Here is a 55,309-nt window from a genome sequence, read left to right as displayed (position 1 = left end):
GGGGGGGGGGGGGGGGGGGGGGCATGAGGAGCTGGCAGCCGTCCACTCCTCTGTGACATTCAGAGTCTGGCAGCTCGTCAACTCTGCAGATAAGTGCAGAGAATAATTACAAATCAGAGCTGAAGTGCGAGACAGCGGCGTCAGAGAAGTTAGTGACAGAGGTGTTCCCGGAGTTCAGTTCGCACATGCAAAGACGGGCGACCAAACTGTACGGAGGATTTCTGCTGCCACTTTATCACCTTCAGCTGCTGCTCCACAGCCTGATTAGAAGTCGAGTTGTGAATGCTCTACCCCCTTCAGCCACTAGGTGTGGCACTTAATCTTTTATTTATTTCAGGAAATTATTTTCATGTGAGAGCTGTTTGGTCCATGTCAGTATCACTGCAAAGCAGAGGAAAGTCAGGATGACTGCAAAGCCGTTCATAAGACAAATATATATATTAAAATAATACTATAATGTCCATTATTCCAGACATTGAACTATTTCCTTTCTAAAAAAAAAAAAAAATCTAAATTCAGACTGGTTGCCCTTATATAAGATCACACAGACCTCCCATGATAAACATGACAGAGGTTCATTTAGAAGGTGGTTTTACACCAAAGAAACCAATGAGAGAGATTTTTACCCTTAGACAGTAAAACACACACAACTAAAGTTTCCATCTCATAACTGGAACTGATTGAAAAAAGTGTGTGGGGGAAAAACCTATATGAAAAAAAAAAAAAAGATGAGGAGGAATCATGGTTGATGGTTGTTTCCTTGCCAAAACCTATAGTGACCTTTGTCCTGACTTTGTTTATTTATTTATCCAGAGAGCAGTGACAGAGGTTGTGGTGAGGAGGGCTGTTAGCCACAGGCAGTGCCGCTGGTTTGGATTCCTCTCTAAAAAAACATCTCAAAGTGCACGGTTAAGGTGAATGTGATAATTTAGGCCTCAGGCACTTTTATTTTCATGATGTGTCATGGAGAAGGGGGCCGGTAAACCAATCACTTTATTCTCTCCATCCCTCCCTCCCACTCGTTGCAGTGCACAGAAGTAGGGGGGTGACGTCAGCATTTGGATGGTCTGGCTCGGAGCCCTCAGTGCCATAACAGCAATGAGGGGAGCTGCTATACACTCTGTTCATCAGAGCTCCAGACTGGATGGTCTTCAGCGTGGGCTGCTGTCACAGTTTACTATAAGAAAAAAATAATAAAATAAAGATCCAGCCCAGACTGGTCATTTAAAAGTCAGAATCTCCAAAATGTCAGGGGCAGGATGAGAGTGAGGCAAAATGAGAAAGTTCATGTTATACTTAGCAACTTTCCATGTTTGTGGCTCCAAATGGAAAAGAGGCAAACTTCAGTGTCCAGAAATAATCTAACATGACATTCACAAACAAAGCTGATACATTATGGGCCACGTGTACAAAAACAATTTTGCAGTCAGCCTAAGTCTAGTCGACAAAACTCTCACCTCAAGGTGCATTTGGCCGCCGTTCTGGAGCTTGAATTAAAAAATGAACTGAAAAATAAAAAGGAAATTTAAACACCTACAACTCTGTATATTCCAACTGGTGATGAGGATCATGGGATATGATTGCAAGCTCCAGAAGTTATTTAATGGACCTGGAGGTGAGATCATGTCAAATGCTGTTTACAAGGTCCAGAATGATCTTTGAACTGCCACCATAAATCTAATAATTCATTTTAATGTATTAAACTCCATCCAAAATCTGTCTTTTCAATATGAAACTCTCAATGCTTAAAATGTGACTTAAAAAAAAAAAAAGTTTACTGAACAGAGGCTGTACTCAGGTCAGATTCAAAGTTTTCAAAGTGGAGAAAAGTGTCAGCATATTTTGAAAAAGTTGGAAGAGTTTTGGTTGCTTCATTGAGGGTTTTCTGTTAGTTTGTTCTCACTAATTTGAATGGGTGGGGGCGGGGCTCAGCTGGACATTTGCTGCACCAATCAGGATTTACAAGTATCTGAACAAGGGTTCTGATCAACCAAGATTATATGTTTTTGACTGTTCAGTTTTTAACAAATATGACCATGGGATGTTTACTGTTAAAGAAAATCTTAAGATCTGTAACCAAGTTCTCAGGGGCTTTTAGTCGATACGTTTTTTTTTTTTTTTTTTGCTTTTACCTGATGTACACAAATATACATTTAGTGAGCTCCACCATTCATACGTACCTTAAAGCTGTACTGCCAGGCATCCTGGACCGACTTACTGCAGGTACTAACAAAACAAATGGAAACAAAAACTGTAGTGCTGAACGACTGGAACATCCTTCTTCTAAAATGGAGTGTCAGACTCTGTGTATTGACTGAGACATATAGTGCTACAGTTTTGTCTATTTCCTCCGGTCACAATGTCCTGATGCGTCACGTTGAGTCAGTAATTTAAAACTTTTATGGCCTTATTTGAAAGTATATTGAAAAAAAATACACTGGGATTTACAGTAATGAATACTTTCAAAAACCACTGCACTAAAAGAAGAAGCACATTTTCACCTCCATATTACACAGTGCACTTAGGACTGATGCATTATATGAAAAAATAAGAAGGAAAACACCTATCATCAGTCTGTCCTACTTCTCTGCACAGAACATTGTCATACCTCTGTTGAGAGGGATTTGTGGGTGAAGCACACGTTCAAGTGATGAGACACTCTTTGCACTATTAACCTAATAAAGCAGGTGTATTTTTTACATAAAACCCTTGTTTGGTAGTTAAATTACATGTAAGATGGAGAAAATTAAAGAGGTGAAGGAATAAAGGCCTGTTTGTGAGCAACTGCGATAAAGGAGGGAGGGAGGTAGAGTCAGAGGACTGAGTTATGAGAAGGTCGAAAGCAGAGAAAAGCGGGGGTGGGGTGGGACATTAAAAAGATTGTGTCCGTCTGGCTAATGGTTCTTTATGGCTCCCTCATGTCCTCAGATGGGCAGGATGACTGGCAGAGAGTGTGACCACTGGTAACTGTACATCACCTCTGTTTGCCCCCTTCAGCTGACGTCCCACTCAGTGAGACTGCCTGCCACGGTGAAGCGAACCACTAAAACACCATAAAACCAACTGACTAAACAGCCATTCATCATTACTGCGCACACGAGCCGCATCACACACAGCAGTCTTAACTGTCCCACTCAGTGACTCAATGCACACATTAAAACTTCATCAAGTATTACCGATACAAAAAACACTGACCACTCAAACCTCAACCGCCATTTGTAATGTCCAGAAATAAGGCAATCATGGGTGAAAATGGTTTTGTTGGTCACTTTTATTGAATTGGTGATGATTTGAACCAAGTGCAAAACAGTACTGTGCTCCTGGAGAGACAAGTGTGGAAAAAGGATGTAAAACAATCAGTCGGATGATCCATCTTCACTGTGTCACTAAAATCCACCTTCCTGACCTGCCCAGTTTGGTGTCTGGAAGAAAAGCATGAAAAAAAGTCACATTAGACCATTTGTGGATTCCTGAAACCGATCACAACAAAATTTTGCTGTTGATTGTAGGCAATGTGAAAAAGTATCATACATGTGCAAGCAGTTAGGCGCTGATGTTTTCCCTGTCGGGAGTGTGTAATGTGTGTGCTCTGTTGGTGAGCGCTGGGTGGTTGTGAGAGCTGACAGGGACCCTAAGCAGCCAGTCCAGATGGCAGGCAGTAAATGTTCTCTATATGTAAGTGATTTGTAGCCTTGAGGACAGCAGGATGTAGTGGTGCTCTGTGAGTTGTTTGCAGCCTCTTTTGTCTAATTACAAAAACTCCTTAATGAGGGGGGTCTATGCTTTTTTTTACAGGACAGGGTTATGGCAGCACTCCTGCTACAGATATTAGAACAATAGGAAGGAGGGTAATTGAGCACATCAAAAGATAGCCACTCAAGAGCTGCACAGTTAAAAAGTGAACATTTAACATGTCTGTTGTAACTCTTGTGGCCTTGGTGCTGTCAGGTGCTGGAATCGGCCCATCAATCTGCTTTCACAGACACGCATGTCTTCATGCAGTGGAGAGCTGTGTGAAGCAACAGCTCCCAGCTTCAGATCAGAGTATGTGTGTGATTATGACATTCTGTGTAGTTGTAGTACTTGAGCAGTCTACATACCACTAAAATGCACAAGGTCAACATCAAAAACACACTTAAATGGCATGACTGGACCCTGAGCCAGACATCTGCAACAGGTCCTAAGTGCAGGGAACTCTAGGTTTGAGTAATGTTCACCAAAAGCCAGTGAGGGTCCACCTTATTTACGTTGCTGAGCTGAGTCACTGAGCTCAGGACTCGTTTTATGGTTGTTTGGAATCTACCTTGTCATTAGGCCTTTGAAGAGCAATGGAGGGATGAAAGCCTTCACTCTGTTAAACTTGCTCTTACTGGCTTATTTCGTGTAAAGAGAGCTTTTGTTGATGGTTGTTCATCAACATTCTTCAGCCTTGTTCTTCTGAGCTGATCATTTGAGAAGCTTTGAACTGCCCTGAGCTCATGTTGACCTTCTAGCGATCTGATCGGTAAAGGGAGGGACGGTCCCCTCCAGCTGGGAGAGGTGGTCTGTGTGCATTTTGTATGTACAGTATGTGTGTTACTCACCTCGTTCCTGGTGCTGTGAGCCTGCTTTTTCTCAATGTTCATTGCCAGCATTTGGCTGCGGAATGAAAGGCTCTTAGTCTTCTCAATCACCTGCTGGTATGGAGAGATGGCGTTGTTCCCCATGACCACATGGCCCTGGAAAATACAGACAAAAATAGACAACAGATTCACAATAACGCCAATAAGCCAATCAAATTTGGTCTTGCAGACACACCATCCTACAAACACCAACCACAAGTTACACAGGTCACATTCACATCTACTGCAGGCACATCCAGATAATTCATGTCATTCTGAAAGACTAGGCTATGATTTGCTGATTACAGAGAACTGTTGTGATGTCTATGTCAAAACATGCAGGGGACCTAATAAGGGTGAGATATTGTGGTTGTGATGTCCTTACAGTAGTCTTTACCCTTCAATTACAAAATCAGGACACAAATAATGCCTCTTTATCCTCCTGAGGACAAGCAGGAGGAGCTTCTGTAAGGGGCGATGTCACACAGCACAACCACCGTTATATTGAAAAGGTCTGTTTGAAAAGCTTTGATTTAACACTTCAGCACTGAGCCGATTGATTTAGGAAGAAGACACAAGGTCTCACCAGTTTGGAGTCTATCTTGGCATCCAGCCTGGCGTTGCGGATAAGGTTCACGATCCATCTCTCAGCTTCTTCAGGCGTCATGTTCAGTTTGTCTGCTAGCATGCTGTTGAGAAAACAGAGAGACATGGAGCTCAAACCTGGGTCTGGGTATGAGGGAAAAGAAAGGGTCGTCCGTCTCAGTGGTGTGCAGATTCTCCAGAAAATGAAAGGGAACACCCTGGGATGTATATAATGCCTAAGGGCTCAGTCTATAACGCTGCTGACGTGAGACTAATATTACTGTATGCAAGGCCCTCATATAATTCATTAATTTACTAAATTACATTTTGAGGGATGACAAAATAAAAATAAAAACCTTTGGTGTTTGTCAATGCATTAAAACTTTCCTCTATAGATTCCACCACAGGGCCTGAAGTTTTGGATGGCAATGTTGGTCCGTCCGTCCGTCCACTACTTTGGTCTCAGATGGCCTGCCACAAAATTTTGTGCAGAAATTCATGGTGCCAAGTGGTTGACTCCTACTGACTTGACTTGATTCCCTAATGTTTCCTCTAGCAACACCACAAGGTCAAAGTCTTCCTTTATTCAGTGAAACATCTTACCCTCTACAAGATGGACAGGCACATTTTTTTGTACAGTTATTAATGGTTCCCAGAGGATGCATCAGAATGACTTTGGTGATCTTGTGACTTTTCTACTAGTGCCACCATGAGGTCAAAAGTTCTGACCAATACTTTGGTTTATGGTCAAATACCTAAAAAAGGAATGACTTTCCAGTCTACCTCAGCTGCACCTTGGTGTTTAGTGCTAATTAGTAAAATGTTAGCATGTTAACACGCTAAACAAAGGTGGTGAACATTGTAAACATTGTACGCTCTAAACACCAGCGCCTTCTCTTGTAAGCATTTTAGCACACAGTCATTAGCATTTAGCTGAAAGCATTGCTGTGCAAAAGAACAACCTCACAGATCTGCTAGCACTGGCTTGTTCATAACAGAAAAATACAGAGAACATATTTCACAATATAATCAAAACAATCAAAAATAACTACTGTTGATATTAGTGTCTCAATCTTCAACACAACATGTGGGTGCAGGTTGGAGGTAAGATAGATCTTCTGACAACAGTGACTTCAATTAAACTGTGCTGCTCTCTGAACATGATGTATACTTAAAATATGTAATAGCACCAAATAACTCTTAGTTAACACTACACTACATTATGATGGATGTTGCACATTAGTTGCCAAATGACTAGTCACTATTTTCATTTGACAGTTTTAATAGATGGCTAACATATTGCGCTTCAGGCAAAGGTGTACAATATGAAGCACGTTCCAAAACACATCTAATGGTCTTCTGCTAATGGGAGCTTGATTTACAGACTTGTATGAATAACTCAATTAGAAGTGCTAGGACTGCCCCATGTTGTGAGCCTCTGTGGTTACTTAACCTTTTATTTTTTGAACCTCTGTCCAGGACACCTGGCCACTTAAGCTCGTCATGACACACAGGTCCAACCAGTGACTGTCCCTTAAAATAAAAGCCAGGTTGGAGACTGGGCTGCTCTTTGATACAGCTAGACGTGGATGTGTCACAGCGTGGGGAGGGGAGGTATGAGGGTGGCTGGCATTCTTTGATCCAAAGCTTTACCCAGTGCAGCTGGCTTCCCTTGTGGCTTTCAAAATAACTAGACCCCCTCGATATCCCCATCTAGTCCCCCTTCCCGCCCCACATTTCCTGCCCCCTCCCTCCTGTCTGACCCCCACCACCCTCCACGCCTACCACATTTCATATAAGGGCCCCAATAAATATCCTCAACCCCCTGTGCACTGCCCACAATTACTACAGCAATTCTACCTCAAAAGCAAGACACTGACCCCTCCCACTCCTGAAAAACCCAACACAAATACTGTAGGGACAAATTTGTCATTGTGTATAGTCACCGTTTGTTTGCACAAAATAATAGGGGTTATAAGGCCTATATAAAAACAATTTACTCAACTAATTATCACTTCCTGGTCCATTAATCACATTTTGTGAGACTCCTTCAGTGAGTAAGCTAGAATCTGCTCAGACCAGACCAAACCACTTCTCACGCCACGGCTCTGCAAAGAGATCCCACCACCACCGCCATTTCTGATTGCAACTGTCGCTCTCAGTCTGACTTCTTTAAGACATTCTTTTGGTGGAAAGTAATCTTATTTGGGATTTGTGATAATGTCTGTCTTACCTCAAGGCTCAAACAGAAAAAAAGACAACCACTTTCTAACCAGTGAATGTTGGCCAAATGGTGGCAAAACCACATAAAGAAGGGAAGTGAAATGATGTCAGTGTCTGGATGGGGCATTAAAAGCATAAACAACAAATAAAGAGCATTACCTCAGCATAATGAGCAAAATAGGGTTTGGTCTCCAAGTGACAGTGCATATCTCTCAACACTTTCACCACAGTGAAGTGATGGAGGAGGTGGATAACGAATAAGAAAAACACCAGTTGTGAGCTGATTCATGATCATCGCAGCAGCTCAGAGGAGAGGAAAGAGTATAGAGAGACTGATTAACCTGTCACTCACATCCACAAACTAGTAACACTAGCTCTGGTGGACAGATGATTACACTTCAGGTCACGAAAAAACCTGGGGAAAACGACGCATGACAACAAAATTACTCCTATGGATTATTATGGGAACCTAACAAGTTCGGAAAAGTGTCGGCTGTCTAATGACGCAAGTTTGGCCAGTGATGGATACCACATGTCAGCAATCACAGAGTGACACTTTTAACACCAAGGTTTTTAGTCTGTGGGTCTAAATGTTGTTAGAGCAAGTGGTGCATTGTTAATAGTTGCACCTCATAATGATTGATTTGACTTGACTTGGTGTTATTTGAACAAACAAACACCTTCCAAATTAATGAAATCAAACATGACTCAAACTGCTACATCAAAAATGACCATAAAGTTGAATTAGCATCTGTCTGATAAAGTGACAGATGGTTTGTTATACAGAACCATTTGGGAAGACTTTGTTGGAAAAGGGAAGAAACTTTCAAAAAAATACTTGTCAGGTGATTGGATGAATCATCTGTCTATCAAATGACACAGAAGCAGAAGTTGAGTGCCTAAGAGGAAACGCAACAAGCCGCAATCTGAGGAGCTTTGAAAGCTACTTAGCATGCTTGTAGACGATTCTTGCCATTTTTATAGGGAAAACTTGTGCATAAAAGGCACCCAGTCGCCTTTCTGGAGCTGGTAATAGTTTCTCCCTTATAGAACGCTGATTGGTCCAAACCCTTGTGGTTCAGCCACAAGCGAATCACTTGGCGCCTGGCAAGTTGGATTCACACTTACGAGAAATCTCGCTGCTATGCAAGGTTACCCATCTGACATAGCAGGGCCTTCATTATGGATTGCATAACAATGTATAGCTGTGTGCATTATGTTTAACCCTGTATCTTTTTGTAAAACAGTGTAAAAACTACAAGAACAATTGTCAACAACTGTTAAGAGCATCGCTCCATCATGCTCACCGACATTCAGAAACACCCTTCACTTATTTATCTAACAATCAAGTAATCTAAGGCAAATTTGAATGAAATTTGTTATTGGTTCCGATTTTACCCATGTGATTAAGTGATTGCTGCACAGCGGTACTGGGTGTTTTGTTTGGCAATTCAGTAAAGTGGGGGCACAAGTCAGTCAAGTCCAGGTCAGATATGATGATCAAAATAAACATGATCTGGTTTCCTCACCGGGGAGTTAAGCTAACCCCTAACCCCTCTAAACGTGATCTGTGCAGCATAACACAGGAACAGAGCGTGCCCCAAAAGGCCCAGGGCCTTGGCCTGTACCAGTCAAAGTCCTCTAATCTAATTTATAAAAGAAAGTCTGGCAATGTTTTCCTCCCAGGAAGGACATTTGTATATCAGAGCAGGGTTACTTTATCTCATTGTCTCAGAGAGCTCTACAGCAGCCACCCCAAGTGAAAGTAAGAAAGAGGGGAAGGAAAAAAAGAGAAAAGAAGGGAGATGTGAGAGGGAGCAGGGAATGGGTCGGACTCAAACAACCTACACTATTGACATCCTTTGGCCCTTAAGCCAAGCAGACAGCCTCCATGACTGGTTTTATTTTACACAACCATGATCCCGTTCCTTGGGGGAGAGGGGATCACTTTCATTTCGACCCTTTACTCACTCTGGCTCCTGAGCTTTCGACTTCAGGCTAGGGGACTCCTGTGGGTCTCAATACCTACCTCACACTTGAAGAGAGGGGTCAGGGATTGGGGTCTAACGCTTTGAGAAGAGAAAGGAGGATGGGGGATGCTTCTCAAGAGTAGCCCCCTTCTTAACATGGCTGGTCTAAAATGAATGCATTGTTAAACACTAACATATGATAGCGTTTGGGAGACTTGAAGCCATTTGGAGCAACCTCGCTTTCGGCTTGGGGTAAAATTGATTTTTCGGGGAAACCAAAATGATCGTGTGGTCTTTTTAATGACTCAATTGTGAGGTGGAAAGATCCTCAGTGTTACATCCAAATACACAAGACACTCCTTCCAACTACCAGTGAGCTGTTGTGTACAAATACAATCTAGTGATGAGGGGGAAAAAAACTGCCCAAATGATCGCGTCTCAAGCATTTACTCAAAATGTCAAAGGACAAGTGTGCGTTTGAGGTCAACGCAGGGTCTTGCCACTGAAACATTCATGGAAGGACTAAGGAAATAAACCCTGTAAATCAAACCGGGAAAACAAAGCTAAATTGGAAACACACACACTCAGGACACTGAACAGTCTAGACAAAAGGATGTGTGTGTATGCAATTATGAGTGCAGTCTGAATCACATTTTCACTCCCTACAGTACGTTTTACATAAGACTTTATTGCATAAAATAACTCAATTATGCCGACTTCGGGTCCACTTTTGTGTTCCAGGCTGTGGGCAAAAGGCGAGCTAAATATCTGTGAAACCATCATGGCCAACAGCTGTAAAAATGTCCTCATTAAAAACAGCCATCAAATTCATTTGAATCCACACTTGGGTACAGAGGGCTTCTGGGCAAAGTACTAATGACATGGAATTTGGGTGTCTGTCAAAAATAGACATGTTCTGTCCATCGTCATAACACCACCAAAAATAAACATGGAAATCCCAGAAACTGACCCTGATAAGTGTTCCTGCTTTGGAAACCTCAACGAACAGAGAGCCGAGGACGCAGGAAAAAGGTGAAAAGTAGAAAAATCACCGTTCAACTTCCTCTTTCAGTTTTACCACTAACCTTTGTGGTCCTTAACAAGTAAATGGATCCAATTGCAGTAAGTCTGCCAAAAAGAACCAGGACTCCTAATCAATTCCAGACAATCTGCAACTGGAGATTTCGACAGGGCCTGATCATGTTCCACGGTTCAACCTTGACTACAGACCTCCACGGCTCTATATAACAGTCAATGCAATCATTTTCGTGTCAACAGAAGTAATTCATTCCCTCTTTCCACTGAACATCATGTGTTCGTGGACTGTATTTGAAATGCAGACTTTGCTTCAAACCTTCAGTATTCATGATATGCCTGAGGGACAGCATACTATGAATATAGCAGTGAGAAATTTGTACTATCAATTAGTGAGGGACAAAATGAACAATAAAATAACATATGCATTATCTAACATCGGAGATTAGATACAGCAACAAGCACAAATCCACCCTTACAAAGATGAGGATTAATAGCTGACATGGGTGAATGCTTCTGTCTTTATCTTTGTCACTCAGCAGCCAAATCCTGTAATCTCTCTTAATTGTAACAATTACTATAACCTTTTTTTCCCCTCTCCGCTAATGCTCACTATAATTAGGATTGATGAGATTTCTTGCTTTTCGGGGAAGGCATCCAAGGTCAATTTTATTCTATTTAATGTAACTTAACTAAATTTTGAAATAGGAGTTAACAGAAACCTAAAGAACCCTCTGACCTGCATCGCCCTGAAGAAAAGGAGCTGAAATGTTCCTGTGCATTAGAGTAACTAGGAACATCTAAAGCTATCTGAATCCTGACCTCTTCCTGGGAGAAACCTGTCCATGAATTGCTCTCGGACAGGTGGTCTTAAAAGTTTAGTGAGCACAGCAACCTGTGGAGACCTGGAAGCAGTTAAACGCCACAATGCTTAATCCTCAAGATGTGTACGGTCAGCATGGCTGTGTGTGGACGGGGCCATAAACACTTATCTGAGGAAAATTCCACAGATCACAAAGCCCATGTTCTTACTTCCTGCTTACTAAATGCCTACAAAGTCTGGAGATAGCAAATATGACTTCCTGTTAGTCTTTAGGGATGTCTGCCAGAACTCTGCTGTGCAATAACCATAGTATCCCCATACAAAATCACCAATGTGACTGCTCCTACTCACTACTGACTTCCAAAGTTTAGTTTCCCTTAGTCTGGTTTGTATTCAGTGACTTACCTGATGCTAATGCACTGGTGAATTCTGCAGAAGGTCTCAAAGATGAAGAGGCGGGCGTTCTCAATAAAGTCCTCCAGGCAAGCAACCAGGAAGAAGTCATTCACAAGAACCTAAGAGACAAAAAGCATGTTATTTAAAAGCTGTGTAAATATTACACAAAGAGTTATTTCTGTCTGTTTACTGGGCCACTTCAAAAGGTTCTCTCACAGTTTAAGGTTTTAGTTAGGAGAAACAGTTAAATACGCACACAAGTCTGAGCTTTTCTTAGACTCATTAGGAGAATCAAGCTGAGACCTTTAGACTGAGTCATGAGAGCAGCATTACAAGTTTCAATCCGTCTGCTCTTATAATCCATGTCTTATTCAATTAAGCAAAAAAATCTATTCAGTGAAAACCAAGGTCCAATCCATTTTAGATATATTCATAGTAAACAGAACCAAAAGTTACATTACCAAAAGGTCTGTTTTGGCAAAAGTTTTAAAAATGAAAGTTCTCTATCAGTCAGTAAGTCAGTCAGTTAGTTAATGACCCGAGGCCATGCAAGGTGCTTCAAATCAACCACAAATATTTGACTTCACTGGCCACCACATGAGACAATACAGTAAGACCAGAGCCAACCACAGAGAGGACCTTATTGTCTGTGACTCGTCATCAGTCATCTGGTCTGGTGGTTCAGTGTCGACTCTCCTGTGCAGGATCACCAAATTTCACAGCTACAGTCATCCACCAACGGCAGCAGCAGCACCAGTCCAAATAAACTCACAGATGAGAGCAAGTCTTTTCAACCGTCTATATACTGTATCACCTGTGCCTTGTTACCAGTAAGAAATACGGCCTTGCTTGGACTCTTTGACACCGCTGCATATGGCCGATTCATCTACTTCATCTACTGTAAATGTTCATGACCCAGCTATGGCCCCAGAGGTACCACTGTGTGAAATGGTCCCATTTCTCAATGCTTGCTGCATTCCAACTCTCCATCAAGTGCTATATCACATCACAGACCTCCATCTTCAAAAGTTCTTCAAGAATTACCAGCGCTTGGTTTGCTAAAGCTTAGAAAGCCGCTATCTGCCCCGAGTTCTGCTTGAATAAATCCCAACTACATGGCGCTATCAGGCAATGCGCATTTCAGCTATGACAACGCTTATCTAAGGCTGATAAACTTTGAGGAGTTAAGTGCCCTAATTACTGTCATCTGGGATTCAGGCCACAAAAGCTTAAACAAAATCTGAAAGGGGCTTAAAGAGCCCTTTTATGTGCAATCTGAGGGTCTGACTATAGGTAGGCCTATACTTTTCATACTTTGACATGCAAGATTCAAACATCTGACAGTGATTCCAGATTCAGGTGGAGTGGGAAAGAAACAAAAAAAAAAATCCGCAGCCTGAACGGGACAATTTAAACCAAGCTAAACTCCCCCTCTGAAAGCACTTAGCTCAAACTATTGTATAGGGTACAGTGAACTGAACACAGGGGAGCTGAAAACAATACCCATATCTTGCTATTACAGCAATCAGTAAATAGATGGGTGCCACTCTTCTCAATGACTCAAAATTGATGCATTACAAATGCTCATCAAGACAACAGCCCATCCCAATGGGGTATCCGCTTACCTCAATCACTGAAACATCCCTTTACCTCTGAAATAATGCGCATTTTAAGGGTTTGCGTGTGAATTTCTGCAGGAAAAAAAAAAATTCACCACTGAATTCAAACAGGGCCATTTTGGGAAATGTTTGCAGACCATCACAGGCAATGCATTAAAAGGTGCTGTTAAACATTTTTGGAACCACCCACCTCGCTAGACCTGCTTGTGAACTTAACAGGGTCAATAGAGGGCTTTTGTGCGTACTGGACATGCTCTGATAAGACTGACAGGTAGTCCAGTGTTTAAAGCACCTGGAATAACTTGGGCCGTGACCTCGAGTTAGCAAGGATTGAGAATATGTTTCAAGCACAGAAGAGTCTCTGTAAAAAGAGCCCCAAGAGGCAAGGTCAAGACCAATCCAGACAGCTCCTAAGAAGTGCATGCAAGTGTTTAACAAGGTCTGTGATTGAGGGCGTGTGTCATGTCTTAGTTGAAATAGGATACAGCTCTAATATTGTTGATAGTACATGTCATCATTTGGAGATGGCCCCTGGAGGCCTTTGCACAGGAAAAATCTCATTTTCTCTTGGAACATGCTGTGGATTTTTTTCTGACCACGCACACATTTTTTTTGAGGGTATAACTAAGTAAAAACAAATCTGCCCAGATGAGTTTGGTTATAACTTCCTCATTTGTTAAATAGTGCTGAAGCTGAAGACTCTTTGTATTAGCTTGAAAATGGGCTAAAATGAAACGGAACCTTCACTAAACCGCTGACATGATTTATAAACATTTACTCCTGGGAAAGAACCATTTGATCAGGCCAGATGTTTTTCATTTCGAAGGTTTATCGTCAAGAGGCAAAAGATGAAAAAGGGGCCAAATAACCCTGTAGCCTTTTATTCCACTGTAAGTCCAAATTATCATGTCATCTGGGAAAACCAAATTACAGCGTGTATATGCAAAGAATGCCCTAGTAGACCAAGTTACACAAAATATACATATATGACAACACCGGCTAGGACACCTGCTCTCTCTCTAAATCTGATTACTGTCCGCTGATTGTGTCCACAAGATCTAACCAAACTGTCATAATAAGCCATCCTGGGCTTATGCCATCAGTGCAACACATAATTTGTTGCCATTAAATCATTATTATTACGTTGTAAAGGTATTCCTGTTATTGTGTGCACCCTGTTTATCCAGCTGTATGTGCATTGGAGTGTCTTAAAATACGCAAACAGCGGTGGCAGCATTTGAGATCAGCAGGCTCATCTAGAAAGAATTAAAACACTGAGGAATTTGTAGAAAGTCAAACATTAAAGCCTCAAAATTGTTTGTTACACTGACACCAGGGCCCACAAAAACCACGTGAAGTTGACCTTACAATGCAAAAGGATACTTATTGACAGAAGGTAATTTCATGTTTTTTTAAAATACTATATCAGAGAGATGTTGATTCAAGACCATTGTCATTATTGAAGCTGTAGTTTGTTTTTTACGGCATTGTTATATTGTTGCAGTGTTATTTTGCATTATAAGGTGTTTCTAACATTTTTGCATATTCACTTGGCAGTTCAGTTGGCAGCTTCACCTAGGTAGAACCAATATAAAATCACAGTAAATATTGTGTAATATTATTCAGCTGTGTCCACCCCTTTTGATAACAAAAAGGGTTTGTTTGTACCAAAGAATTATGTTCCCATGTCTGGTGAATATGATTTGTTGGCCGGGGCATCTCTGTAGCCCCACAATGCTTCGTTTTGGGTATGTTGAGACATATTTGACCTTTATCAAAAAATTGCAGCTTCTGTGATTTGGAGATTGCACTTGGTGATAGTGCGATTTCGATTTAAATGTTCAGCCTTATTTCTAACACAAATTATTACTAAACATTCAGTGGATGCTCTCTGACTGAATTTATATGGAGATGGTGATAAATATCTAACAACTCTTTTTCAGAACAGACTGGACACAGATCTACAGAAGAGGGGGATCTGACAAAATCACAGGAATTTGTTGATATTAAGATAAACAAAATGATTACATAAAATTGCAATGTGTATGTCATAACACAGCATTCTTTGTGTGTTTAGCTTTGTATTCAACATAAAAAGAGGACTCTTATAGTATATTACCCATATTCCTTTCTCACATCAAGGACTACAGCTACATTTAGCCATTACAAACCAAAATTCAAATTAAGGCTCTAAATGGCGGAGCTATGACAGATCTCCCACTGAAAACGAGTGTCTGCACGCCTCTGCGGAGACTTCTGCTTATAAAGCTTTTACTGTTAACTACTAGCCTGATGGGTCAATTACAGGCCATAGTAAAATCTGACTGCAGCCTGAGTCATACAGTGTCCAAGGAGCTTGGACAGTATCTGACAGTATGATACAAGGGACAGACTATCACTGTTCTGTCTGCACTGGACCCATGCAGACCTCCAGCAAATAGAAACGCTGTGTGAACGGGCAGAAGGTCAGACAAGAGATCACATGATTACTAACCATGTTTACTGCAGGGCTGCATGTGAAAGTTCAGGAGTCTGACCCACAAATCAGAGGTCCTCAGAAGACCTTTATATTGTCATGGAGAGGCACAATAAACCAAGACTAGCTCGTCCTCATAGTTTGGGAAAAAAAGGTTGAAATGAGTGTTGTTGAGGTTACTGAAGTGGTTACTCACCGACTCACACTCCCTGAGTTTCTTCTGAGCACTGTCAAAGTCAAAGTTCACGTACAGGCACTCCACAAATTCAGTGATTGGATCTTTGTAGGTGTAAGATTCCTGAAAAAAAATTAAACATAATCAAATCAATTATCACCACAACATACGTATCTTTTATAAAACCATTGTTTAGCTATGCTAAGATGTAAATAAACCAGACATACAGTTATATACATATATATAGCAAAATGTAATGTGATACATGATTTAACACAATTACTAAAATAAGATCCAGACAGATTTTGGAATCATCATGTGTATATTCACTTAAGAAAATACACAAATCCTACAGCTGTTCAGTGACTATTTAGTTAAAGTGACCACCTGCTGGGCACAACAGCTAAATAAACATAACAATTTACAAGGACTTGAGCAAAAACACATTCTGAAATCTAAACAGCTGCAAATCATGCTTACACTCAGAGTCCCAACCTGAGCTGAGGCCAGAGACCAGAGAGCACTGTGCTTAGTTCATAAGTAGCTTCTGTTACTGCTAGAGAAGGCATTGGTACATTGCAATTCAGTCAGTTCACTAACATTTATAAGAAGTAATGGGTTTAAAGCTTCTACAGCTTGGACCCAAACCCTACTATACACTTCCTGCTCTTAAAAGAAGTGATAGCATTGCTCTTGGGTTACATGGTCAGTTACTCATCCTTCGAAGCATGTATGGCCTATAAGCAATGACCTGATAACTGTGTGAAAAGGAAAAGTCTGTTACCTGCTGTATGACCTTCACCAAATCCTTCAGAACCTGCCGGCGCTTACGGACATCCTTGTTGGTGATGACCGCTGTGGTCAGGTAACGCAAGATGTGGGGGCACATAGTCTGGATCGCATTGAGGTATCTGGGATGAGGGAGGATAAAAGTAATCACTTATCAGAGCAAAGACATGGTCTTTACAAGGACACATAATATAACATTTTGGCTGCTTATGGGGCTCCTGGCATTTAGAGCAGAGAAAAAGCCTTTGCAGCTGAACAGATAATGTCCTAACAGGACTCTCACTGCTGGACAAGGGTCCCAGATTTAAGCTGTCTCTTTCATTAGTGTCCTGTGAGAGGGAGGAGGAAAAGGAAACCCTGACAAGAGGATATAGATCAGTGAGCAGGGACCTGCCCAGTAGCTGAAACCCAATCCATCAGGGACTGATGTTTCAACCACAGGTCAACCGGCTATGGGCTGAACACAAGAGACGGGACGCCGTTACAGGCTGATTATAATCCCACACCAACTCTGGAGACAGTGTTCTGTGAAAACAACGTGTAAGGTCTGCACACACACAGACACACAGACACACACAGAAGTACACGCCCCTTTCCTTGTCAAGATGGCAATCAGTCAACATTAACTGTATGACCAAAGCTCCTTATTGGTTTCTAAATGTCTATCTTTGAACTTCACCCTGCACTCAAACCCCCACTGACCAAATTAAATCAGAAAAGAGGAAGTGGAGTGGGCCCCTTCAGGTCTCCTATGGCTGGGTCCAGAAGAACACATGGCGTTCAGAGAAAGAGTGCCGGCAACTAATTAGCTGAAACAATTAAAGGGACAGGGGACCTGTGGCAGTTGTGATGTTCAGTCTAAAAACAGAAGTGGGCTCTTTGGCAAAGCCATCGTCAGCCTGGTTTTAGGAGAGCTCCCTCCCTCCCTCTCTCCCTCCCTTTGTAGTTGCTTGACTCCCGTGGAAGACCGCAACGCTCTGTGCTGTGTTCCTGATTAACTTACACCTACTCACTCTCAAGGGGGGGTCCAATAGCAAGCAATCTTGCATGAGTCACTGTACCATATCTAGGGGGCATTCACCCTACTCCACTTAGAGAAGTTTTGAGGCAACAAGCATCGCTGCACTGGTTTGCTGAAGATGCTACTGAGGCATGCAGCCAAGAAATCAAGTATGAGTTCAAATTTCCTCTGCTGAAGGGGGGGCTGTGGGAGAACACAGATGGGGGACAGAGAAACAAGGTCCCGTTTCACAGCTCATCTGGAAACCAAAATGATGTTAAACAACTGAATAAGTAATACAGACCAGGAAGTGACACAGCACGTACTACTGCAGTCATATTCCACCAGTTTGCACCTGTATCATTCTTAGTTAGGGGGCATTATTTGCTCTGAGGTCAGTGCAGTCTGTCAGTAGTACACAAACAAGGCTCTGGACCAACATCTGCTGACTGCAGGGGTAACGGAGGTCAAATGTGGAGCCGAAGGCCAGCCACTGGTCACTGACTTCAGCCAAAGGAAGTACTGGTCAAGAGATGGGAAACAAGAGCCAAGCCAAGCCTCAGTGGGGAAAACATGAGGTTTCTAGACTGTGAAACTGCAAAGCACACAAAACTACCTCAGTTTATCCACACAGATGGTTGGGTGAGCTTTTCATGAGTAATTATTGGGCTGGCCTCCTTAATCATCCACAATAAAATTAAAAACTGAGTAAAATTCAGGGAACCAGACATTTGAGAGTGCTGTGTTGTGGTCGCCTGTCATACTGTCTGTGGAGCCCAATCATCTGTACAATTATACAAGCCTGCAATCAGAACAGGCGGAGGGAGCAAAGACATCAAAATAGGTGGTGTGCAAATTTTAACACAGTGTATAAAGTTTCCGATCTGCAATACACATGGCCTCGTTCTTGACTTGGAGAGTAAACAGACCACACGAAAAACACACACTTCTGAAACCACTTTAAAAATACCAGCAGGGTTCACGAAGAAGCCCACCACCCAAAAATGTGTTATTAAAGCAAATGGTTTTCTCTAAATCAAGTTCATGATATAAAACGGCCAACCTTTTCTCCAAATGCTTTTAGGATCAAAAGTTATTTTGGAGATGCAATGTAATACTCAATCCAATTACTTTAACCACACATATACACACAGTACCTATCACACAACACATCAGAGGAATACCCACATACACACAAATTGTCACAATACAACAACACAGCTGGAGACAAAAAAAAAAAACATTTGTCAAAAACAACTGTTATCAAAATAAGTAAAGAGAGATGTTATACATTCAAAATATTTACCATAATGAACTACTATATACCCATTTTAATATTTTAAGGATCAACTAAGCTTCAGAACGTTGCCTTTTCTGTTGCCCTTGTTTAGGGGAAATCAATCTCATCTTAAAACTACTTTCAGGTATTCTCTCATGAGTTTTCAGTTTCCTGGGTGCAAAAGAACAAGTAAAATTAAGAAACTGAAGAATAATTTTGTATTATAAATGTACTTACTGCGGCTGATACAGGAAGAGCTCAATAATATTGTCCCTGCCCTTGGGGTGGTTGAAGAAGACGAAGAGAGACCAGTGAATGAGCCATGTCCTCTGTTGCAGAGACTGGAGAGGGGAGCTGACAGACTGGACAGGGCAAAGACAGAAATCCAGGCAGGCAAAGGGGAAGAGAGGTGACAGAGAAGCCAAGAAGAGACAGACATGCAACAAAGAAAAAAATTTAGATTTTAAATTCATTTGAAGACAGTCACTGTACGTAGAAGAAATCCTTTTCTCCAACAAGGTACAAGGAAAAAAGACATTAAGTGCAGTTGCCTCCTAAATGGTCATCAATCAAACACAGACAACCACTTCATTCTCAACTCTAAGTTCCTAAGTAGTCAGATGAGTGCGTGTGGGTTAGGAATAAAATGCCACAGCAGAGCTGTACTGAAAGTGAAATGTCAATTTGGAAGTCTATGTAAGGGAATCTAGATGAGATATCAAATTCTGAGAAGTGGAGCATTTACGTTGTTATCGATAGTCTCCCTCAGGCGGGTGAGGTCCTCCATGGCTGCCTCCCAGTTCTGCATCAGGATCTCAGAGGCCAGCTTGCCCCACAGAGAGTTCAGGGCATTCCTGTCTGTCGATGGGACCTTGTGGAGAGACAACACGGGACACTTGCTAAAACCTCACAACATTACAACATATGAAACAGCAACTTTTTCCACGTTATTTGACAGACAAAATGCTGATTAAGCGTCTCCTTATACAGGTCGGCGGACTGCTCAGCAACATCTGCCTCCATACACAGTGAGACCAGACTTCCCACTACTTGCTTGGCTTCAGTGGCACGGCTGCACGGCGCAGTCACTTTTCTTATTTATACTGGATAAACTGATTAAATTATGTCATCCTAAGGGAATGGAGCTTGACAGAAAGAGAGAAATGGATCATGAAAGACTGTTTAGCTTTTTATAAAAGTGAATTTGCTGCACTTTTAGATACAACAGCCACTGCATTGCAGTTGACCATACAGTTTGAAAATTACCACATCAAGTGAAGGCATGTTTGGAGCATGTGTGCCACTACGCTGTCTGAACAATTTGCAAGAACTAAATCATTTTAATAGCAGTGGAGCTTGACTTGATTGTGTAATGTTGAACGTCCTCAAATCTAATTGCATATCAGCAATGATAGACTTATAATCAATGCAATTATAATTTGGGCCTAGTTACAGCAAACATTTCAAATGTCATTTAACTTGTCTGCAGTTAAGAATGATCCTGTGATTTAGTATCATAGTCCCAAAATTCGTGCAGCAGAGGTCCACATATCCTGACTTTCATTCCACAGTATGAATCAGAAGACAGGATCATGAAGCCAAAGTCTTTCTTTGAAATTGCCATACCATTCAGTAGTCAAATCCACTCTCATTAGTATTAAAAGTATATATAAATACATATATATAAAAGTATTAAAAGTGTAGTTATATCACAAACATAACATTCTAAACCAGATATTTGGTTCCACCCACACCCTGCACTTGAAAAGCCATAGATTGTGTCACTGATTGCAATTAAATGAAAAATGATCAATTAATCTAAAGGGTGGGGCAAACACACCTAGCATCCATTAGGAAGTGGCAGGAAACATTGTCCGACTCTGCACTGACCCGCGACCGTATCTCTTGTGAGAAATGTTTTTGGATCTCCTGTATACTGAAGTGTGATATTTCTACTGGACGATTTAATAGTTATTTTCATTTTATTGTAAACCTGTGAGTTTTTGGAGTGTTGATCAAACAAATTATCTGGTATCTTGGGATGGGCATTTGTCATTATATAACTTGTTTATTTTATTGGTCAAATAATAATAAGTATTAAATATTCAATACATTCCTTATGAGGCTGAAGAACCACAAAAAAAGAATCGCTATGATTTCTTATTTATTTATTTTACCATTTAATATCCTGTTGCTTATTTAGGTTGGCAAGCCTGATTGATAATTAGTAAGAAATGTGTTATTTACTTTGTTTAGTGCGACCTAGTGTGTTAGTTTGATCTGTGATTGTTGTTTTGTCTTCTGGTTACATATGTCATGTTTTTGTTCACTAAAAAAAAAAAACTGAAAAAAAAAAAATGATCATGAAGAAATGTTCTGTGCTGGTTGTCAAGCACTTAAACATGACATCTGCTAACTAGCCAAATAACAATGCCTAATATGTGATTAAATGCCAGTTTGCTGCTGCCACTGACATTTGTTTTTGAAAACTTAACTGCATTTCAGGCCACAGAATGATAATTGCAATAATCTCCTTCCCCTGACATATGAAGTGACTTGACTTTACCTTCAGTAACTGCAGACAACTCGGTCGTTATCACAAGGTAATTAGGCTGAAATATGAACTGACATTAACGAGACACATCTTTGTGAAGATAATCACCTGAAAAATGTTGCAGGCTACTGTTTCTGATTTCCAGAACAGACTAAAACAAACAAAAAAGAATCAGGTAATGAAACACAGGTTGAGAATGCCTCTGAACCTCGGCAGTGCAATCACTGAAGTGGACATTAGACTACACCCTAGGGCTCATGGGAAACTCTGCGCCACAGTAGTTCACGATAACACCAAACACCAGACGCAGTGACATGAGTCAAGCAGGAAGTCAGGGTGGGTGTCTGCTGAGCGGCCAGAGAAACCTAGATGTTAACCACACACCCTCGTACACCGGCGGACAGCCGCTGAAGTGGACTGTGAGACACGACAGATGTACGAGCGGAGGAAACACTAAAAAAAGAGCAAGTTTCTGCTGGAACCCCACAAATTGGTCGAATTATTCAGATATAAAAGGTTTTTCTTTTTAACGTGGCTAAGGGCAGATACACTCTGATAACATTTCAACAAACTGCTATAATATGAGACGATGGCAGGTAACAGGAAAATGTTTGGAAAATCTCCTGTGGTATTCCCCCAAAGGAGAACACAGTAAGACGGTGTGTTCATCCATCCAGAGCGGCAGAGTTTCTTTGATCACAGAGTACGACTCGGGTCCATTATGAATGATCTTTTTCAGAAGTCAAAAGAGAGATCAGTATTGTAACACTTAGAGAAAAAAAAAAACAGCTACACTGCTAGGATAAAAGGTCAGTGTTTCATCTGTTGAAATGTTTTGTTTTGTTTGTTAGTTTTTTCCCTCTCTTGGAAGTCCCTGCCTGCTATGTTTGGCTAACCTCCAGGTCGTTATGGCAGCTTTCCACACACACACACACACACACACACACACACACACACACACACACACACACACACACACACACACACGCGCATGCACGCACGCACGCACACTGTCTGGCTTTCACTAGTGGCCACGCTAGAAAAGTTTCAATACCTGGGTTTTTCCACCTTAAGTTTCCATTGGTTTGTGAAATGGGAACATTTCACTCACTGACCAGCAACAATAAATTTACTGTGCTGGGGATCCGACGGGATACTCAATCTTTATTCTTAACATTCAATCCCTGCATTAAGTGATGGATATGAATAAGTTGCTCTTTTCGGGCTAGGCCACACTGTAACAAGACCTGAGGCATGGATTTTGCAAGGCTGGCTTCCTTCGTTTAATTGACTGGGTTTCCCACGTTAAATGACTTTATGGAGCCTCACCTCTCCCATACGGGGGAGGGGGAGACAGACAAGGGGCCTGTGAGGATGGGAGGTCCACAAAACACCAAGAAGAGGGGAGGGGGAGAGCAGTACACAGAATCCCACTAATGAAATCCATTTCTACCTTTCCCCCTCACCATCTAAAAAGCCTCTTGCATTGTCGAGAGTAAGCAACAGATATCTAGTTACAGAGCCCGATCTGGCTGGAACTTAAAATGTGGGGTCTCACAATTTGAGGGGTAAAAACAAAAAAACAAAACACAAAAAAACCCTCTCTGCTGGACTTCGAACAACATACCTCAATTAGAGCAATTTTGGTTTATTTAGACTGAGTTGCAAAGCCATAAACAACTGTTGCTGGAGCAGTGAGACATATCCGTTGCAAGCTTTTGAAAACTTTTCTTTAATGCTTTTTTTTTTTTTTTTAGGCAAGGGAGTGGAAGTGGAAAGCTTGGGTGAATTACTTGTCATTTTGTCTCAGATGCAACTCTTCCTTCTACAGATTTGGGCAGATCAGTGAAAAACCCATCAAATGAAGTACCCAACTGCTTTGCGTTAAGAGGGTTGTTTATAGCGAAGACGGTTCATCATTGCACAGAGCCACTGCCAAGTTTTTCAGGAGGGGACACTCCGGCATAGTGAATGTGCATGACTAGCCAGAGTCACTGACATCCGAAAGACAAGAGGCAACACAGTGCAGTATCAAATGCCAATTAGAATAGGAACAAAAGATGGTCTTAATGTTTTTCACTCTAATGAATAGACAAAATGTTGATCTGATTCTTGCCCATTCTTTCAGGGCTGGTTTTGGCATGAGTCCTGGCTTTACCGCAAAGCTAAATGTTGAACCAAAGACAAACAAAAGCAAGAGGACAAGTGAATGACACTTGGAAACCACTGACTATGCAGGCTGGTTTCACTGGTCATTATAGGACATTCAGTTGAGTTGAACTTACTCACACTTCATACAGGATCATATCAGGAGTCAGAAGTTGCTACATTTCTGCTGGAAATTTGGTTTTATTCCAAATGGAGCAATAATCTAAGTCAACAAGGAGGTCGACACAAGCTTGAAGATACTCGGCATGTGATCTTGAAGGAAGCATTACAGTAGGCAATAGAGATGCTAGCTTCTTGAAATTGGACATGCTCAGCAGGGTGATTGTGTTTTAAGTGTCTAATTTTAAGTTCGCTGTTCCAAATGTTTTTGTGGCAGTTCCTCCATGTCTTACTTTGTCTTTAGAAGTATTACAAATTGCAACCTTTGGGTCGTCTTCATTCACGGTGAAGAACTTCCACAGTCAATGTGTGAAAAGTTTATTTCTCTCCCAAGTTCCCACTTCTTTTGGTAGTTATGGCTGGTGCTGTTCCTGCTTTTGTGTTTTATTCATTTCACTCTGTCAAGATCCACAGTGACTTGTGATAGGATATTAAACAAGCTTGAAAAATGTTAAGGAGCCAGCAATTCTGAATATCTGAGTCACTGACTTGAGTCCTCATTTCGTTGTCTTTTGCAGGGATGCACAATACTTCGAACGGACTGGAAAAAATGCCACAGAATCTAATCAACAGCACATCAGCACCTGATATAAACATCTTGCACAACAGTGTTCGTTTCTTGACATGTCCACTACTTTGGAGATTTTCGCCTCTCTAAAAATACCAATTACTGCAGAGATGCAGCTACCTCTGCTAGTCTACGTCTAAAGACTAAAGACTAGCATAGCACAGAAGATAAAACCTTAACAGTCAAACCCTAAACCACTTGTTCACGAATATAAAAAAGACGCCTCTAAAAAGACGAGGTGAGGTGGTACCTTTCACAGAATAAAAAGCTTTTGACTAAGAATACAGAGAAGCAGCAGTCGAGTCTTGTAGTCGAGCTGCACCTAGCACAGTCACAGCCTCGTTCATCCTTCACTCATGAGGGCAAAGGGAGAAAACCACAAACTCCAGAACCCAGGCAACAAATCTCTTTGTTTATAGAGGAAATAGGGAGTGTGCATGTGCACTAACAAGAATTCTGCCAATGCTCTCTGTGAACTGTAATTATCTTCCTCTGTAAAGCAAACATTGGCATTATCTGATTTTTAAAAACAGTTAACTTGAATATCATTTAATCAAATGTATACGTATAAATATAAACGTATACAATTGTCATTTCTTTCCAACTTATCATTTTAAATAGAGGAAAGGAAGAGTAGCACCCTTCCCATCACAGGCACACACCCTTCCAGAAACACCTTGCAAAATGTGTGGAACCCTCTTCGTGCTAACTAACAGATGCCTTGCATAACTAAGCACACCATAAGCTCAGAAGTCGTGACAAGGGACTCTTGGCCACAGCACTCAAATCAATAAACTGTCTACTGAGGCCCGCCCCTTGAGAAGACTACAGACAGATTATGCATTCCGCCACTGATCACTTGGCCCAGTAAAAGATCCTACTCAAGTCCTAGAGCAGCAGTCTCCTCCTAATACAGAAGACGTGCAGTGAATTGAATAGGCAATGACGTAAGCTTTTCACATTCAATTACTTCTAAGTGTTCTTTTCCTATCCTGTGCGAGCATTGGCCTTTTGAGGAATTAAAGCAATCTGGCAGACGTAATGTGATGTTCAATTTTAATATGTCAGAGGAATGCCTTAAGCAGTACATAACAGACAGTAAAACACTGCAGACACAGTTATGTGTACAGTTATCAGCAAACATCACTATTAATGTTAAATGGTGTTGAATGAGTGAGATAAAAATTTGAAAACTTACCAAGACACGGAAGAAGTAGAGGTACTCTGCAGCACCGGAGTAGTTTCCACACTCGTACTGGAACTTGGCATATCTGTATAGCGTGTCCAAGTACTCCTGACGAAACTTCAAGAGAAATACGAGTGTATCGATATCACAAACAGAGAACATGTGAATCGTTGACAGACCAAGTCAAACAATACTTGAGCATATTTTCAATTGAAACATTGTGCGTCCTCTGTTATTTTATGCCGCTCTGGTGCCTAAGGAAATTCCAGTTTTGTGTTGGTGTTTCATCAGAGCTAGGGTGTTGTATTTTTTTTTTTAAATCATAATTTAAAAAAATCAATTCTCAAATGTCTTAGCTACACCAAATATATTTTAGATCACTGTAACTAAATTGCAAATCCAATTTTAATTTCATATTTACTTGTAGCAGCAACATAGTTTCCACTGTGGTGGCACACCACTGCTAAATGAATATAGAGTAAACACTGCTATATCATATCAGTGGTATTTGGCCATGGCAAGAGAATATTTAACTTTTGGAACAAATCTGCCAAGAAGTGGTCATGTGAGTTAAATTAACGATGTATATGTATATATAGGGCTATCATTTCAAGCCTACTTGTTTTCCTATATTTAACTGTCCTTCCTGCTGTCCAGTATCTCAGAGCAGTGTGCACTGACGTCAGGCCCTTCACTAAGGTTCAGTCAAACTGTGACAGGCAGTGGGTGCTCCGGGCCGCCCAAGCCTTTCCCACAGCAGGCTGTGGGACCCTGAGCCTGGGCTGTGTGGAGGTGCACTGAGGACAGCATGCAGGTCAGCGGGATACCGGAGTGGGAGGGGACCGATGGAGGGGAGGGTAGGAAGCCAAACATCACGGTAAATATAGAACCTCCGGCATTCTTGCGGCTCTATCCACGAGTCCCGAGCTACTCCGTTTATTCTTAACAATTCACCACAGAATGTAAATGTCCGCAGAATTTGTGCAAGCCATACAAACCCTGAAAATGAGTTAAGGGTTTTGGGAAGTAATTCTGCATTTCCCTGCTCAGCCTGCCCCTCCCACTTCGCCCCTAAAACAACCATGGGTTCACACAAGAGCCATGGGAAATGCAGTGAAGAAGTGAGATGTCAGCAAATCAGGCCAACTTACGTTATGTTTTTCTGCCAAATAGTCAAAGAGCATTCGTCCATCCCTGCAACAAAAAAAGAAAAAAAAAAAAAAAAAAAAAAAAATCAAGACAGTTCCTGTAGTTAGAGGCCATTTAACTTGAGTCGCCGTTTGGCTGACATCCTGGTGTTTGGAGCCCCATTCAGGTATATTTTTCCACTTCTGGTCTAAATCAAGAGCCGTACATAAATGAAGACCATTTCATATTTAAAACAGTGTGATGGGCTGTTTATTACATTTGGTTTGGCTACTACAAATCTATGCTAGCCATGTCTAACAAATTATGTCTGGTGAATAAAGTGAATCCTGATTTCTCAGCACAGCCTCTGAGTCTCTATGGCTTTGTCAAAATAGAGGAATGCACTGGCTCTTCTTAGCTGTCTTATCCCTACTGCATTTTACAACTTTGCCTGTGACCTAAAATCTTGGAATTTCTGTAGACACCAAACTAAACCTACATGTCAACCTCGGGCATGCGTACTTTTAGAATGTGCATTTGCTGGCATGTGTGATGTGTGTGAAGAGATTTTCATTTAGTCTGAGGTGGGATTCTCCACTGCTTTAGGAGGGGGCCATCTCCTGCTTGGAAGCTAATAGAGGACACTCACTTTCCATTAATGTCAATACCTAATTTTATTTTTTTTTTACTTTTTAAACCCTATATCAAACGACACTGCAGATATATCCTCCCGCATAGACACAGAAAGAACAAAAACAATTTCTGCACCATGTCTTAACAGTGATACAAAACATATTACATTTTACTCTTCACTTGTTAAAAGAGATTTAGATGAGAGCCAGCTACTGAGATTTACAAGTGGCAACTGTTCATGAAAAAGTCTGCACAGCATTACTGCCACCTTCTGCACTGAAAACGTCAAGGAGCCATCAGTAGCATGTTGACTGGAAAACCCAAAGGTAGTTCCATATTTTAACAAGTCCAAACAAATGAGAAAAGAAATCATACATTACCCTAATGTTCAACATAATCCGCAGACTGTCTATCTGATAATGACATTGTTTATAAATATGACAATAATGTGATTTACTATGATCGCCGGGCTTATTTTCTGGCTTAAATAGTAGTCGAAATAAAGCCTGGTAACCATTCAATAAAAAGGTACCAAGACCAATAGGTTCTATTACCCTGTAAAATGCTTTGCGGATCTGTACATATTAACCTCAATAGACAGGGCATCAGGGTTCAAATATCAACCCATTTCACATTTTCAGCACTGGATGATCCTCTAATCCAGACACAATGTTAAAAACAAACAACTGCATCAACAATAATTTAGGCCATAATGGTGGAATAAAACTGTTCATGTCCGCTGGCCTTAGAGAGAATTCTTCATTGACCCCAGATGCGTTTCCTATTGTTTTACAAATCCAATGGTATGAAGAAAGAATAATGTATAACTAAAGACAGACACATGATTCCTCATCCAAAAGGTAGATTTCCTCCTTACTTCATACTGACAGCAAACTAACAATCACATAGACATGTGCTAAGTCAATATTGCTATTATCAGGCTTTAAATCTCACATAACAGTTCCTACAAATCTGTGGCTTAAATAAACATATGTCTACAGCCCAGCTGAAACAATATAATAAAGCAGTACAAACTGAGATGAGATGAAAATGGAAAATGCTTTTGATTAACTATACATGCTCTCGCCAAGAAACAAAGGAAAGGATAAAGACTGAATATGACCAAAATATTTTAATCACTGTAGATGACAAAACAGTCTTAATAAAGTTAACCACAACATCTTGCGTCTGTCTCTTTTTACTTCTGTCTTTGCTGACTTCGCTCAGTGAGAGCACTGAAAAAGCTAAAAACATTATTCATTCAAGATACAGTTCCATGGACTCTACAAAATCCCTTTGCAATACTGCCATGCAGTCTACTGTTTCAAATAACAGGTTTTTACTAATACTAGAATCATGGCAACTAAGCTCAGCAATAAATTTCATACTACTCTTGAATAAAAATAATTACAGGCTTTACCTGGTAGACTGCATCTGCCTTGTTGTCTCAGGGTCCTCGAACATCTTCACAATGGGTTCTGTCTCTGATTGCAGCTGCTTAAGCTGGGCCACAACCTCCGTCCTCTTCTCCCTCAGAGCTGACACAGGGAAGATAAAGAAAGTCATTAGCTACAGCAACAACATAAACATAGATGTGCATGGGCTGCACCCCAGCACTGAAAATGCTGTAAAACAAAGTTTACTGCTAAATCAATTCTGAATGGAGTAAGCGGTGTAGCGGAGCTGCCCTTTATGATGTCTATCAAGCAATATTAATATCTTTCTTGGTTTTGTGTGAGTTAGCTCTAGAGAAATGGGGGTGAGTACTGTATATGCACCACTCGTCAACACTTACTATGGGGGATTTCCTTGTCAGGAAAAAGGCTCCTGTACACATCCATGGCGAAGTCCACCATGTTTGTGTCACTGAGGAGGTCCAGTTTGCCATGAAGCAGCTCCTGCTCATTGTAGATCTAAGAAACAGAGTCAATAAAACAGAGGTGAGGGGGAAGGCTTTAAACAATAGGCCTATTATGTGACCACTAAGCTCTGACTAAGTTACAAAGACTGATACATTGAGTTTCCAAATAAATAATTAAAGTATTTAGTTTAATAAAATACAGTATTTAGTAAACTAAATGGCTTTAGCACATTTTCTCCATTCATAGCTTTTGATCCAGTGAGTTGAATCAGCCTTCATACGCCAATATATACAGATGGGTGACAAATTAAAGGATATACCAGCATATAGTGCCATAACAAGATATTGGGCCACTATGTGCCTCCAGAACGGCTTCAAATATCCTTGCCATTGATTCTACAAGTCTCTAAACTCTACTGGAGGTTTCTACTTCCCTGTCAGTCCAAAAACTCCCATAGGTGTGTTAAATGATTCACATTATTTCCATACTCAAACCATATAGTGAGCCCACGTGCCGTATTGTCCTATTTCTTCCACTCATCTTTGGGGGTTTTCCTTTAATATATCAGTTATATATATATATATGACATTATGGTGTTATATTATGAACATAAAATTTGTACTGAACAAACCAGTATGGTCTACTGGCTATGCTTCGTGGTACTATTACAACGTTCAGCTTAACTTGCCGAACATAGCAGGAATTGACGTTCATATTAGCTTCCCACGGTTAGCTAACGCTAACGTTAGTTTCAGCGATGTCTACGGGCCGTAGTAGTTAAATGTTCTTATCAGTGTTAATAAATATTTTCCAACATATCCTCGATACCCCTCAAACCGTTGCCTAAGTGTACATTGCCGTTCATTTGGAGTTATTCTTTCAAATCAACCACGTTTTCACCTTCTATGGATTAGCATTGCCTGGGAGCTCTGTTTCGAGTGCTTCATTGCCCAGTACCTCCCTATTGGGCGGCAACATCGTTGACCTGTAGTGTGGTAACGTATAAAGGAGCACCGCCCAACAAATGTGAAAAACTTAATGCTCCTAGTGTAGGAAACGCGCACTCCTACAAACATCTGAATCTGAAACAGCGCGTGGCTCGTTTTACCAGTGTAAAGCTAATCCCTATGAAACGCACGACTTCCGGTACTGTATTTTCAAATGTAAAAAACAATTGTAACCTTTCGATATCGATATTGTGCGCAAACTTTCTCAGCGTAATGTTTTCGTAATGTTAAACTGTGGTTTAACTGCATACATCGATCTAATCACTTAAGTGTTTATAGCAATTTCTTTTGTTCTGTTCCCCATGCCCTGTCAAAAGTAATGTGTTTTTCCCCTTTTATTTTGAACGTAGAGAGCTACATTTCCGGCTCCGCTACGGTTAAACGTGGTTTCTTTACACAGCTGCAAAAAATGTGACCAACTCGTCGGCGTACATGGCTTTTACAACTGTTTCAAAGCCATAAATAGTTATCAAAATTAGCCAAAAATGGCAGCGAAGTGTTTATATCTTGATATATTTCGTACCTCTTTGACAGACAGGAACTCCAGCAGAGGAAAAACGAGATGACGGTCTAAAAAGTGAGCAATCTTGGTGGTGAGGTCGTATTCCGCCATCTTTGCTCCGGGGAAAGGGAAGTGGATGTATGATGCAGTTGTGTAGAGAGGGGCCGACCAATCAGCGACATTGTCAGCATCCTCAAAAAAAAAAAAAAAAAAAAAAAATATATATATATACACACAAAGAATATATATATATATATATATATAGTGCTTTTATGAAGTTTGTACGCAGTTATTATATGATACATATATATGCAGATCTATAGATAGATAGATGCAGGTATTTTAATACTGTTGAGTTTTTTATATATATGATGGCTAATTCCATAGTTTCAAATGACTTTTTGCTTCCCTTTATGTTTTTGCAGTGTGCAGGAACTAAAATGAATAAATTAAATTACATTTTAAAGGTATAATGTAATTATTCCACATAAAAATGTGATATATTTACTATATTATGTGATCTATTTTGTTGAGTTGTGTACTTACCCAAATGTTTCCTGCAATCTTCAAACCTAGAGAAATCTATAATTTTAATCAAGGCAACAGTCCTTTTCATTTGTTCAGCCATTTGTATGGCATCATATCCATTTTGCACATTTGTCAGTATTGTGTTTATCTGTCACAAGTGATGAAACTGTGAAACTATTTTATTAAGTGTTTTTTGCAGATTTAATCACCGGGTCCATTTTTTTTAGAGAGAAAAATAATTCAACTCAGATCACTCGGCTCGTGGTGAAGAAAAAAAAACTCCTGAACGTCTGGATCATAAGTTATCAGAGAAACAAGCTGAGCAAACATTAGCAGCAGCTCAGCTCACAGCCCCTCTGGGACAATTTTTAACATGAAACTACTTTATTTAGTATTTTTACTGGTTTAAATCACCTGGTCTGTTTGTTTTGGAGAGGAGGAGAGCTCTAGATAATTTGGCTCTAGGTAAAAACCTCCTGAACAATTGACGTTTTAAAAAGAAAGTTCTTTTTAAGAAACTTGGCAAGTAGGTTGTGCCAAGCATCCTGGAGAACTTGCCACAGTTGTTCTGTGGGTTTAGGCTGTCTCAGTGTCTTTTGTCTCTTCATGTAATACCCAGGCAACTTCCTGAGATCAGGGCTCTGGAGGGGGTTGTGGGGGGGATAACACCTGTTGCAGGGATCCTTGCTTTTCTAAACCAAGTGTCTCTTTGCACCCAGGTCAAAATAGTCACACAGCAGGTATTCAGCTATTTACACCCAATGGCTCCGTCATGTTTTTTGCGCTGTTGAAAAACAGTGTACAGGATGGTGTACATTGTTGCAATGATCCATATAATAAGCGCCATACACTAGGTGTTTTAATTAATAAACTGCTATAGGGTTAGTCAGGCGAGATTTAAAGATCGACGAATCCACATATAGAGGTCCTGGTGGATGAATGGGTTAAGCACATGACTCCTCCAGGAGACTGGGTTGTATCAAAAGATGGTATTTACGTATTTTATTTAGGACTTAGTTGACTCATCTTGTTTTTTTATTTTTTTATTATATTCAGTTTTCAGTCGCAGTTTATGGTTTATGCACCAAAACTACTTGGTTATATTTAGGAAAAGATCATGGTTTGTGTTAAAATAGACTCGTTCAGAACCTTAATCATGTGTTAGAAAGCCTTTTCCCATGTGACTCATTGAAGTGATCCTGGAGAGTCTAAAACACAGGTATAAATAGCTACATTGGCACCTCGGGTGCAAATAGCATGGTTGGCTACAGACACCTGGGTGCTTGTCTCTACCATGCTTTATAGGCTATAATATATGTAGCCTATATGAAAATAGAATCTGCCTTTTCTTATTGCTAAAGATTCTTTATACCTCTGGCTGTATGTTTGGGGTTGTTGTCGTGCTACAGAATGAATTTAGGACTGACTGATCAGACTCCTTCTTGATGGCATTGCTTGTGCTTGATAGATAAAAACCTTAAACACTAAGTGCCCAAAAAACTTTTTTTGGTTTCTGAAAAGGATGCATGACTGTGACTTGTAAACCTTTCAAACTTCCCATAATTTCCTTGTGGTGTTGATACAGTGAAACATTTAATTTATAAAGAGGGATCCAAGTGAAGGTTTTTGTTGAATGTGAAAACATCGGCTTTCCTCCAGACACCACCAATATTTCTCCTAAAAGCCTGTGTGTGACTTCTTTATGAGACTAAAACCATTTGAGGGTAAATATAGTCATGATGAACCCCCACTACCAGCCTGCTAAATTTTAATGAAAACAACCAGATCATTTCCAATCATTTGACTTTTCCACAAGGTTAGAATGTGTTCACTGTGCATCTGAACCATCCTCTTTCCTCCCCCGTCATTTCAGCAGCTGCCTCATAAAGGTGCCCATGTGTCCACCATACACGGCCAACAACAGCCAATATCAGCTACTAAATGACCCATCTCTAATAGGTTTCACTACTAGCTTGTTTTCTTGACAACCACACGGTACTGTCTTGTGTCCTCACACAATTCTGCCCTTGTTACCACTGGGCTCTCTCTCTTCCACTCTCACTTCTCCCTGCTGCCTGACAGCAGGTAGAAATGAGTCATAAACAGACACCACTCACCATGGCCAGTTGCTGTTTTACTGGGTGTTTCTGACATAGTCAGCTCGGGCTCAGTGGCAGCTTGCTTTAAAATTAAAAAGAAAAAAAAAACCAGAAAACACAGCTTTTACTCCACTGAAGCCTCCTTTGTGTCGTCTTCCTTGTTTCAGGAAAGGTTTTGCAGTACAAAGAGTCACCCATACAATCATTTGATCAATTTTGGCAAGTATCATTGGGCAATTTAGTTTATTAAATGATTCATGGATTTAATTAAAAAAATTAAAAGCTCCAGCCAGTTTTGCTAAGTTGGCTTCATAAGGTCACAATGAAATACTGTCTGTGTTAAGGTTTTCTTGACACGTTTTCACTGATGTGAGTATAGCTAGTGCTTATATCCATTCCTTCACGCTCATATTTTCTTGGTGTAGGCTGTTTGTATATTTTCATTCTTTCAATTCTGCATTACTTTTCTTAACAAGTTAGGGACTGTACAAAAAGTATGAGGGTGGGAAAAGGGGTCAAAAAAGGATGAGGGCATTGTAATTTTTCATTTTAAAAATGAGCCCATGAATAGGTCGTGTGTGCAAGTAGCTTGTTACAACACATTGCTACGTTTTATTGTTAGGCGACCTCTAGCAGCTGTAGTAATTACTAAATCAGGTTAGGTAGTATAAAGCAACAAAGTCTGTGAGATAAGGAGGTTGGGGTAGATGGATGGGGTCGACAGAACACGGGACTTTCAGACAGCAGAATGCACTTTGTTTTCTGTATGAAAACAATAGCCGGCATTGTCTCTTTTATACATGACATGGTTTAGTGTGTGTAATTATTTTAACCCAAACCATGATCTTTGCCTAAACCTAACCAAGTGGTTTTTGTGCCTTAACCTGAAAAAACTGTGACCGTTCTAGAATAGAATTACGCATGTTTATTATTGGAGGTCCGCCTGCCGCTTGTGTGCTTCTCTGAGTCGTGTCCAAGGGTGGGGACAAGTAACCTATGGTTGTTTAATTAATACACAAATGTCATTATGACACATAGTTTTTGCTTGTTTTGTATTTGTATTTTGTATTTGTATTCTGTATTCTGTATTCTGTATTCTGTATTCTGTATTTGTAACAAACAAGTTGAAAAACCAAGAAATAATTTTTGTACAGTACCTTACTGAGCAGGAAAACCTATGTGTCCCTCCACCCTTACTTTAGAGCAAAATTATCAAAACCCAGTAATTGTTCCTCTATGAAACAAGCACGCGCACTATATTGTCCATTCTCAGTGTAATGTGAGTTGTGTGCAGGCATTTTAAGTGCAGGCAATAATACTTGTTATTAAACAATATTGAATTAGGAAACAGTGGGAAAAATCTTAACTGGTGCAGGCAAAGCTAATAAGCATTCTCCGATAAGTTAAATACCACATGCTAAATCCAAAATGACAAGAAATCATGTATTTTAAACACTGATATGAGGGCCAAATTGCATTGGTTTCTCTTGTTTCAACCAGCCAATCTTTACAAAAAAAAAAAAGGTGCTTGGGAGGTGGTCTTTTGGAGAAATGTGCAGGGGAATTCTCTTTCCTTCCTTCTGATTTTGTTCAGTTCTTTGCTGATGCCACTCTAATGTTATTTTGCTGCTAACATGTTGATCTCACAAAAATCTGTTCAATCAGTTCATCTCATCCAGAGTTCAGACTCTTGGAATCAGTTTTCTGTTCAACACTAGCCCTTGATCAGTGCACTGAAAAAAAAATGTCTCAGATAGAGTCCATATTGAAATTTGCAAACCAAACAATCCTAGCCACTGAACACCATTAGGGCCTGAAACTAACCAATGTTTTTTAAAAGATGCGGTGCCAGCTTGCTCATCCATCTCCTTAGAGAAAAGCAAAGCCAAACCCATGAATTGCAGAGAGTTGGGAAAATGGGCACGGGAAGATTGAAACTAACAATAAAGCAAATACGGTGGACGGATCCAGGCGGTTTCCCGCTGGACACTTTCTAGTAATATCTTGAGTATTAAATATTAAACATATGATAAATAAACTGCAAGAGGGAGCATTTGGCGCGAGGGAAATGAAAACAGTTTAAACCATAAAATATTTAAGATAATACTGTAGAATTTACTTTACTTTTTACTTTACTTACTAGATAAGTTTGTATTGAAAATGAGGGCAACAGTTTAGAGATATGGTTAGAGCAAACAAACTTAAAGTTACAACTGCTTAAAGAAATCATTTAACAGTTTGGGAATTTGCAGAGAGTTAAAAGATAAGATTGATACCACTCATATCTGTCCTTTCAATATGAAGCTGGAGCCAGCAGACAGTTAGTGTAACTTAGCAATAAACACTGGAAACAGGGTGAAACAGCTTGCTTAATTATTTATTGGCACTTTTTAAATTTTTGTACGTCCATACAAACTTATCTCCCCTCAGCTATACAATCAACAAGTTGCAGTTTTACAAGGAATTATGTATCCAAATATTTCTTGGCCATGACCAACAACTTCCCAAAGTCTTGTTGACAACATTAAGTTACCAGGAAGTCCTGTCTGAGAAACAGTCTGCAACTTTACATTTTTGTTCTGTACGAATTAAACAAACAAGATATGCTTTGTTTGTTTTTAGGCTTTAGAGGTGCCGGTAGGCAATTTAGAACCAGCTAGCTGTTTCCCCCAGTTTCTAATCTGTATGCTAAACTAAGATAACCAGCGGTTGGCTGTAGTTTCATATGTAGCATGCAGCTATGAGAGTGGTGTCAATCTTCTCCCCTCACTTTTGACAAGAAATCAAATAAGCAAATTTCCCAAAATGCCAAGCAATTCCCAGGCAAAGTGTACTATTGTGCACAGTTATTGTGAAAGATGAACTTAATCTTATTTTGCTTTGACTGTTGTTTGTCAAATTCAATGTCTGTGTGGATACAGTTTACGCTGATCTGCTCTCTAACATAACTGCGTGTTGGCAATGTTTCTGCAACTCTGTAATATCCTCCTTCCAACACAGTGACTGTAGCTAATGATTTGTTCCCAACAGCACTCACACTACCTAGCCAGTGAATGAATAGGTTTGGGCTAAAGGCTTATCAAAACTTTAAACAAAGTCCATAATAGCAGAGTAAACATAAACAGTCATCCACCATTTCTGTCTCTGTAAATCAAAGCATGTGTGTGTTTTTGTTGGATCAAGCAGTTGCAGGCAGTGATGGCTTTGACCACACATGATATCCAGGTTCAATACTGGGATGCTGTCAGGAACACCAACACATGTCAGCATCCAAAACAGTTATCCATCATTCTACTTGTCTGTCTTGCAGAAAATACTCCTCTGCCTTAATGGGATAAACTGAAAGGGGTGCTAGAGTGATGGGCCAAATATTCCATGAAAAACCTCAACTCTCTAGTTCCCTGAAAGCTTTCTTGGTCAACAAATGAGTCGAAGAGAGGGAGAGGAGATGACACTGCCAAAGACACCCACCACTGGCCTCATACTAATATCTGTCAAAATATAAATCAATAAGATCTTAAGACAAATGACTCGGTACTGGATGTTGCAAAGCCAAGCATCCCAGCCCTGAATCCGGATTCCAGCATCTCATACGAATTTAAATTATTCTTTTGTAAACTTTTTAGCTATGCATCACCTCACTCCAAGTGCGTGTCAGGTTATAAATCAGCGGCCCACGCTCCTGATTCAGAACCCAGTGCTGACTTCAGCAGTGTCACACTCGATGGCAATGGGAGGAAGGTTATCGACCAGGCCTATGGGCCAGAAAACAATATAAACTTACAGCAACTATACCCAATGGCACGGAGGGTGGCAGAACATCTGCACAACACATGTCCACTGCACAAACAAGGAGTGACTTGTACTCTCACACATCAGCAATATCACACAAGAGGCACACAGGGAAGTCGATCAATATTTGACCCCTCTAATCCTCGCTCAACAAGCTCTGCTCCAAGGCTCTCTCCTCTCGTCATGCATAACTTCACTTTTCCTCTGCAATTTTCTTTGAAAACATGACATTACAGAGAACATGGCGCTATCTCCAAATTTGCGGTCATGAGTATTCTTACCAGAAAAGAAAAGTGAAATCTGATAACTCCAGATTATGCTGTTTAGTTACAGGCTTCCACTGCACAGGGGATGGGATTTGAATATTCTTCTTCCTGTGGATTGAACATTTCTGTAATAATTGCTATTGTGTGTATTTATGTAGCTAAGTGGGGGCCTCTGAATAAAACCGCTCTTGAAATAGTGGAAAGAAAGTAAGACCAGTGAACAATAGCCACGACTTCTATGAATGTCAAACCTCAACTTAGACCCCCTGAGAGGCTGTAGAAGTGCTTTATATTATTATAATTTCAAGTTGGACTGATACAAAAAAATGCTGCTGGAATGACCGAACTTCACCAGCTGCCGCAACTTAGAATGAAGATGATGTGATTCTTGGATACAACGCAGAAAAAAAATTTCAATATTTGGCTTGGAGGTGTCAAAATTGTTACGTTAAAGCCAAATCCTCCCTTCAAAGAGATCAAATTTTCACTTTAATAAGACTCTATGAGGGTTATGTAAGATTAGGTTCAAATGTAAAGTCCTCCAATATCTCTTTTTTTTACTGTAATAATTTCCAGGAGCACAGGAGTGTGTTCGAGTGGAAATCAATTTATGGTGTCAGTATTTCTAATTCCAAATTACCATCATTTCTTATGATGAATGAAGCACATCACCAGTCTGTGCAGAAGTCTGTTGGAGGTAATCTCATGCATGTTAATGTTAAATCCCTGTTCAAATCGAATGAGACGGGACAATTGGCCATTAAAACCAATCTAACAACACATAATATACTACATGTCGTAATACTTCAATCCACAATAAGCAATCATGCTACTACATGAGGTAGCAGGGGAGCAATACATCCTCGGATTCGTACTGTGTATGTAATGTCAATTCCTAGTATGGTGCCGCTCTGACAAGGGGCTGAATATTATTCTTGACACTGAAGCCAAGCGAGAGAAGAGCAAGAGAGTGAGGAAGCCTAATTCTGATGTGTCATAATTTCCCGCTCAGGGCCTCTCGCTCAGGATATGGGCGAGGTCAAAGGTACAATAGAGGGAGTCCATCAGAAGCAAAGCGTGCTGAAGTCATCTGTACAGAGTTATTCGCGGTGAGGTGAAAGCAACTTGGTCAGACAGTGGACCTAATCAGATTTCAAAGTAAACACAGTGCCGCCGGCTCCAGAGGGCTGAGTCCAAACATTGTTGCTAATTGCATCTGTCTTCATTTTCCGCAACTCACTGTACAACACCAACGAAAAAGAAATCTAGATGGAACAGGAACTATTTCAAAACCACAGAGAGCACCTCAACCTTACCTCAATTTTTAGTGCACAACTGTTCATTTTAGAGATTGCCAACTCTGATTGCTTCTGTCAGAAATCAAAATATAATGCCTGTGAAGTGTTTCTACTGGAATATTTCTTTTTTTTCTTCATACATGGAGACTGAAAAGGAAAATATATATATGCTTGTCCCGTGTGCCATATGTGGGGGCTTCCAGAGCATGGAAACCTACGTAAGCACCAGTCAAGTAGTACAATTTGGGTTTTCAGATGGCTGCAATTGATCTCCCATATTGTGACATTTCTGTAAAAGAGAGCTGCTCCAAGTTAAACAGGCGCCTTATGTCAAGAGGCTTTTTTCACCACCCCCACCACATCCAGCTGCATCTCAAAGTTATAGACAGCTTGTTCACAGAGCGCTTTTACCATCATGTCCTGAAATCCCAAGAGTCACACCCACTGCATAGTGTTTATTGCAGGTCACAATTAGGGCCCTGGCCTTCAGTGGCACCTTGGCAGACAGGGGAAGCCCTCTACCCCAGAGGACAGTGTATGATTGTTTTAATGTGGTTTCTTTGGTATTTTGTGTTCCAGCAAAAACCCAACCACATATCAACTGACTGCCATGTGCAGACTTGAAAATTACAAGTGCACAGATCGCCAAAGCTGAGCGTAACTTAAACTGTACACACTGTTATTATTTGTATTCCTGAAAGACATGATGACATTTCATCATTCTCTGGTGCACTTGCACTTGCACTGATGATGCTAGGCTGTTTTACACTATCAGTGTCTTATAGAAAGAGAACATCTCTTGTTGCCTTTTCACAGCAGAACATCGACAAAGCGTGCATAACAGTAGGCTATGTGCAGTGAGCAGCACTGTGACATCAGATCTCTGAAATGTCTCTGTAAGCAAGTTTATGCAGAGTCCACATCAACAAGTGTGTAATGTGGTAAGAGAGAAGTGTAGACGCAGCGTGAGGATGGGATTCACAGAGGCTCCTGAGGGAAATCAGGATAAAATGGTAGATGTGCTTGGAAAGCCCATCCCATATTTTCAGAGGAAACTGATTCTAGGCTCAGCTGATTTTCCTACCCAATACTTAGGAGGTGAATTACATAAAAATGGAAATGGAGCATGAGAATAACATCATCTTGATCTGCTGTAGCAATTCGTGCTCCATGTTGCTGACTGCTCGACATTACAATGGTAGTGTAGGTTTACAGTGTACTGGAATTATGTGTCTAAACCAGTGCATGTGCAATTTGGTCTTCAAAATCAAAATTACAAGCCTTATATAAACCTACAAATGCAAATCATGGACCAATATTAAGTTATACTGTTGATATAAATATTTAATAATTTTTAAATGAACCATATCGCTTCCCACATGTTCACAAATTAATAGGTCTAATAATGATAATAATAAATAATTGATAAGTGCAGAATATCTTCTTCTTCTTCTTCTTCTTCTTCTTCTTCTTCTTCTTCTTCTTCTATTTATGTATGTATTTATTTATTTATTTAAAGTAGTCCAACTGTTTAACTGCAGTGCCCGTTCAAAATATCATGTCTTCAGGCCACGCCCACCGCTGGCAAGTCCGTGACGTAGGCGCACAGCGTCTGTTGTCAAAAGGAAAAAGATGGCGTCGGTATCAGAAATGTATGATGTGGGTTGGGAAGGTAAGACTAAAGATAAAGTAGATTCTTTTCAGTTGTCAATGAGACATGTATTTCTGTTCCTCATGGCATTTGCCGTCTTCCCTGTGTAAGACTATGTGGGAGAATCGTCGCGGTCCGAGCCTGAAAATACAAGCTCACAAGTCAACGTGAAGTGCTTAGCTAACGCTAGTTAGCATTATCAGCTAACTCATCGTGTTCATCCATACAGTAGATCAGTACCAGCTCAATAGCCGTCATTTCAATGTAGTTGTTGATGGTGTTAAAGTAGCGTTTAATGTATAGCAGGAAGCTATGTCTGTCCGTCTTCAGCTAACCCCCTAATGTCTGTAGCATGTTAGTTAGTCATGATGCATCGGCTAAAGTTAGCTATATCTGCGTCTCAATGGACTTCTGGGTCTGCCTAAGAAATACAGTATAACACATTAGCAATAGTAATAATAATAATACTGAATATGTTAGAGCGACTGCGAGTGTAGTAGTAGCACAAACATAATGGTATTGCTTACAAATTGTACATATTTTTCTGATAATACAAAAATGTGACTTTCATTTAATAATTCACACTTCCAGGGTTTCTGAATAGTCCCAGTAATTTTAGTCCCATTAACCACATCAGTTGAGATGACGATAAATCAGTGTAAACGTTACTGCATATTATAGTGAAGCTTCATAGGTCTTGTTTTTCACATGCTCATCCCAAATTGTGCTTTGCAAAGTCCCAGAGCATCATGCTTGATAGATTGTATTGACACAGATTTCAACTTATGGCTTAAAATCTTTGTTCACAGAAATGAGAGACAAGCTGCGTAAATGGAGAGAGGATAACTGCAGAAATAGTGAACAAATAGTGGATGTTGGTGAAGAGCTCATCAGCGATCATGCATCAAAACTGGGAGATGACAGTAAGTGTGTCTAGACCAAACAAATCAACACATCCATTTTAGGAGATCCTTTGTCCCCACTTGCATCAGGCTGTATAACACCTCAGCCAAATTATTATTGTTTACTATTTATTATTACCTATTATTATTGTTGTTGTTGTTATTATTACTAATGAGCTGCAGGGCACCTGAATTTCCCCTAGGGGATAAATAAAGTATATATCTGTTCTATCTATATGTATTTATATGTATGTACATAATTTTACATCATTTCAGAGATTTTTTTGCAGTTATACACACTGACGACTTGGTTAACATAGACTATGAGGTGTATTGTTATTTTCACAGGGACTATTAGAAATTACATTAATCCACAGTTGAGAATGCCTCCGTATACACCAGTCTTTAGTTTGTTTTAGAACTTTAAAACAGGTAGTACTTAGAGTAGTAGAGGAAATTGTGGCTGTTATGACAAACTTGCGTTAGCAGGGAAAACACCACTGTTTTGGTAAAAACACAATAGACAACTTGTTAACATTCCCTTTTGGCAGCTCTCGTGTCACATTATCACAGCGGGAGATAAGTACAGCCCCCTGTTGTTTTCAAATTTAAAAACTAAATTTGAATGAGGATCTTTTGCTTTGAGAGTCCAAAACCACTAAATGTCACTCTTTAAAGAAAAACAGGTACATATTTTTTCTTTTTCCATCATTGTCTGAAAAGAATCTAAGACCTCAGTTATATTTGCTTGTGGATGTGTAAACAGACAACTCCAGACACAACAGAGGTGTAGTTGATGTGCATCTCTCGCTAGTCTGTCTGTCTCATAAACCTAGCTTGGTCTCTCTGCGTATTGCTTACCAGCTGCTTCCAGGGCTGTTTTGTGGCTTTGTGCCTGACAAAAGTGAGAGTGAAATACAATTATTTATTACATTTCATTAATGCAATAGGCATCAGTGCTTATAAACTATATCTCGGAAAGCATAACCGCATTGTGCATGAACAAGCGTTCTTATGCTTGTGCACCAAATGAAACTCGTGCTTTCTAGGACAAACCCCTGAAGGGACCAGTCCAGACAATATATGGTGTACACAATTTTAAAACAAGACAATGATTGGATAGTCTTTCAGTCAATGTTATTTCTGGACAAATGCAAGATGGAAAGCAATGGATTGACATTGACTATCGCAATACATTTTATTGAATTTAAAATGTTGATTAGCAGGGCTGGGCAATATGGATACTCATCTTTCAGTAAATAATAACCAAGTATTTAGCCAAGCTATAGTATAAATAATATTGTATGTTTGAAAATGTATGAAAGGGAATCTGGGTGAGCCTGTTTGAATGAACCTGACACAGCTGATTAAAATTAATAATAAAGCTACAGTCACAGCCTATAGGCCTAGAGTGTGCATTTGGAAAGTGTTCAGACCCCTTCAGTTTTTTCGTTGTTGCAGCGTTATGCTGAAATTAAAAAAAATAAAAAATTCCCTCTTCAATCTACATTCAATACCCTGTAAGGACAAAGTGAAAACCGATTTTTATGCATATACATTGAAAAGGAAACACTGAAGTATCACATTGACAGAAGTATTCAGACCATTCTATGTGACACTTGATATTTAGCTCAAGTGCCTCCCATTTCTCTTGATCACCATCACTCCATCTGAGGTAAATTCAATTGATTGGACATGATTTGGAAAGGCACCCACCTGTCTATACAAGGTCTCACAGCTGACAATGAATATCAGAGCAAAAACCAAGCAATGACGTGAAGGAACTGCCTGCAGAGCTCAGAGGCAGGGTTGTGTTGAGGCACAGATCTGGGAAAGGCTACAAAAACATTTCTGCTACACGGAATGGTCCCAAGAGCACAATGGCCTCCATAATTCTTAAATGTAAGGAGTTTTGAACAATGAAGACTCTTCCTAGAGCTGGCCACCAAGCCAAACTGAGTAATCAGGGGAGAAGGGCCTTGGTAAGAAAGGTGACCAAGAACCTGATGGTCACCCTGGCTGAAGTCAAGAGATCCTGTTGGAAATAGGAGAAACGTCCACTTATTCTTATTCCTAAAACTTGGACATGCTCTCCTCATCCATGGACAGTTGCAGACCCTTCTCTGGTCATGCAAATGTGCACCTCGTTCCTTTCGTACTGCAGTTGGGGTCCGCGTCAATCTGGCATTCCACACTTTTCCCGATCCACACTCCATTCCAGTTGGTGGCAGTAATGCAACACGATGTTGTTTCCTGACCGCTATAAAAAATTAAGAAGTAGAAGAAGAGGACAACGGGAAGCCACGAAGAGAAAATACAAAGAGCAACGGCTTAACGAGAACAGGAGAATATGGCCAGGAGTTCAGCAGGGATACAGTTGAAAAGGCAAGACAAGTGCAATGGTGTGAAAGGCATATTGTAGACATAGCCTGTTGCCTTGTAATTCACTGAGTACAGTATACAGTTGTTTTCAGATTTTATTTTTGAAGCAACAGTGAGTTTTACCTACCGTAAACATATCAAAGGTCATGGTTTCCTCTATAACAGTGCTGTCCTGCTGCATTACCCCATAAAACTCTCCCTTTTCCCCAGCTGTTATGATTCATACAGTCCTTAAAAGAGGCGGATAAACACTTAACATGCCATGGTTTTATTGAAACCAGCTCTTAAATTGGCTGTGAAATGAGATGGCAATTATCAGAACAAGAGTTGGCATCATTAAAGTCAAGACAAACTTCAGGCATTTGTTTGTTTTGGCACAACCTGCCAGTTTTTGGGTGGAGTTTGGTTTTATTTTTCTTCTCAATTAACAGGGGGCGTTCATTTGGCTGAACATGTCCAGTTTCCTTGTCAGAGCTGTCTGTCTAACATGTTTTATTAATTCTATTAATTGGCTTCTGCAGCCAAACTATTAGTCAGCATGTTATAATGTTACAGTTGACTAAATGAAAAAGCATTTCAATAAACATTTCATTTTTTGTGGCTAACCACTAGAGAAAGATGTTAAAGAAATGGTCATGTTGTTGATGATGGCACCCAAAATGCTTTGCTCTAGAATTATATAACAGTGATGAAATGTTCAGACTTATTTGAGATTGGTTTATTTGGTTTAAAAAAAAAAAAAAAAACATGTATGACAATATTCATAAGGTGTCTACACAAAAGGAATCTCAATAAGCATCATGGAGTAGAAAGTGGATAAAGAGAGGTGTAGAGCTGATGATATGACAAACTGCAACCTAACAAAATGAACACATCAATATTGCTGCACTATGCCAACATAGCAAGACAATGACTTAATCTGGCCTATTCATATTAAAATCCAATCCATTCAAAAGTAGTTCACTGTAATGTAACATACCTGTGAAGATTCATTCAAGGCATTAAGGTCATGGTATCTCTTAGAGCTTTATGAAGGCAACTGAATTAACTTGAGGCTATTTGCCTTCGTAAACTCTAAGAGACTATAATGTAAACATTCATTTTAAAGTTTCATTGTGGTGATAAGTGTAAAAGTCATATTTAACCTTTATGTAAACATATCGCCAGTGCTTTAACATCACTCACTGATCACATTATTTTTATATTGTCTTTATGTTGAAACTGTTCCATACATATTTTTTGTTTTTAGTGAAAACAAACACATTGTGTTACAAACCCAGTCACATTTAGCTGTTAAAACTTGCTCTGGTATTTGACCTACAGTAACAGAGTCACAGTAAAGAAGGTGGGTGATGAGAGTTGGGGCTGAGAGAGAAACGTTAGTTCAGCTACTTTGGTTTCACAAAACATCACCAGTGTTTTTAACAATGTTAGGAATGGTTTTGACTCACGAAAAGTAGCCAAGGTCTCATTTAACCACCCAACTTATGTCCTTTTTTCCCCTGGTACCACTGAAGAGCCCCTTTTTAGTGTCTCATCTATACTAGTGGAGAGGAGGGTGGAACCTCAATTTGAAATTGGGAGGTGATCATAACGAATGTAACAACTTATTTTCTTTAATTTCGTTACACTTCGTTTTCCTTTAACATTTTTACTGAAACTTAATTAGTTATTTATTACCGCCTCACTGTGGGCAAATAAATGACAGGACTGTAAAGGCTTACACAAGGGCTTTGCATGTCCCACAATGTTCTTGTATTTTACGATTGTTATTATTGCAGTGCCGTCCAAGTTTTAAATTAATGTATGTTTTTTAACAAGTAACATTATCTTCACTTAATGCCAGTAAATGTAGCATTACATGTTAAATGAAATGGGAAAGTTCTTTGAATGAACTCTTAAGCTGTTGCTTCACATCATGGAAGCCTGTTTGTGTGCGTAAAAAAAACCCCGATGTGCAGCTGTTGAGGACAGACTAAGTTTGTACGTCAAGTGTACAGTTCAATATATCATCTTTTCATGCTACACCAGACAGTGGAATGGAAAGGGCGTTAACACAGTCTTTTTTGTCTGTGTCTCTTCTGCCTAGTATGGATTATTTATGAGCAGGTGATGATCGCAGCGCTGGACTGCAGTCGGGATGACTTGGCTCTGGTAAGTTTTTACCGCGCTTCCTCACACACCCAGGAGCTTCAAAAGCAATCGGCCATTCTCTCACAGCCATTCCTGTTTTGCAGCACCCGCTCTGCCAAATGTGAAAATCTGATTTTTATTTGGCCAAATGGTATTACTCTGTCTGTACTTTGGAAAAACAATTTGCTGAGAGTTGGAATTAGAGGGTGTAGCAAATGAAAGGAGAAGCATGCTTCAAGTGTTAGCTGAACTTGGCCATCATTTATGGAGTTCAACTGCTTTTTTTCCTTCAGGATTTATTTGCCATTTTTAAGCTTAATGTGATGCTTCTGAGTTCACGTTCTGAAATGTTCAAAGCTCTGAAAATGATCAAATCTGCATGGGGATAAAAAAAGACTAGAGGTCAATATAATTGAAACGGTTCATCTCTAATCAGTATGGAAGCGACGACTCCTTTGGCTAAAAGAGTGACTCATTGAGTACAGAGGATGCAGGACTCAGTCATTAGAATTAGTTGTCTGTTGGCTATCCTTTCTGCCCTGCTGCCAGACTTTAAAAAAAGCAGAGGGACCAGACATCAGCTGATGGATGGCGCAAACTATTCAGATCACGCTGCAGACTTTCTCTTATTCTCATTCAGAATAATGCTGCATGTGAGTACAACCATTCCTAACCTCTTCCACCACTGCGTGATCAAACAAATTCCAGCCCTGCATAGAGGAGGAGCAGTCATGGCTGCCTAAATGAGTAACATAGAAACAGCAGATTTTCACTGACAGTCTGTTTTTATATCACTGTGTTAGGTTTGTTTAGCTGAAACATAAACAAAATCTGACATTTTCAAGACAGGTGGTTTGTGTTGGAAAATCACGAGTATCTGTAGAAGTAAGTGTGTGAGAGCAAGAGTGTAACATAAAGTTTAGTTACAGCCAACTATAATTGCTCTCTCTCCTCTGCCCACATCCTTACAGACCTGTCTACAGGAACTGAGGAAGCAGTTTCCAGATAGCCACAGAGTGAAGCGATTATCGGGCATGAGGCTGGAAGCTTTGGAAAGGTAAGCATCGGGTACTAAAAGCTCCAGAGAGAGAAAGGGAGAGAAAGGAGGCAAAAAAAAGCACAGCCCTGATGTTATGTATGTTACTTTGGGAGGCTTGGGGGCGAGAAACTGTTAGCAGATCCTAAGTGGTACAATGGTCTGGGTGTGTGTGAGTACAGTATGTGTGTGGGGTAGGCTGTGTTTATGTTGGATCACCCAGCATTCCTTTGGAGAAGAGGGGAATGGAGAGAAGAAAGGTTCAACCCTGGGTAGTCCTGTGGCCCTCTAGCCTGAGTTAGGGATTCCCGGGAAGGAAGTGGTCAGATCCCAGTGTTATTCTGGGGGTCCCTCAGTCTTCTCTGGTTTCTGTTCCTTCGTTGTTTCCTTATTTTGTTATTCCTCATCTCGCTGTATTTTTTTCTCTCTCTTTCCCCTCTTTATTTTCATGCTTTTTTTCTCCGTCCTGTTTTGGTCTCTGTGCAGCGAGTATGTCTTGGCCCTGTAAATATTGACATGTCACCATAATCTCAATTTTGCCCTCCACCGCCTCCTCCTCCCTCAACGATGTGCTTTATTTTTGAATCTGCAGTTTATTAAAAAAAAGTAAGCAGTATGGAGAGTGTGAGCAGGAAAGATAAACAGGGGGGTATTTTAGTCTGTACTGAGCTGAAGTAGGGGTAATTCAATCTGTTTACTACCTCGCTCACATTCCCCACCCGGATCACAATTGCTGGTTTATCGGTTATGTTGGAGTTTATGTGATAATTGAGAGTGATTGCTTCGGCACTGTCAGATTAAATAAACGGCACACTAGGATCTAATTGGCAGCAGACAGAGCAACACTTGAATGACACAGCTTCAAACAGCAAGGCCCTTCCTCTTCTCTCACACACACACACACACACACACACACACACACACACACACACACACACACACACACACATGCGCATACACTTGGTTCCTAAATAAATAAAGCAAATCAAAGTGGCTTGTGAGTGGTTGCCTGGTGCCATCTGAAATCTCCCAAAGTGTGGCTGAGTAATAAAGTGAATGTGAGGGAAGCAGCAGCGCTGGAAGTGGGGCTGCTCAGTGCTAATGGAAACCAGAGTTGCTTCTGTCTGTTGCAGGCTGTGGGCGGGACACTTTGTGATCACTGAGCCCCACCTTTGGCTGCTGAAACGTCAGCGTTGCAGATTACCCCTAACAAGAAAAAAGTTGAAAAATCATCCTTCAGCGCCTGATTTGACATGACAAGTGAAGTGCACATGCCTCCTATTCCCAGATTTCTTTACCGTATGATTTGATATTTACAGCTCATAAATTTCCCCTTTAAACAAAGTCATGTGTGCTCAGTCCAACAGTTTGAGCGAGGCTGCGTTGGATATTGTTGCTTATCACGTTCATATGTGTGTATTGTGGTATTATGTATGCGCAGAGAGACAGGCGACTGAACCAATAACGTAGCTGCGGATCTGGACAGATGTAAAAGCAGCAATTTGATTTTGTTTAAAGGTGAATCAAACTGGATCCAATCAAATGAAAATACAGTCTTCAAAACGGTGTGCTTTGTTTGTATTGATTTCATGACTCATTGTGAAGTGATATAAGCTCCTCACTATGTTGGCTGTGTGACCAGCAACCTAAACTTAAATGAGTGTTTATTTCTTCCTTTAGATCACCACTGATTTCTGTGCAGCCTCACTGTAATCATAGGAACCTGCCACGATGTATATAGAAACTCGATTACCTTGAACTCTGTTTGATTTCCCTACCACCTAATTTTACCCGACTGGGGACTGGGATCGGTAGATCGGAAGAAACAACTTCATGTTCTTTTCTCTCTCTGAAGGTACGATGAGGCCAACAAGCACTACGATACCATTCTTCAAGACGACCCCACCAACACGGTAAGGCTGAGAAGAAGGGGAAGAAAGGGAAAAATCCCTCTGCTTAGCGTTCTACTTTACTTCACTTTGTGGTCTCTGCTTTTTTGGACGGCTTTAAATCTGCTGAAGCACTTTGGTGTTAGCGGTGTGAGTTTGCTAAGTTAAACTCCCCTTGGCCTCTCTGACCTCAACCACAGTGCTGATCAGCCTAGCACCCACACAACTGAAAAGTGTTTAGGGGAGGGGTGGGGGGTGATTCATGATCCTAGTCAGTGGCAGACATGTTTGGTGGAAGCAAAGCGTAAATAAGGTTCTGGCCTTTGAAGATGGTGATTTACTGGACCTTTAAGACCGCCACCCTGGGCGAACAGGACTGAGCTCCTGTCCCACCTTCTCCATTTCGTCTACTGGCTTCAGGTGCAAAGTCTGATGTGGGTTGGACTGAGGGGTTAAGGCCCTGAATAACACTATCTTCTCTGAGGCTCTCGCCGTGCTATCTTCTCCTCTCAATTTACTATTCATCGCTGTGAAATGACTTGCAGAAGCATGTCTAGCCAGTGTTCTGCCAATCCCACACCACCAACTCAAAACATAATGTACCTGCTGTAAATTGTTTCCATAAGGATATGTGGCCATGCAAGAAAATACATCTTTTAAAGGGTTTTCAAAAGAAACCATGGCCCTATTTATTTTGGCTGTACCCATCCGCCCTCACCTCTCCCCTTCATATCGACAACTGTCTGCTTTAAACAAATAGAAGCCTTAGTGAAAAAAACTAATAATCCATACCTCCCTCTGATGCACCCCACACCCTCTCCACTTGCTTTCACTTTAGCATAGAGAAATAGCCTCCTCATCTTTAAGTTGCTCTGTGAATAGCCACAGCTGCTGCCTCCCACCACGCTTAGTCTCACTCCCACTTCACTTTGTCAAGACCATCGTTGTTTATTTTATGCTTTTGTTGCTTTTGGAAGTTTGCAAGTCGGATTGGCAAGTCAGCCTTTAAAACATAGGATAGGACTGTTTTCATGGGCTAGTCCCCTCAGTTATATTTCAATTTAAAAGAGTGCTCAGGTCACAGGACACACCTCTTTTTAGGCTAGCGATAGGCTGAATTTCACAATAAAACTGTGCATCAGTATAATTGAAATGACTTTATATTATTTTTGATTTCATCCAGCAAGTACATAGATTTCCATTGATGCTGCCAAAAACAAATGCCGTTGATGAGGACGCCACCTAAAACAAATGTCATGCAACAGCAGAATTTGCACACATCTCTGGAGGAACTAAAAACAGCAATGACTTTCAAGAACATTTGGGTTTAGTGATAGTCTTCTCTCCTAAATTTTGCTAGAGGCTTGTTCCATGCCATGTCTGACAGGAAAGTAACATCTGGATGGCTGAAGTGAATAATATGAAAATATTTTCTACCACTCTTGTTGTTCATGATAAGATTTAAGTAAAAGCCATCAATCACATTATTTTCTTGTAATACTGTCGTTTCCATACACAAAATGGCAGTTACTCCAGCAAATTTATTTGTAAGTAATTGGCATAATCTGCAACAAATTGTTTGCATTCATCCGCTCTTTTGACAATGGGAGTTGTAATTTTAGTGAATCCCAGGGCCCCGCCCCGACACGGCACAGATCTTCTGGGAATTGCAGGGACATCCTCGGAAAGGGAATGGTTGATTTCCTGGTCTCTGAATGCTGGATACTGCAGCAGGAGCGAGCGCAGGCTTGTCAGTCAAACTTGGGGCCGGGAATGGAACAAAACAGACAAATAGCTTCTCTGTTCCTGGGACGTTAACCTTAAACCTTTTTCCCACAATCCTCGTCCTGAATGACTTGGGTGTAGTGGTGATGGAGGGCGGAGCGATGATATGATGACATCGTTTAGGTCACCTGTTTTGCAGCGAGGGCTATCTCCTCCCTGCATGTTCTCCAACATGCTCTTAAGAATTGGGCAAGGGATGGGCCTGAGAAATGGCGGAAAATTGGCGACCACAAGGAAGACTTGCGAGGCATCCCAGCATGCGAAGCAGAGATTGGAAACTGAGCTGTTGTAATTACAGGCTGTGGAATAGATGTGGTACCCATTAACCAAAATTGTTGAATCAACAAAAATTGCTCAAGGTTTTTTTGCCATGGCGGTGTCCAAAAAATGTTTCAAACTCTTAGCCCTTCCATTGCTTGCTATGTTCCAATACCTACAGCAATGATCTGGCAAAATTCTTGTCTGCGTGCGTAAATGCATTTTTTCCACCTTTTCATTACTTCTTGTGAGTATTTTAGATTATGCAGTGCCCACAACATTTGCATACAAGGATGCACCAATTTATTATTTATTTAACATCAAATGGACTCAAGTGATTGTGTTAATATTGAATTCCAATGCTCTCATTTCACCCTAAATTGTTCACTATAAAAAGCTATTATTTCTCAAATAAGCCACCGAGGTCACATAGACGACTCCTGAGGTTGACCCACAATCATATGCAATTACAGATTCAGTGTAGGACAAGATTAGGTTTGTGTGGGTCACGTAATTCGAAATTTAATGCATCAATTTCGTTTTTTTTGACTGCATAAATGCAAAGTATATTCAAGAGATAAAAATCATAATTAATCATAATAACTGAAAATGTATGCCTTCATTGCTGCAGTGTACAGATGTAAACAAATGTTCAACAGCATCATATAACATATTTGTGTGGACTAGACTGGCTTTTTCTCTTCCCTTCTTATTTATATATAATACAGGTATTTAGCGTGTGCTAGGTGTGCCACCCTTGTTTGCGATGTTTCTTATTATGAAGGAAGGTTGCGGTAGGTCGCAACAAAGAGCCAGGGGTGATGTAAATAATCCAGTCCTCACTCCTAAAGTCTCCTCAGAGCGCTAATTAAAAAAGAATCATGACAACAGACGGATCAGACCCACTGCCAGGTTTTCTGCATCATTAGTTAGAGAAAGGAGGAGAGAGAGGAGTGGTTTGGAATTGCTTCTCGTTTAATAAAGTGTTGTGTGACTCTCTGGGCTACCAACTTCCATATGTTCCTTTGAGCCCCAAGTGGTTCTTTATCTGGGAAAGAAAAAAAAAAAAAGCTGGGAGAGAAGAGTGGTGGGTGTGGTGATGGCGGGAGCGCACAAGTGCAAAAATCCACATTCAACATCACTATAGTGTTTGTTTTATTTTTTTTTTCTGCTTTCCCTTTTTTGGTATTGGATGAGGAACGATCCCACATGCTTGTAATTTAGTCTGAAGTGAGTATAAATTCCTGAATCTCACATAGCATCAAGTTCTGGTGAAATGCGCTGGATATAGAGTGGTGTGATCTTTGTTTTATTGTCAGAAAACTTAAGAGAGGAAATAATGGGTTGACCTTTCATTGCTCCTTGTTGCTCGATAACTTCATTACATATTTTAGGCATTTTTTATCAAGCTGCCTTCAGGCCACCGTGATACTGAAAACACACACTTCTTCAGATGTGTACTGTGTGTTTGGAAATAAGACACATTGTCCTGTAGGTAGAAATCATTGCTGGTGATGTTGGAACTGTTGTTTATTTTGTCCTGTTTTTTCACCAAGAGGTGGATATATTGCTTGTCAGTGGAGGCTGCAGTGCCAATGCAGGTCCCTGTCCCAGCTTGATGGATAAGTGGATTTCTTATGATGGAAGTGTCAGAAGGGGCCCAAATTTACAGCCCCCGAGACATGACTCATACCCAGCTCTCAATAGCTTTGGTTATGAGTATAGAAGAGGAAGCCCCACTCAATCAAGTGCCAGTCCATAAATAAAATAAGCTGTGACAGCGTAGTGCACTTCTAATGGAGTTGCAGCCTCCTGTTAAGGTTTTCACTTACTACCAAAAGAAGGGGGAGGATTGAGGGGAGTAAAACATTTGGAAAAGTCAGAGCAGCAGGACTAATACTTTCTAATTCAGATTGATGAGAATCTAATCCACCTTAAGGTCACTTCAACATCAAAACGAAGTGGAAAGCAATTTTCAGCTGATGTAAGTTGGGCTGGTGCAGCGTTAGATGCGTGCCTTGCCGGCAGGAAGACAGGCGTTGGGGTTTTGGGGGAGTGTGCCTTTTTCCCCACTTGGTTAGGGGATGACTCACCACTTTATCTCAGCCACTGAGCTCATTCCAACTCCCAAACATTGACTCATAATGTGTGTGTCCATCTCCTGTTGGACATGGCCACTAACTATCTCCATTTAAGTCTTGGCAGGCTTCGATTCTTTTAAATTTCCCAGTAATAATACAAATGAAATTGACAAAGTATCTGTGCCTTTTGTCCTTATTTTCACAGCTGTTGTTGTAATGCACTAAAGTGCTGATTCATCTTATAGATTATCATAAGATGAGTCATAGCAGAGTTTAGAGAAGGATTGTGGTACACTGAAAATATACTAATGTGGACATTTAAACTCACAACTCTTGCACTCACTCATCCTCTAACCCCCTTCAGACAAACACTTGAGGAACTGAGTTCCTAATCCTGTTTACTCTCTGCTCTACAGGCAGCAAGGAAGCGTAAGATCTCCATACTAAAGGCCCAGGGGAAGAGCGCTGAAGCCATCCGGGAGCTCAACGAGTATCTGGAGCAGTGAGTTTTTCTATAAGATGGGGAGAGGGTCAGACGCCCTCTCCTCTCAACCTCCCCTGGCTTTATTTTAATTAAAAACTGAATCTGCTTTCAATTGAGCTGGCACAACTTGTGCATGAATGCTAGAAACCTATTTCCCCTGCCTCAAAAGTTGGATAACTGTCATTATTGGTATTGTAATAAGTAATAATACACTTGCATTTTTACTGTACTGTGTTACAAATGCATTTTCTGTTTTGACATTACTGGAATGACTTGATGTATGGTATGATGATCGAGGAAGAGAATTTATTTTGTGTTAACAGATTTGTTGGCGACCAAGAGGCGTGGCATGAGTTGTCAGAGCTCTACATCAACGAACATGAGTAAGCACATTTCTTTATACAGCATAACATATCTTAAAATCGGTTAGGCTAAACCCCCAAGGATGATGTTCTTTTCATTTCCTAATGGCAAACAACACAACAGTGACAAATCTGAAGTTAGAATAAAATTATTCATCACCATGTATGATATTTAAAGTTGCATTAAAATGCTGAGAGAAGTTGAGTCATCTATTTGTATTAATGGATGCTTTCAGCATCACTGCACAATGTGATGTGAAAGGCCAAATTACCTGCATTATCTACTTTTCTGTCTCTTTGCCTGCTCATAATACAGATTTGAGCCAATAGCTCAGTCTCTTTCTGGTAATGCTCTGACCCATCTTTGTTATTACATCATAAAATAAGACCTTTCTTTCATTGCAAGGATTACCTAATAAATTGTTAGCACTGAGCAGCATTGATTTCAAACCAGCAACTTTAAGAAAGAGAAGGAGGATTGGTAAATATCTTTTTTTTTTTTTAAATAGTTAAGACAAAGAAGCACCAGAAGTACTTTTCCTCATTTCCATTAAAACAAATTGGCATGGCATCATCATGCTGGTCTTCACCAGAATAACTGATATGAGTTGCATTTTTTCATCATAGAGGCAAAAACATTACAAAAATGAACGGGGAACAGGTCCAAACACGCTGTGTAGCACAATTCATACTCTAGAGGATGTTTGAGGTGAATCTGCTGTGTGTTTCTGTGAGTCAAGAACTATTCCTTTAATGACAAATGTTTGCCATGAAAAAGTGCCCTACAAAAAGTAATCTGTTTCCAGTAAAGTCGCCATATGTTCGGGGTGTATCTGTCAGTTTAACGGTGCCTCACTTCAGACTGATGGCTTGATCTCTGGAGGGCCATTGGATGTCCACAATAGAAGGCGGTGAGATGCCTAACTCAGCCAGGGGTCTGAATGGAGCCCTGTCCATGTTTGTCACATAAGAGTAGTTTAATAGGATTTCAGTCTTAAGTCTCCCCTCCTGCATATGAGAGCAGAAAGACTCCATGGCCTCCCACTGATATCTCAGTTGCTAAGGAGAGTTGCCAGACAGACAAGAGCATTGTAAGAAAAAAAAAATAATTTTGTTTGTGTCACCTTTTATCCCTCCTTAATTGTCTGGGGCTCAGAAGTTGCTGAAGCGGTGTCTGTAGTTGGTACTATGGTTTTGTATGTGTACATGTGTGTGTGTGGGCACGCTGACTCTGGCTGCTTGGTTGCTCCGGTACGAAGGCAGCGGCAGAAGGAATGTGTAGCACGGTGAGAAGGCTACTTATTGGATATTTCATGCTTTTGTCTGGGAGGCTTTATTGCTGTAGTAGTCAGAGGAAATCCAGGGGTGAGCGGATTATCTCCCAGCTTATCCCAACACTTCTAATATCACACCATTCACTCCCACAGCCCCTTATCTACAGGCGTGTCAATTTCTTTTCTTTGTTTTCTTTATTTTGGGTTACAAACTCCCTGTTTCCCCTCCTCCTCCTCTTCCGGATAGCCCGGCATTATCGCCACTCTTTTCCAAAGGGATAGAGCAGGAGGCAGAGAGAGAGAACACTTGCTGTGAAATTCCCAGGAGAAGGTGGTGGCACCCCCCCACC

At 40.6% G+C, this 55,309-nt stretch overlaps 2 protein-coding genes across 2 annotated transcripts in view; one reads left to right on the top strand and one right to left on the bottom strand.

The window, feature by feature from the left end:
* Positions 1-3,253: 3,253 nt before the first annotated feature.
* Positions 3,254-30,895, bottom strand: eif3ea (eukaryotic translation initiation factor 3, subunit E, a). Its single transcript, XM_023410505.2, has 13 exons — positions 30,761-30,895; positions 29,164-29,281; positions 28,789-28,906; positions 26,759-26,801; positions 25,620-25,724; positions 19,717-19,842; positions 19,209-19,333; positions 16,688-16,814; positions 15,925-16,026; positions 11,643-11,752; positions 5,188-5,290; positions 4,584-4,718; positions 3,254-3,422 (listed from the first exon to the last, which is right to left on the bottom strand). Exons 1-13 carry the CDS (start codon positions 30,848-30,850, stop codon positions 3,387-3,389), a joined length of 1,338 nt encoding a protein of 445 aa, XP_023266273.1. The 5' UTR covers positions 30,851-30,895; the 3' UTR covers positions 3,254-3,386.
* A 9,433-nt stretch (positions 30,896-40,328) lies between these two features.
* emc2 (ER membrane protein complex subunit 2) overlaps positions 40,329-55,309 on the top strand; it is a 24,919-nt gene continuing 9,938 nt past the window's right edge. The window contains exons 1-7 of the mRNA XM_023410513.2: positions 40,329-40,394; positions 41,183-41,296; positions 45,747-45,811; positions 46,762-46,847; positions 48,682-48,739; positions 53,256-53,341; positions 53,647-53,706. Coding sequence (XP_023266281.1) covers positions 40,355-40,394; positions 41,183-41,296; positions 45,747-45,811; positions 46,762-46,847; positions 48,682-48,739; positions 53,256-53,341; positions 53,647-53,706 — 509 coding nt within the window. The 5' untranslated portion in view covers positions 40,329-40,354. The remainder of the gene's footprint in view (positions 40,395-41,182; positions 41,297-45,746; positions 45,812-46,761; positions 46,848-48,681; positions 48,740-53,255; positions 53,342-53,646; positions 53,707-55,309) is intronic.

Source organism: Seriola lalandi, unplaced genomic scaffold (genome assembly GCF_002814215.2).
Source record: "Seriola lalandi dorsalis isolate HSWRI2012SDOR001 ecotype SW California unplaced genomic scaffold, Sedor1 jcf7180002054425, whole genome shotgun sequence".
Lineage (NCBI taxonomy): Eukaryota > Metazoa > Chordata > Actinopteri > Carangiformes > Carangidae > Seriola > Seriola lalandi.
Note: the sequence above shows the minus strand (reverse complement) of the source record. Positions and strands in the feature narration are given on the sequence as shown.

Bases quoted from the DNA above. Each gene is read 5' to 3' on its own strand.
- eif3ea (XM_023410505.2), bottom strand. From the start codon at position 30,850: ATGGCGGAATACGACCTCACCACCAAGATTGCTCACTTTTTAGACCGT. The intron at 26,802-28,788 runs GTAAAGCCTGTA...TTTTTGTTGCAG, and splicing joins AGGCAGATGCAGTCTACCAG to GGATGGACGAATGCTCTTTG. The intron at 16,815-19,208 runs GTAAGTACATTT...CCCTCATCCCAG, and splicing joins CTCTTCCTGTATCAGCCGCA to ATACCTCAATGCGATCCAGA.